Source organism: Triticum aestivum, chromosome 1D, assembly GCF_018294505.1.
Source record: "Triticum aestivum cultivar Chinese Spring chromosome 1D, IWGSC CS RefSeq v2.1, whole genome shotgun sequence".
NCBI lineage: Eukaryota > Viridiplantae > Streptophyta > Magnoliopsida > Poales > Poaceae > Triticum > Triticum aestivum.
In genome coordinates this window covers 483,913,255-483,985,343 of record NC_057796.1, presented here as the reverse complement: position 1 = coordinate 483,985,343, position 72,089 = coordinate 483,913,255, and the positions used below count along the sequence as shown (strand labels likewise).

The following is a 72,089-nucleotide window of genomic DNA, read 5'->3' as shown; positions in this document are numbered from 1 at the left end:
CTTAAAAACATTGAAACCAATTAAACCCAATTCAACCTAATACAAGGGCTGGATCTAAAACAAAAAACAGGCAAACTACATCTTAACCATATACATTCACGCATACACACGCACCACAGGTAACCAACCAATAAACAGCCAACCACCAAAAGAAGTTGAACACAAAATATCAAGTCACTTATACAACAAGCAAAGATATCAACTCTTAGGCTCTTGAACCACGGCGATACTCCCCTGCGGCGTGCGTCTGGCCCGGTAGTTACTACTTCACTTGACCGGATGATAGAACCTATAGACGGAGTACCCGGTGTTGACGAGTGTGGCAACGGAGATCAAAGCGCCAAAGATGACGAAGAAGGTGACAGATTGCCTTGGGAAGCACTGCTGCCCGACCCATTTGACGGCCTTAGCGGCTGTGCTGTGATGATATGCTGCCACGTCCTTGCAGAGATCAAGAAGATCTCTGGAATAAAACGTGTTCCTGTACTCATCTGAGAGCTCACTGAACAAGTCGACGATCTCCTTGTCGGTCTTGTGAGTGTGCGCTAGGATGCCGCTCTTCCTCAGCAGTTTGGCGTCGTCCTCGGTCTGCAGCAGCCGAGCCATGCACATGGAGTAGGCGGTGACGCCGAGGCCGCACCTCTGATGGCTCTGCTCGAACGCGATGAGGTTGCGGAAGACAGACTCGCTGTAGCCGTGGATGTGCTGGGCAGGGACGTGCATCACTCCTCCCACCCGAAACATCTTTCTCTGGAAGACGATGTGCAACGAGCTGCTGCTACCTGGAGCGGCCTGCTTGCTGAAACTGGTGTGGGACTCCTCGAGCCAGGTCGCGCAGGGGAGGTGCGAGTCTGGCTCCCGGCGCAGGAACGAAGTATCGTCGAGCCCGTGGTTACCTTTGGGCACTCGGGAGCAGTGGAAAAGGTGCAGGAGGTGATGAACTACCGTGGTTCCTGCTGCTTCGTCTTGTTTGATGAATCCACTGCGGGTTGGGTGGATGTCGTCGAAACAGGAGAGAGCCAGTTCTTCTATGCTGTACTGGATTCCATGGAAGAAGGTATTTCTCAATAGCCTGTGAAGCTCGGTGAGCACAAAGAAGGGGATCTGGTTTCCCAGCATCAGTAGGTCCAGCCTGGTCTGTTTCATGTGCAGGCACATGTCCGCTGACAAGTACACGAACACCTTCCTGTGCTTGGCATCACGGGTCAGCTGCGCCGGACGCTGGTCCTCGCGCACGCTCGACCTGAGAAGGAAGACGGCGAAGAGAAGCAGGCAACCGTCGAGCAGAAGCATCTCCGCGAGCTCCTCGGACCCCATGGTAAACGAGTCGCGCTCGTAGCAGCTGCGAACTCGGGCTTCCTGCTGCCGAGCCCAACCAAGGAAGCCGGCCGTGTCGAGGTTGAAATCTTCACCGGCAAGGAACTTGACGATGGCACACTTCTTGGCATGGGCGATGAGAGGCGGCTGGGGCTGTACACATGCCAAGTCCGATGGACCGTGGTACGGCCCGACGGCGGCGACCATGATGCTGCGGCCCATCGACTGAGCAGGCTCTCTGCTGGCTGAGGTCCCGGTGTGATTCTGGGGTTGCTGGGTTGGCTTAGGGCGAGGCTTGAAAATGGATGGGTAATCTGTGTTACCGATGGCATCGAACCTTGAGAAGTATGGAGGGATGCTCAGGCTAACGCCCTCAGCTTCCCGGAGGATTTTCAGCTTCACCTTCTCCATCCAGCTGGGCGAGATGCCATTGCCGGCATTTCCTTGCGTATCCAGCTCCATGATTTCCATTGGCATGTATGGTGGTGGATCCACGGCGGTGGCAAGGAAGAATGGTACGATTTGCAAGTTTTGTAATGAGATTCTATAAGGAGCCCTATAGCCTTTAGGGATTATGTTCTACGGGGTATGGCTGAAGATGCTCTTAGATGTTGTACTCCCTCCATTCCACAATGTAGTGCCTATAGATTTTTGTGAAAGTCAAACTTTGCTAACTTTGACCAAGGGTATAGAGAAAATTGTCTACATCTACAATACCAAATATGTACATTCTGAAAATATAACTCACGATGTATCCAATGATGTGCATTTGGTATTCTAGATGTACCTATTTTTCTCTATAAACATGGTCAAAGTTTGTAATGTTTGACTTTTGTAAAAATATATAGGCACTACATTATGAAACGGAGGGAGTATCATCTAAGTACAACAATGCCCCTGGCCGCAAAGAATCTACGTACTTTAAAAAGTGCTCATCAGTTTACCTAAAAAAAGGATAAAAGAAAAATACACTGCACACTAAATTTCTGCAACGCGTATAGTTTGACGATGAGCTATTGAACACCACAATGATCTGTCTATTCGGCAGACCAAATTATCATGGATGGGCATGTGGCCAGTGGAATAAGTCAACTGTCATTTGCCAAAAAAACAAAGGAACATCCTTCGAATGACCATTTCAATGATAGATATGATGAAGTGCTATTGTTAGTATTTTTATAAAGAGTAGCAATATATTAATATCAAATACACCCAGTCTCTCTAATTGATGTACTATCTCTGTCTAGGTCAATAAGTCATTCGCGTAGTTTTAGGTCGACGATTTAACTATTTAAATATGTATTATATGTGACAAAAATATATATTTAGAAACTACATGTTTGTAGAAATCTAGTGATATGCTTTTCATGACATATAACACATATTTAATTCCTTAAATCGATGACCTAGAACTACGCGAATGACTTATTCACCTAGACAGAGGTAATACAAAAAATGACATCAGCAGCTAGTCCAGGCACCAAGGATACAAACAACTCAATAATTACGAACAAGTAATGTGTCATGCCTATCTGTTGTTTGAATGTTTGGTGAGAACATCTCTAGTTAAGTATGAGCATACTAATAAATATGTTTTGCCATCAAGATCATATCAAGTCTCATGATCGCATCAGCAATAAGTTTGATTGAATGGCCCATTCTCATTACTTTCACTTGAACTTTCCAGGTTTGACCTCTTGTTGTTAAGTCTCTCAGCTTCAAATATGCTTCCATAGTGGTTTTATTTCAAAAAAATCAAAACAGTTTCAATTCAAATGCATTAAAACATAGTTATTAATTAATTGGCAATGCACACATATATGGAGATTTTTGCCGGACTATGCAAGTTTAAAATAACAATAATAATTGCCAATCTTGATAATTCATGTTGGGCCTGAGTTCTTCGGGCATCCGAGTTGCGTAGCACTTCTTAGTTTTGTCTTTTTTTTTTTTTTTTTCGAAAAGGGGGGACTCCCCAGCCTCTGCATTAGAACGATGCATACGACCAACTTTATAAATAAGCAAATAGGTTCAACAAGGTCTTAAAGTCTCCAACGAAAGTAAAGAAAAGCTCACAAAGAGCCAAAAGGCCAATAACAAAACTAGCCAAAAGAAGCCACAACCGGCTGGCATAGGAGAGATAGGTAAACTAATTGCCTATCCTATTACATGACCACCATCCAAACCGGTTGAAGATATCCCGTGCTACCATCTCCCACCGGATAGATCCAGTAACCAAACGCTCCCTGGCCTCCGTCGGAGTGAGTAGCGACCACATACGGATCAACGCAGTGGCTCAGAAGATAACCTGCAAAAAATGAATATTTGTTGCTGTGTTAAAAACCAAATCATTTCTGCAGTTCCATACTGCCCATAATAAAGCACATGCTCCTACGCGAATGTGTCGTGCTGTTTCGGACTCTATCCCGTTAAGCCGCGTTCCAAATAACGTGCTGACAAATCTCAGAGGAGTAATATTAAAGGCAATATGGACCGTCCGCCATAAGACTTTTGCCAACGGGCATTCAAGAAAAAGGTGTTTGATGGTTTCATCCCGATCGCAGAAGCTACACCTAGTAGGTCTTGTCCAGTTACGCTTTGCCAAATTATCCTTGGTCAAGATTACTTGTTTATGTACAAACCACATAAACACTTTAATTTTCAAAGGAACTTTGACAGCCCAAACATATTTCGACCGCATCACGTCGTTGAACAATACGATATAGAGACGGATATTGAAGTGCAAGGGGAGTCTCTCTGAGCCAATTATCCTCCCAGAATCGTGTGGTAGCACCATTACCTATAATAAACTTTGTCCTATTAAAAAAGGCCAATTTGACTCTCATAAGCCCTTTCCAAAAGGGTGAGTCAGTCGGCCTCGCTGTCAACTGGGACAAAGTTTTGGATTGAAGATACTTGCTACGAAGGATCTGTGCCCAAGTAGCATCAGTCTCGATAGATAGCTTCGACAGCCACTTGCTGAGAAGACATCTGTTCTTGACCTCGAGGTTCTCAATGCCAAGACCCCCTTGGTCTTTCGGTTGACAGATAATATCCCACTTGGCGAGTCTGTACTTTCTTTTTAGTTCATCGCTCTGCCAGAAGAATCGGGATCGATAGAAGTCCAGTCTTTTCTTAACTCCCACTGGGACCTCAAAGAACGATAAAAGAAACATAGGCATACTCGTGAGAACCGAATTAATCAGAATTAATCGGCCTCCGTAAGACATGAGCTTGCCCTTCCAGCAACTCAGTTTCTTTTCAAAGCGATCCTCGATACACTTCCATTCCCTGTTTGTCAGCTTACGATGGTGAATTGGTATACCTAAATACGTAAAAGGTAAAGTCCCCAGTTCGCATCCAAACAATTGCCTATAAGCCTCTTGTTCCTCATTGGCTCCACCAAAACAGAACAATTCGCTTTTGTGAAAGTTAATCTTTAACCCGGTCAATTGTTCAAATAAGCACAACACCAGCTTCATATTTCTCGCTTTTGCCAAGTCATGCTCCATAAAGATGATCGTATCATCAGCATACTGTAGGATAGACACACCTCCATCGACTAGATGAGGCACCAATCCACCCACCTGACAAGCCTCCTTAGCCCTTCCTATCAGAATTGCCAACATATCAACTACGATGTTGAACAAGATAGGAGACATCGGATCCCCTTGTCTCAGGCCCTTATGTGTCTGGAAGTAGTGACCTATGTCGTCATTCACTTTAATTCCAACACTCCCTTTTTGCGTGAAAGATTCTACCTGGCGTCGCCAGGCTTCTTCAAAACCTTTCATACGCAAGGCCTGTTGAAGGAATGGCCATTTGACTTTATCGTACGGTTTCTCGAAATCCACCTTAAAAACAACTCCATCTAGTTTTTTCGAGTGAATTTCATGGAGCATTTCATGAAGGACCACAACCCCTTCTAGGATATTTCTGTCCGGCATGAAAGCAGTTTGGGAATGCTGCACCACAGAATGCGCAATCTGTGTGAGCCTATTAGTCCCCACCTTGGTGAAAATTTTGAAACTAACATTGAGAAGACAGATCGGCCTGAACTGCTCAATTCTCACAGCCTCTGTTTTCTTAGGAAGCAATGTTATTGTTCCAAAATTCAAGTGAAATAACTGAACCTGTCCAGAGAATAAATCATGGAACATCGGTAACAAATCCCCCTTAATAATATGCCAACACTTTTTATAGAATTCCGCTGGAAATCCATCCGGCCCTGGGGCCTTATTGTTTTTCATCTGTGTAATGGCATCAAACACCTCTTTCTCAGAAAACGGGGCTATCAAAATATCATTGTCATCAGTAGTGAGTTGAGGCACATCCTCAATCCTGGACACATCCAGGGACACACAATTATCCTCCGGAGGCCCAAACAGCTGCTTGTAATATTCGGTAATGTATAATTTTAGGTTATCCTGTCCTACAATCGTGCCTTCATCTTGTTCAAGCTGAAAGATTCTCTTCTTTCTGTGCTTGCCATTAGCAACCAAGTGAAAGAATTGAGTGTTCGCGTCCCCCTGGACAACTTTGCGAACCTTAGCTCGCAGCGCCCACTTTAATTCCTCTTAACGGAGAAGCTCTTTCAACCTCATCTCCGCTTCCAGCTTAGCATGCAGCTCCGTGGCTTGCAAAATTGCGGACTCGGCTTTTAATTCTAGGGACTGAATAAGTGTAAGAAGCCTTTCCTTCTCGACCTTATATATCCCACTAAGATGCTTGGCCCACCCACGCAAGAAACTTCTCAAATGCCTTATCTTATTTTGCCAGCGCTCAACCGAAGTCCTACCTCCTACATCCTTAGCCCATTCCCTGGCTACCAGATCTAAGAAGCCTTCCCGTTCAAACCATGCCAGCTCGAAAGAGAAGGAGTTTTTGTTCCCCATGTGGGTTGGCTCACCCGAGTCCAGAAATAAAGGCGTATGGTCAGAAATTCCACATGTAAGTGCCTGGACCGTAACGAAAGGGAATTTCTGTTCCCACTCGACACTCGCTAAGACTCGATCCAACTTCTCAAACGTCGGATTTGGCAAAGCATTAGCCCAAGTAAATTTTCTACCCGAAAGCTCTATCTCTCTCAGATCCAAGCTTTCTATGATTGTGTTAAACATAAACGACCATCTGCTGTTGAAGTTATCATTGTTCTTTTCCTCTCTCCTCCTAATGATATTAAAATGACCCCCAACCAGAATTGGGAGCTGCTCAGAGCCGCAGATCCTAACAAGATCCGCCAAGAATTCTGGTTTGAGCTCAGGCTGCGCGGCACCATAAACCGCCACCAGAGCCCAATTAAACCCATCAGCTTTCGACCGAACCCGAAACTTAACTGGAAATCGCCCATCACTACACTTCAGACATCCAACGAATCGCATCTCACTCCAAGTAAGATCCCACCCGATCTTCCTCTCGAAGGCAGGCAGTGCCAATCAAAATCGACACCTCCCGATAAAGTGTTGACAAACTAGGGCGCACAATTATCTCTACCAGTTTCTGAGAGAGCAATAAAATCCAATTTATGCTCGATAGACGCATCAGCAAGAAACCTTCTTTTAGCCAAGTCCTTCAGACCTCTGCTATTCTAAAAGATTTCTCTCATAATTCATCATGAAATTTTTTAGAAGTACGGATCCTAGCACTCCTACGCACCGCTGAAGCAGGGTAGATCTTCCGCTTCCATTTGCATTTAGGTTTGTTTTGATCCTCCACCCGGTCCTCACAACCGGGCTCAGTGGATCTAACTACTGCATCCTCAAAAGTGTCATCCTCTTCCCCTGACTCAGGAATGGATGGTGCAAGATCCGCACAAAAATTATCTAGCACCCTGACCCCAACGCATCAATATCTGCATCATTCATGGGTTTTACCGCTGCTAAGTTTCGAATAGTTTCCAAAGCGCGTTCCGCTTCCAAATCTAGGAGATCATTAACAGAGTTGGAAATTTCACTATCATTACTACCTAGTGAAACTCTTAATTGATGTGCATTATTAATAATCTCATTGTTAGAAAAATGCAGAATAGAATTAGAAGTGTTGACCGACATACCAGTAGTGACCTCAATGTCACGAAGCTTGGCCGCCCTCATGGCGCACCGCTGCTGCATGTCATCAACCTTCGGTTGTTCCTGGAGACGGCAGCTCATCCGTCGCCCCGCAGAGACCGGATCCGGAATCCCTCCAAAAGCGATGACCTCCTCCCGAGTGAACCCACTCGGAGAGAAGCCACGAGCGACACCCCCAGCACTCCACGAAGCACGACCCCTCGAAAGGTCGGCAGGACCCTGGGGCGCCGGTGCACCGCGAGAAGGAGTTGCAAGAGCCGCCTGCCCGAGCACTCCTCCCGCCCCAGCCCTCTGGCTAGGGGGGGTCATCGGTGCCAGTGTGGATGCGGCCTCACTGGCCGCCTGAATGGAGGAGGGAGTCGAGGCTTCCTGCCCCGGACCGCCTCCCCTAAGCTCATCCAGCATCAGCATCTCCGGCGCCTCTAGGGAAGGACAAAGGGCCGAAGTGTTGGAAATATGCCCTAGAGGCAATAATAAATGGTTATTATTATATTTCTGTGTTCATGATAATAGTCTATTATTCATGCTATAATTGTATTGTCCGGAAATCGTAATACATGTGTGAATACATAGACCACAACCTGTCCCTAGTAAGCCTCTAGTTGACTAGCTCGTTGATCAACAGATAGTCATGGTTTCCTGACTATGGACATAGGATGTCATTGATAACGGGATCACATCATTAGGAGAATGATGTGATGGACAAGACCCAACTTAAGCATAGCATAAAAGATCGTGTAGTTTCGTTTGCTAGAGCTTTTCCAATGTCAAGTATCTTTTCCTTAGACCATGAGATCGTGCAACTCCCGGATACCGTAGGAGTGCTTTGGGTGTGCCAAACGTCACAACGTAACTGGGTGACTATAAAGGTGCATTACGGGTATCTCCGAAAGTGTCTGTTGGGTTGGCACGGATCGAGACTGGGATTTGTCACTCCGTGTAAACGGAGAGGTATCTCTGGGCCCACTCGGTAATGCATCATCATAATGAGCTCAATGTGACTAAGGCGTTAGTCACGGGATCATGCATTGCGGTACGAGTAAAGAGACTTGCCGGTAACGAGATTGAACAAGGTATTGGGATACCGACGATCGAATCTCGGGCAAGTAACATACCGATTGACAAAGGGAATTGCATACGGATTGATTGAATCCTCGACACCGTGGTTCACCCGATGATATCATCGTGGAACATGTGGGAGCCAACATGGGTATCCAGATCCCGCTGTTGGTTATTGACCGGAGAGGCGTCTCGGTCATGTCTGCATGTCTCCCGAACCCGTAGGGTCTACACACTTAAGGTCCGGTGACGCTAGGGTTGTAGAGATATATGTATGCGGAAACCCGAAAGTTGTTCGGAGTCCCGGATGAGATCCCGGACGTCACGAGAGGTTCCGGAATGGTCCGGAGGTGAAGAATTATATATAGGAAGTCCAGTTTTGGCCACCGGGAAAGTTTCGGGGGTTATCGGTATTGTACCGGGACCACCGGAAGGGTCCCGGGGGTCCACCGGGTGGGGCCACCTGTCCCGGAGGGCCCCGTGGGCTGAAAGTGGAGGGGAACCAGCCCCTAATGGGCTGGGGCGCCACTTTGGGCCTCCCCCCCATGCGCCTAGGGTTGGGAACCCTAGGGGGGGGGGAGTTTCCCCTTGCCTTGGGGGGCAAGGCAACCCCTTCCCCCCTTGGCCGCCGCCCCCCCCTTGGAGATCCCATCTCCAAGGGCTGCGCACCCCCCTTGGGGGCCTATATAAAGGGGGGGGGAGGGAGGGCAGCACACCACAGCCTTTGGCGCCTCCCTCCTCCCCTGCAACACCTCTCTCTCGCGCGCAGAAGCTCGGCGAAGCCCTGCCAGAGAGCCGCTACATCCACCACCACGCCGTCGTGCTGTTGGATCTCCATCAACCTCTCCTCCCCCCTTGCTGGATCAAGAAAGGAGGAGACGTCGCTGCACCGTACGTGTGTTGAACGCGGAGGTGCCGTCCGTTCGGCACTCGGTCATCGGTGATTTGGATCACGGCGAGTACGACTCCGTCATCCACGTTCATTGGAACGCTTCCGCTCGCGATCTACAAGGGTATGTAGATCCACTCCTTTCCCCTCGTTGCTAGTAGACTCCATAGATGCATCTTGGTGAGCGTAGGAAAATTTTAAATTATGCTACGATTCCCAACAGTGGCATCATGAGCCAGGCCTATGCGTAGTTACTATGCACGAGTAGAACACAAAGAAGTTGTGGGCGTTGATGTTGCCAATTCTTCTTGCCGCTACTAGTCGTTTCTTGTTTCGGCGGCATTGTAGGATGAAGCGGCCCGGACCGACCTTACACGTACGCTTACGTGAGACAGGTTCCACCGACTGACATGCACTAGTTGCATAAGGTGGCTAGCGGGTGTCTGTCTCTCCTACTTTAGTCGGAACGGATTCGATGAAAAGGGTCCTTATGAAGGGTAAATAGAAATTGGCAAATCACGTTGTGGTCATACGTAGGTAAGAAATCGTTCTTGCTAGAAACCTACAAACCACGTAAAAAGTTGCAACAACAATTAGAGGACGTCTAACTTGTTTTTGCAGCAAGTGATATATGTGATATGATATGGCCAGAAGATGTGATGAATGATATATGTGATGTATGAGATTGATCATATTCTTGTAATAGGAATCACGACTTGCATGTCGATGAGTATGACAACCGGCAGGAGCCATAGGAGTTGTCTTTATTATTTTGCATGACCTGCGTGTCATTGAATAACGCCATGTAATTTACTTTACTTTGTTGCTAAACGGTTAGCCATAGAAGTAGAAGTAATCGTTGGCGTGACAACTTCATGAAGACACAATGATGGAGATCATGATGATGGAGATCATGGTGTCATGCCGGTGACGAAGATGATCATGGTGCCCCGAAGATGGAGATCAAAGGAGCATGATGATATTGGCCATATCATGTCACTATTTGATTGCATGTGATGTTTATCATGTTTTTGCATCTTATTTGCTTAGTACGACGGTAGCAAGTAGGATGATCCCTTATAATAATTTCAAGAAAGTGTTCACCCTAACTGTGCACCGTTGCGAAGGTTCGTCGTTTCGAAGCACCACGTGATGATCGGGTGTGATAGATTCTTACGTTCGCATACAACGGGTGTTGACGAGCCTAGCATGTACAGACATGGCCTCGGAACACACGCAATACACTTAGGTTGACTTGACGAGCCTAGCATGTACAGACATGGCCTCGGAACACGGAGGACCGAAAGGTCGAGCATGAGTCGTATAGAAGATACGATCAACATGGAGATGTTCACCGATCTTGACTAGTCCGTCTCACGTGATGATCGGACACGGCCTAGTTGAGTTCGGATCATGTTTCACTTAGATGACTAGAGGGATGTCTATCTGAGTGGGAGTTCATTAAATAATTTGATTATATGAACTTAATTATCATGAACTTAGTCTAAATCTTTACACTATGTATTGTAGATCAAATGGCCCACGTTGTCCTCAATTTCAACGCGTTCCTAGAGAAAACCAAGCTGAAAGATGATGGCAGCAACTATACGGACTGGGTCCGGAACCTGAGGATCATCCTCATAGCAGCCAAGAAAGATTATGTCTTAGAAGCACCGCTAGGTGAAGCACCAATCCCTGAGAACCAAGACGTTATGAACGCTTGGCAGCAGCGTGCTGATGATTACTCCCTCGTTCAGTGCGGCATGCTTTACAGCTTAGAACCGGGTCTCCAAAAGCGTTTTGAGAAACATGGAGCATATGAGATGTTCGAGGAGCTGAAACTGGTTTTTCAAGCTCATGCCCGGGTCGAGAGATATGATGTCTCCGACAAGTTCTTCAGCTGTAAAATGGAGGAGAACAGTTCTGTTAGTGAGCACATACTCAGAATGTCTGGGTTGCACAACCGCTTGTCTCAGCTGGGAGTTAATCTCCCGGATGACGCGGTCATTGACAGAATCCTCCAGTCGCTTCCACCAAGCTACAAGAGCTTTGTGATGAACTACAATATGCAGGGGATGGAAAAGACCATTCCCGAGGTGTATTCAATGCTGAAATCAGCTGAGGTAGAGATCAGAAAAGAACATCAAGTGTTGATGGTGAATAAAACCACTAAGTTCAAGAAGGGCAAGGGTAAGAAGAACTTCAAGAAGGACGGCAAGGGAGTTGCCGCGCCCGGTAAGCCAGTTACCGGGAAGAAGTCAAAGAATGGACCCAAGCCCGAGACTGAGTGCTTTTATTGCAAGGGAAGTGGTCACTGGAAGCGGAACTGCCCCAAATATTTAGCGGACAAGAAGAAGGCCGGCAACACCCAAGGTATATGTGATATACAAGTAATTGATGTGTACCTTACCAGTACTCGTAGTAGCTCCTGGGTATTTGATACCGGTGCGGTTGCTCATATTTGTAACTCAAATCAGGAACTACGGAATAAACGGAGACTGGCAAAAGACGAGGTGACGATGCGCGTCGGGAATGGTTCCAAGGTCGATGTGATCGCCGTCGGCACGCTACCTCTGCATCTACCCACGGGATTAGTTATAAACCTCAATAATTGTTATTTAGTGCCAGCTTTGAGCATGAACATTGTATCTGGATCTCGTTTAATTCGAGATGGCTACTCATTTAAATCTGAGAATAATGGTTGTTCTATTTATTTGAGAGATATGTTTTATGGTCATGCCCCGCTGGTCAATGGTTTATTCTTGATGAATCTCGAACGTGATGCTACACATGTTCATAGTGTGAATACCAAAAGATGTAAAGTTGATAACGATAGTCCCACATACTTGTGGCACTGCCGCCTTGGTCACATTGGTGTCAAGCGCATGAAGAAGCTCCATGCAGATGGACTTTTGGAGTCTCTTGATTACGAATCATTTGACACGTGCGAACCATGCCTCATGGGTAAGATGACCAAGACTCCGTTCTCCGGAACAATGGAGCGAGCGACCAACTTATTGGAAATCATACATACCGATGTGTGCGGTCCAATGAGTGTTGAGGCTCGCGGAGGATATCGTTATGTTCTCACTCTCACTGATGATTTAAGTAGATATGGGTATGTCTACCTAATGAAACACAAGTCTGAAACCTTTGAAAAGTTCAAGGAATTTCAGAGTGAAGTCGAGAATCAACGTGACAGGAAAATAAAATTCTTACGATCAGATCGTGGTGGAGAATATTTAAGTCACGAATTTGGTACACACTTAAGGAAATGTGGAATAGTTTCACAACTCACGCCGCCTGGAACACCTCAGAGAAATGGTGTGTCCGAACGTCGTAATCGCACTCTATTGGATATGGTGCGATCTATGATGTCTCTTACCGATTTACCGCTCTCATTTTGGGGTTATGCTTTAGAGACTGCCGCATTCACTTTAAATAGGGCACCGTCTAAATCCGTTGAGACGACACCGTATGAATTATGGTTTGGGAAGAAACCTAAGCTGTCGTTTCTAAAAGTTTGGGGATGCGATGCTTATGTCAAGAAACTTCAACCTGAAAAGCTCGAACCCAAATCGGAAAAATGCGTCTTCATAGGATACCCTAAGGAAACTATTGGGTACACCTTCTACCTCAGATCCGAAGGCAAGATCTTCGTTGCCAAGAACGGGTCCTTTCTAGAGAAGGAGTTTCTCTCGAAAGAATTGAGTGGGAGGAAAGTGGAACTTGATGAGGTGATAGTCACCCCTTCCGAGTCGGAAAATAGCGCAGCGCGGGAAAATGTTCCTGTGGTGCCTACACCGACGGGGGAGGAAGTTAATGATGATGATCATGAAGCTTCGGATCAAGTTGCCACTGAACTTCGTAGGTCCACAAGGACACGTTCCGCACCAGAGTGGTACGGCAACCCTGTCCTGGAAATCATGTTGTTAGACAACGGTGAACCTTCGAACTATGAAGAAGCGATGGCGGGCCCGGATTCCGACAAATGGCTAGAAGCCATGAAATCCGAGATAGAATCCATGTATGAAAACAAAGTATGGACTTTGACTGACTTGCCCGATGAGCGGCGAGCCATAGAAAACAAATGGATCTTTAAGAAGAAGACGGACGCAGATGGTAATGTGACCATCTACAAAGCTCGACTTGTCGCTAAGGGTTATCGACAAGTTCAAGGGGTTGACTACGATGAGACTTTCTCACCCGTAGCGAAGCTGAAGTCCGTCCGAATCATGTTAGCAATTGCCGCATACTATGATTATGAGATATGGCAGATGGACGTCAAAACGGCATTCCTTAACGGCTTCCTTAAGGAAGAGTTGTATATGATGCAGCCGGAAGGTTTTGTCGATCCTAAGAATGCTAACAAAGTATGCAAGCTCCAGCGCTCAATCTATGGGCTGGTGCAAGCATCTCGGAGTTGGAACATTCGCTTTGATGAGATGATCAAAGCGTTTGGGTTTACACAGACTTATGGAGAAGCCTGTGTTTACAAGAAAGTGAGTGGGAGCTCTGTAGCATTTCTCATATTATATGTGGATGACATATTATTGATGGGAAATGATATAGAATTCTTGGAAAGTATAAAGGCCTATTTGAATAAATGTTTTTCAATGAAGGACCTTGGAGAAGCTGCTTATATATTAGGCATCAAGATCTATAGAGATAGATCAAGACGCCTCATTGGTCTTTCACAGAGTACATACCTTGACAAGATATTGAAGAAGTTCAGTATGGATCAGTCCAAGAAGGGGTTCTTGCCTGTATTGCAAGGTGTGCAATTGAGCACGGCTCAATGCCCGACCACGGCAGAAGATATAGAAGAGATGAGTGTCATCCCCTATGCCTCGGCCATAGGGTCTATTATGTATGCCATGCTGTGTACCAGACCTGATGTAAACCTTGCCGTAAGTTTGGTAGGAAGGTACCAAAGTAATCCCGGCAAGGAACACTGGACAGCGGTCAAGAATATCCTGAAGTACCTGAAGAGGACTAAGGATATGTTTCTCGTTTATGGAGGTGACGAAGAGCTCGTCGTAAAGGGTTACGTCGACGCTAGCTTCGACACAGATCCAGATGACTCGAAGTCACAAACCGGATACGTGTATATTTTGAATAGAGGAGCAGTAAGCTGGTGCAGTTGCAAGCAAAGCGTCGTGGCGGGATCTACATGTGAAGCGGAATACATGGCAGCCTCGGAGGCAGCACAGGAAGCAGTCTGGATGAAGGAGTTCATTACCGACCTAGGGGTGATTCCCAATGCGTCGGGCCCAATGACTCTCTTCTGTGACAACACTGGAGCTATTGCCCTTGCGAAGGAGCCCAGGTTTCACAGGAAGACCAGGCATATCAAGCGTCGCTTCAACTCCATTCGTGAAAGTGTTCAAAATGGAGACATAGATATTTGTAAAGTACACACGGACCTGAATGTAGCAGATCCGTTGACTAAACCTCTCCCTAGGGCAAAACATGATCAACACCAGGACGCAATGGGTGTTCGATTCATCACAATGTAACTAGATTATTGACTCTAGTGCAAGTGGGAGACTGTTGGAAATATGCCCTAGAGGCAACAATAAATGGTTATTATTATATTTCTGTGTTCATGATAATAGTCTATTATTCATGCTATAATTGTATTGTCCGGAAATCGTAATACATGTGTGAATACATAGACCACAACCTGTCCCTAGTAAGCCTCTAGTTGACTAGCTCGTTGATCAACAGATAGTCATGGTTTCCTGACTATGGACATAGGATGTCATTGATAACGGGATCACATCATTAGGAGAATGATGTGATGGACAAGACCCAACTTAAGCATAGCATAAAAGATCGTGTAGTTTCGTTTGCTAGAGCTTTTCCAATGTCAAGTATCTTTTCCTTAGACCATGAGATCGTGCAACTCCCGGATACCGTAGGAGTGCTTTGGGTGTGCCAAACGTCACAACGTAACTGGGTGACTATAAAGGTGCATTACGGGTATCTCCGAAAGTGTCTGTTGGGTTGGCACGGATCGAGACTGGGATTTGTCACTCCGTGTAAACGGAGAGGTATCTCTGGGCCCACTCGGTAATGCATCATCATAATGAGCTCAATGTGACTAAGGCGTTAGTCACGGGATCATGCATTGCGGTACGAGTAAAGAGACTTGCCGGTAACGAGATTGAACAAGGTATTGGGATACCGACGATCGAATCTCGGGCAAGTAACATACCGATTGACAAAGGGAATTGCATACGGATTGATTGAATCCTCGACACCGTGGTTCACCCGATGATATCATCGTGGAACATGTGGGAGCCAACATGGGTATCCAGATCCCGCTGTTGGTTATTGACCGGAGAGGCGTCTCGGTCATGTCTGCATGTCTCCCGAACCCGTAGGGTCTACACACTTAAGGTCCGGTGACGCTAGGGTTGTAGAGATATATGTATGCGGAAACCCGAAAGTTGTTCGGAGTCCCGGATGAGATCCCGGACGTCACGAGAGGTTCCGGAATGGTCCGGAGGTGAAGAATTATATATAGGAAGTCCAGTTTTGGCCACCGGGAAAGTTTCGGGGGTTATCGGTATTGTACCGGGACCACCGGAAGGGTCCCGGGGGTCCACCGGGTGGGGCCACCTGTCCCGGAGGGCCCCGTGGGCTGAAAGTGGAGGGGAACCAGCCCCTAATGGGCTGGGGCGCCACTTTGGGCCTCCCCCCCATGCGCCTAGGGTTGGGAACCCTAGGGGGGGGGAGTTTCCCCTTGCCTTGGGGGGCAAGGCAACCCCTTCCCCCTTGGCCGCCGCCCCCCCCTTGGAGATCCCATCTCCAAGGGCTGCGCACCCCCCTTGGGGGCCTATATAAAGGGGGGGGGAGGGAGGGCAGCACACCACAGCCTTTGGCGCCTCCCTCCTCCCCTGCAACACCTCTCTCTCGCGCGCAGAAGCTCGGCGAAGCCCTGCCAGAGAGCCGCTACATCCACCACCACGCCGTCGTGCTGTTGGATCTCCATCAACCTCTCCTCCCCCCTTGCTGGATCAAGAAAGGAGGAGACGTCGCTGCACCGTACGTGTGTTGAACGCGGAGGTGCCGTCCGTTCGGCACTCGGTCATCGGTGATTTGGATCACGGCGAGTACGACTCCGTCATCCACGTTCATTGGAACGCTTCCGCTCGCGATCTACAAGGGTATGTAGATCCACTCCTTTCCCCTCGTTGCTAGTAGACTCCATAGATGCATCTTGGTGAGCGTAGGAAAATTTTAAATTATGCTACGATTCCCAACACGAAGCCACCTGCCCCGGACTCCCTCCCCTAGGGGCTCCCTCCAGAGTCGACACCGACTCCTGAGGTAGAACCGCTGGGAGAGCGGGTGGGAGAGGAGCCACTTGCTCCGGCTCCGCTTCCCCTCCCCCGACTGTAGTTGTCTCCAGAAAACACCCCTGAAAACCTCCGAGCACAGGACTAACAGCAGCCTCAGCCTCCAGGGTAGGTAGCGTGCGCTCATACACGTCATCGGACTCCACCCGGTCACTCCAGAGTCTGGGAGGCGCAGAAGCTGGCTCAAACGACCCGAACCTCAGAGAACTCATAGGCACCAAAGAGGTTGGTGCCGTCTCGTCCCTGGGCCCGTTCCCGGGTGTCTGAGTAACGGGGCCCGATCCATTGGACTCCTCTCGTCTAGCATCATCAACCAGTGCCTCCTTGTCACCCGTGCTGTCATCACCCTCGTGCATATCTACATTAGTCCCAGCGATGGCCTCAGCAAAGAGATCTGTATCCTCAAACTCAATCTCGAGGTTAAAAATATGTCCCCTATAAGTCCACTTGACCACATCAGGGACGAACTCAATGTCCAGGACACTCACCAGCAGTCGGGCCACCCCATGAGCGCGGGTAAAGGCCATATCCACTCTCTCAGTCTTCCCAACCATAATACCCAAGCTAGCCACAACCCGAGCATCCTGCATCGGCTCGGAGGGAGCCCCGGAAAAACGAAGCCAAACCTGAGTGAGGGGCTTGCCCTGTGGCTCAACCTTCTTCCACTCGTGGAACTCCAGAATACATTTTGTGCCAGGTACTCTGCATAGCCCAAAACTCAGCAATCTCTGCAAATATTCCATAGAGGGGAAGTCCACCTTGAACATGTTGGCCTCCATACTGACCAGCTCCCACTGGAAGTCACCTGGAGCTAACTCCTGTAGCCTCTGCACAATCTGTGCCTCAGATACATCTCCTTGGGCCACTTTCACGAACCCAGTGGTCAAACTCTGGGTCTCCTCAGGAATCTCTCTCGCAGCCGGAGACTCAAAGAACATCAACTCAGCACAATATACTCCATACATTGTAAGAGTCGGAGCCTGATCACGCAAAAGCAGGCAAACCCCCATAACATGTGCTGGCTTACCGCACGAATCACAAAGCTCCGCCACACACTCAGGGATAAAGTGGCCTCTCTCACCACAGCGATAGCACAACATTTTCTCCTTCTTACGCGCCCACTTGGACGCCCTCTCCGAGTCTGCCCTGTCTGCCGCCTCAACTGTAGCCACAGTCTCAGGTACCTTAGCGTTGGCCAGCGCCGTCACGACGTCCATAGCCTAAGTAGACAAATCCGGCGTCTGACCGGGATCGGCTGCCACGACAGAGGTCGTCTGCTCGACAACAACAGGTGGAGGGGGCTGCCTGTTACGGTACCGACCACGACCACCACGAGGACCCCGGTATCCACCTCGCTGCCGATAGTCAGGGCCAGATGCCCCCTCAACAAAACCACCCGGAGGACCGAGAAAAGGTCTCTCAGCAGACCCATCACTCTGCCAAGCATATCCGCGGCCACCTCCCGTCGATGACGAACCATGGTGTTGCCCGTTCCCATATGCATTGTGACCATCGTCCCCCCACTGTCCCCGTGGAGGTTCATTAGTTCAACCAACAGCCGCGTTCTGATGCGGCGAAGCATGCGTCTGCGTCGGGCCATGCCGCTTTTGCACCGGCCTCGCAACGTAGTGAGGCGGCGGCGCAGCCCGAGGATGAACACCGGCCGTGCCGACCTGGTTGGCTGGTGTAGCCGGCCTCGGACCATACGCTCTGCCCCGCCCCGCAAAAGCAGTTCCAGCCGGGCTCGGTGCCGCCGGCCGGGGTCCCAGAGGATGCCCGCCCCGACCCGCTGTTGGCGTCGGCGGCCTAGTCGCGGACGGCTGGGCACCGTGAGGCGGTCCGCCCCGCAACCCGCACCGCCGGCCGAGGGCCGGGCTGTCCACCTCCACGTCCCACCGCGGCCTGCACCGCCCCGGTGACGACCGAAGGGGCCGCGGCGCCATGCCCAGCTGGCGGCGGCGCAACTCCGCCACGACCAGCAGCGGTCACGGTCGGAGGAGGCTTCTTCCCCGGCGGCCCCCCCGTCCCGCGTCCAGCCATCAGAAGGAGGGGAGGGATCCGTTTTGCCCGACCAGAACCACAGGGACGAAACCCAGACCTCCCGCGCCGATGAACCCTAGCAAGCGACGGTGAAGCACACGTAGATCGATTCACCCGAACGCTGCATGTGTCGGCGCCTGTAATCTCTGTGGGTACCGGAATAGCCTGGCCCTCATACCCAGCTATCTCCGACCCAGCAGGATACGGCAGAAATCTTTTTGATTTTGATATGTGCTAAGCGCATTGATGCTTCTAAGTTTTTCTTTTAAGGAGAATAACCACCGGTGTCTACATCAATGTTTAAAGCCGACGATAGGGAAATTTATGTCCCTCCACAATCCACCTAGTCGCTATAGTTGAAGACTTACGCGACGTACTGAACTACGTCTCTGATGAGGCGACCAACATGGATGAAGACGTCGGCAACAGCACGTACTGGCAGCTGGGCCGCGACCTCCACTTACAACGCATACGTGATGTCCCCGTTTCGGTTGCCAACCACATAGATTCTTAATCTTTCAAGGATGTTGTTTATTATATATATGGTCCATACCAACCCAGATGACAGCCTAAAATATTACTACTTGTTACAATAAGTGGCCAAAAAATCAAGAAAAAAGAACTAAACCGACGGGAATCAAGACTTGGTATCTTGCACAAAGTCTTGATTCAGACGCCACCAACTACCTACCTTACTTCTTTTTATTACAAATTTCCTTGCGTGAGACCTTAGCTTAGAGCAAGTACAATAGAGCTGAGTCAGCAGGCTATAAAAAATAAACTAATATATTTCTGCTTAGTTGGAGGAAAGAGAAGAGAAGAGAGAAGGTAAGCGGGCTCTTTGTGAAGAGTCAGCTCTAGCACGTGCTCCTAGACACTTTGTGAAAATGAAAGGTGGGCCACATAATAAAAAAAGTAGCATACTCTTTTGATCTACTATTGTACATGTTGGCTATAAAATGGACTGTAGATGACATGGCACTGACTTATAGCCAGCAGCTGGCTATACTATTAACCATGCTCTTATCCCTATCGATCCCTCGCCCGCCCCCGGCCGGGAGGGGGGCAAACGGACAAGCAGTGAGGGGAAGGGGAACAATTAATGGAGTTTCACCAGAACCTGAGAAGGCCCGTTGCCCTATCAAGGAGTGTGGTCATCACGGAGCAGAGCAGCATACCCAGCCTGCTGCTCTTAGGTAAGCTCGTCTCTGATGGCGGCCCGGACTCGGCCTCGCTCCAGGCCAAGCTTCGCCAAACTTGGTGTCCCTCGGGTATGGTCAACTTCTGGCGAGTCACAGACGGTGCCTTGCTGATCCAGTTCTACGAGGCGGAGGACCTGACCAGGGTGCTGGACGGAGCACCGTGGTCCTGCGACGGAGACAACCTCTTCCTCGTGCAGCACCTCAAGCCGGGAATGAACATGGTCGATCAGATCGCCGGGTTCACCAAGGCCGAGCTCTGGGTGCAGTTTCACCTCGTCCCCGAGGATCACTGCAACCCCACCTCTATCTATGCGCTCGCCGCGCGCATCGGCGAGCCGGTCAACTGCGAGCTGGGAGCGAACTCCATCGAGTTCCTCCGGGCGCGGATCCGGGTGGACATCACGCGGCCTCTTCAGCCATTGGTCGACGTCGAGCTGGAAAACGGCAAGGAAGCATGGGTGTCCGTGGTGTATGAGGGCATCCCCAGCTTGTGCGGGTCCTGCAGGATTCTGGGCCACCCGGCGGACCGCTGCCGCAGGGCAAACCAGGCTGCCGCTGCGGCGGCGTATCGTTCGGAGAAGCCGCCCGTTTACATTCCAAGCCGCCTAGGGTCAAGACAGTCCACGTCAAGAGCACCATCATCACCTCTCACGGAGAAGAATTCTCCTCGTCAAGAAGCGAATGCACCTGTGTTGGAGACTGCCCTGGCACCTCCAGCACCAAGATCAGGGCAAGGGCGACACTTCTCAGTAAAAGGCAGCTGTTCCAACTTCTTCGAGATCATCTGTCTCAAAACGTCGACAAAGAAAGTCGGAAAGATAAAACATAGCAGCAGTGGGGATAATTTGCAAGACCAAGATCAGGCACTACAGATAAATTCTGTACACGAAAGTGTTCAGGTATGACATCTTCTCGATTTACTGAAGCGTAGTCTATAAGGTATATATCTTACATGGTTTAATTTGTCCGGATTTGTTACTTTTTTTTACTAGTCAGTAGATGTACTAGTGGTCGTGGACTCACCGACCTGGTCGCCCTTGCCTAGCTGATCATCAAGAAGGGCGACTTGTACTACCTAACATTGCCATTTTACCAGTCCGTCTCTCACCAGCTAGGAAAAATGATTCCTTAACAATGTGAAAGAGGCAAAAGAAACGAGCATCCCATGTCTTGGCTTGAATGATGCACCCCACATCTTGTTCCTCTGTTTCCAGGTCATCAGTTCATCCGCCATTCGACTTTTCATCCTTTACAATTGATCAGGTCTGCTGATCTATTGACGATGCCTTCACAAGAATTTGTTTTCTTTGCGGTTTTCACAAGAAACTTTTAGCTCTGTACAACAGAAGGCAAAGAAAGGCACGGATTTCAGAATTGAGCTCGAGCTCATATGCTCACCGATGAATAGTAAAAGGATAAAAATTTGATATTTTTGGCAACAAACATCTTCATCTTCTACCGTATGTGTGCATTTTTGTTTTGTTTTGAAGAAATTACATTTATAGTGCTACGGGAAAAGAACACATATCAGTGCTCTAAAAGTCAACCAATTTTGATTATTTTTTCATAGCACCACGAATGCCATCTCTTCATGAAATTTTGCACATACATAGAACATGCAAATATATTTGTCGCTAATTTGTTTAGATTTTGTACTTTTATTCTTTTATAAATTTTACTGTTCATCAGCATACACATGAGCTCGGGAGCCAAATGTGCCCACACCACCACCAAGAAGAAACAGGAATAAAACAACTGTATCTTCCTCTTCGAAGGAAATACCAAAATAGAAAAAAATTCAAAAGTATGTCATCAAAAAAATTATGTTAAACAACACGTATATTATAATTACTCTATCAATTTTAAAATAGATGAACTTATAGCTATTGGGGCATGCTTCAATCCGTACACATTCCCATAAATTTTTATAGGTACACATGACTAGGAAATTATAAATTTCTTTGATGAAAAAATGCACTTGATAATCCAATGGTAACATTACATCTTCGTTGTCCAAATAATTTATCACTCCCACCATTCCAAAATACTTAGAATTAGGACATGACATTGTGTACTCGGTGATACTTTGACTGCCAATATCTTGAAGATATGCCATTTTGAATAGAAAACTATACATTATGAACGTACAGTTCACTATAAATTTAGTAGTATGAGTTTCAGTAACCAATACATACTGGTAATTTTATATATTGGTATTCAAACATTTATAGAAATAAGAACTCAAATAGGATGAATGTATATATATTAGTTGTCAAAGTAAGAAAAAATTACTTCACTGAAATTCCAATAGGAAAAGCATATAAGAACGTGCAATAATGCTTAATTACTCAAAACTAGATTCTCTGGCTTCCTTATTTGAGGTATTATGAAATTTTCTATTTTCATCAGTACTTGCAAGCCGTCCCGGTTTGCTTCTCTGTTGATCACATCAAAAGTTTGGTATATCCTGACAAAAGAGTTGCAAACTTTTTGTGTTTGAACCATGCTCACTTTCTCATCGGTACTTTCAAGTACTATATTTCTCCCGGTTCTTAAAAACTGCACGCATCATTTGAATTTATATAACTGGTTCAGTTGTTCTCCTAGTCTTCAACTAGTGATTCCAAGCCATAGTTACTTATTCAGTAACAGTCATATTTTTAATATCTCTCTCTATGTATATTGTTTAGCCATGGTTGCAAGTAATATCACCACAACCATCACAAATCATTCTCCTCACTCATTCCACTCCTTGCAAGCCACTCCACATCATTTCTTTATTTATTAACTGAATCTAGATCTTTAGTTTTTAAAATATAAAATAGGAGTACTTTAGTATTTGAGTTGCAAGTGTACATTTTCCTGAAAAGAGTAAATGATAGTACTTACCCTCAAAAATATGTTTTTTACGATACTTTACCATTTAAAGAATTGTCACTTTTACCCCTTATGTTTACATTTGTGGCATTAGTTACTCCATTTAGTTGTTTCCTCATATTTTACGCGCTAACTTAAATGTTTTGACACTCTATGTATAAAAAGGGCAGATAGCTAGGTAGTGCCGCAACAAGTATTTTACAGGTACAAACTATAATTTACACATACGGAAACATATAAAATACGATTAATCATGAATTAATGATGCCTATGCAGGAGCCTTCCATCATAGAAACAAAAGTGCCTCATCTAGACACCACCCTGATCACATACTCCCATTTCACCGTGAAAGCACAAGGGTCAAGGTCAAGGAAGCATGCGAGGATCGAAGTGATGTTGGAAACACAATGCTCACCGCAGTTAATAATGGGATCCATGCAATGGCTATCTCAAAAGGGAAAAGGTACATATTAGCATGTGAAGGCTTAATGTTATTACATTTAATAAGGATGATAAAATTACAAACGAGCTAGCCTGGACAATCCTGGGTTCCATTATATTGTTCCAAAGTTGCGAAGTCCATATTTCACTTTGCTTTTTCTTTAGCACATAAAACATGCCCCTATTAGTGTTGATGATTTTACAGAGTTGGTTAGAAACTTCTACATTTGATTTTATCAGAATTTATAAATTTTTCAACATAGAGACATCTAAGTGAGCAAGGAAAACATAACTACATTATGTTTGACAACTAAAATATTTTTACTTTTAGAGATATAGTACTATTTTTAATTCTGCTATGGTACCTCTATTAATATAGTCCTTGTCATACTCTCATAACGTAACATAAAAGGTGAGCTTTAGGAAAAAACATTAGCATGATCCATGGTACAAAAAAAATAACAAGTTGAATACATAGAAAGAATATGTTGTGATGGGAAAAGAGTGCTAGATCTATTTTTTTTAGGAAACAGAAGAAACACAGTATTTATTGTTAAATAAGATTTAGTATAGACACAAGATTAGACATAAGAACATTGAAAATAATAATACTAGAGCTTAGAGGTCAATATTGCAAAAATGAAACAAAGTTTACATTTAAACATAAAAAATTTAGAAAGACTATAGTAAAAAACTTTGGTCGCATTATCTAGTCCTGAAACAAGAGTGCCAAGGTGTAAAGAACCAGCTGATGAACATAGGTATTCCAAGCATAAAGGTGAACACCCAGCGAGATCCAACCCCTTGTGTTATCTATTAGTCTTATCCATCCACCTCCAAGTAATTTTTGTGTCAACCTTACCACGGAGGCACCATTTGCGCTCACACTAAGAATTTGCATGACTAAAGCAAGATATCGTCATATTCGGATTATGGTATAACATGTGCACCTACGATACACAACAAGAAATTTGTTGCGCTCAAGCAAAATAAGAGTTGCTATTGACCTCTCCCCACTTCTTACTCTCTCCTTCTTTAAAAAAGACACACGTGAACATATTTTTGCATAAACATTACTATGAGTATGCAACTCTATTATATTCTAAATTTATTTAAGCTTGCAATTATTATTATTTTTCATTTGTGTTTGAAGTACTTGGTGCATGCATAGGGATCCCACTCTCTAACTTAGGATTGACACGGCATCTTTCATTATTGACACACAACTATTTTGTTCCTCTTTCAATCTTTTGTATAGTATTGCTCATGCACCAAGGAGGTCGCCACCACTTTGCTAATCTTGTTGCACAATAGTATATACTAATGTAATTAAAAATTCTAATTGGTGGCCTTTTATTAGATATTGGCTATTAACTTTTGTACACTACTTATAAGTTAATTTATGATTGCAGCTAAAATATAACATTTGGTATTATTTTTACAGATTCATTTTATTTTCATTCTAAAGTAGTATTGCTTAGCCTTGAGGCAAAATTATTAGACAATTAGATTGATAGAAATATTCTCATTAAATATAGTGTACGAAGTGACCGATCAGGACATTCATATGTAATAACATAATATTGACAACATTTTGGCACGTGGCTTTCCATGTAATTCTCCATTCTTGGCAGTATTGTGGTTTCTCTATTATGCAACCACAACTACAAATTTCTTCCATCGTCCAATACACTCACTTGAACACATACAACCTTGGCCTCAAAACATCATATCGTCTAGCCAATTTCATGCATGAATTTTATGATGACCTTATATGCTTTGATTTCACCCAATCAAACAGTACCAAATCATTTACGGTCAACATATTTTCTGTTAGTGACCAAATATTCACAAATTTTCTCCACTTGTGTTTTCACTACTATTTTGACCTTTTTACTACTATCGAATTCATGCATTTTTACATATCTAGAAAACCCATAAACGAGCATACATCTCAGGAACGCTACATTTACACTATTCATTTGTCAATTCAAATTCAAATCGGCAACCACACTTCCTACATCAGTTACGGATTTTAGTTCACGTACAAATCTACTAGACAACTAAAACAATTAGGAATTCTTCTAAAAGTAAAATATATAGAGAAATTTGATTATTCTTAATTAAACTTGGACTTTTTTGTTTTTTGTTATAAAAAGCTAATAATTCTATGCCTAGTATAACTAAAAATAATTAAAGCTTATTGGAATTTATTTCTTATTTTAAATTAGAATAGTATTTGATGGAAAATATAATTAGTAACATATAGCTTCTACACACAAAAATATCATAATCACCTTTTCCTTCTTCGAATCCTTTAGTATTAGTCCATTTTTGAAAAATTTATAATATTAATTTGTGTTTATCCATACTTACGTACGAGGATCAATATATTTGATTCTTATGCTATTTGGGGGATTTGATGTTCTCTTGGTGGTTCTAAGAACAATTTTACTTACCTCGGATTGTTGTTAGACATGTGTTGCCCCAAATTGCGACTATATTCACATATTTGATTCTTTTCGTAACTGATGATGCAATCACAATGGTTATAATTACTACCCTCCATACAATAAATGAAGGACATATTTTTTCCTATGTGGACAAACATGATGTAGTTTATGTGGATGAACAGGATAGCTTCTATGCCTCTTATTTCAATAATATAATAGTTTAAGAAAAGTTATTGAACTTGACTCTCATGTTGTTACTGTATTTGCGGATGACAGGTTTGTGTGCAGAATATGATGGCAAGTGTGGCATCATCAGTATATTCGCATTGCAAATTGATCACAACACGGATCCAGTTGATCTAATAATATATCTGTTTCCCAAGTTCAGAACAAATGCAGACACCGATGAAAAACATGAAAGCCCAGCAAGATTTGCAGACACGAAGATGTGTTTCCATGACGAGAATTGTTGTGAGGTGACCTTGAAGGATTCTCAAAAAGAAAAAAAGGTTACCTTCAACGAAACAAGAAATGATTGGGTATAATTTTAACAATGTGCAGTGCTGGCTAATTATACAAAATTATATTAATTAGCTTCATCTACAAAGATAATATGAATTTTGTTCAATAATTCACTAAATTTTAGAAAGAGTAAATGATAGTTTTTACCAAGAAATTCTTGGTGCGTTGTTACTTGCCCCATTTTTAAAATGCCAAATTTTAGCCCCTAACATTACATTTGTGATACTACTTATTCGATTTAATTGTTTCTAATATTTTGCCCCTAATTTCATCTTTGTGACACTAATAAGACGATATCAACAAAATGGCAAGTCCCATAAATAAAATGCTACATGATAAAATGTCCTATGCTTTTTTAACATGGTAAGTAATGTCACAACACGTAATATGTATTGTAAAACTACCATTTACTCCTTGTAAAAGAACAAAAATATATTGATCATGAATTTGTGATGCCTACGCAGGACCCTTCAATCATGGAAGCAGAAGATACTCAACTAGATAACACCCTGATCACACACTCACATTTCATTGTAAAAGCAAAAGGGTCAAGATCGATGAAACATGCAAGAATAGATGTGATGATGAAAACACAATGTTCACCACAGTTGATAATGGGAGCAATGGACTGGCTATCCCAAAAAGCGGAAGGTACATATGAGCATATGAATTGTTAATTATGGCTGCGGCATTGATAAAACTGAAAACACACCAGCGTAGCCAATCCTAAATATTAGCTATATGGTTTTGAAGTTACAAATTCCATGTTTCACTTTCCTTATTCTTAAATCCACACATACGGCATAATAAATGCCCCTACACATTCCCGAATGATTTTTAGTGGGCTGGTTGGAAACTTCTACACTTGATTTTTCACGGAATGGCAATGTTTATAACACAGACACACCTAAGTAAGCAACGAAAACATAGGTAGATTTTTTACGGACAATAAAATAATATTTGTTTTCTTTGAGATAAAATACAATTATTAATTACTCAATGGTACGTCTGTTAATATAATGTGTCATGTAACACTCCTATAGATAACTGGGTTAAAACTTAGTAAGCATGTCAAACAAAGAAAAACAGCACCAGGTCTCGATCAGATTGGGTAGGATAGTAGATCGGCGGACAATATTAGACCCAATAACACTTAATATAATAATACTGGACCTTAGAGAAAAAGATTACAAAAAAACAGACATCCATTAAAATACAAAGGAAATAGAAAGACGGAGGAAACAAAGGACACATTATTATCTAATCATGAAATAGGACTACTAAGGCATCACAACTAACATACGTCCATATATGTTTCGAAGCAGAAATATGAACACCCAACAAGATCCAACCCCTTATGAAACATGTTATTTTGGTGCCTCTCCCTCCATGTGTTCGGGCGCGTGAGCCTGACTATGTTGATTGTGGTATAAAGTGCACCAATAATCTACTGTGAAATGAATTTTGTGTGCGTTAAACAAATAATAGTCTTTGTGTCTCCTATTTTTCTGTGGCACTTAAGCATACTTTTTCACCAAGAGTACTATCACTACACATATCCGTTGTATTCTAGATTTATTTGAAACTGCAAATGTATTATTGGTATTTGTTAGATCTCCTACATGGATGTATTGGAAGTCCACTCTTTGGCTTTGGACTAAAATCTCAACTTTTGCTTTCTAGAGACAACTCGTTTATTATTTTCCCAGTCTTCCATATGATGTTATTCATGCATTAGTGACGCGGTTACCACTTAATTAGCAGGGGTTCTCATGGGTTTGCGCCGCTAGATTTTTTAAATACCACTATTTTTTATTTACTAAATCGGCTTCAAAATTTTGGTGCACTATTTGGTATATATTTCCATTTGAAGCTTGTAGTTAAAATACACCAAGTGAAAGCTTAGCAATACCGTTTTCTCGGGTCTGTTTATTTCTCTGCTACATACTATTGATAATTAAATGTTTTAGCTTTGTGGCAATATTATTGGACCATGAACAAGTTGATTCGAATTCATTAAATTAAGTGTAGTGTACGAAGTTATATAAGTATATCGATTGATAATTAAGAAAAACGACAATATTTATATTTTTCTTGCCATGCAATTCTATTCCAAATTTGACCCAAAAAATTGTCAATATTTGATTGTAAACATTGATGTCATGTACCTAATTTTTTCCCTCTTCCTCATCATTGGTAGCAAGCATTTCTCTACTGCAACTAGAAAATGATTTTCTTCATCATGCATTACACTCACTTGAACTGTTGCACATATACCACATTTGGATTTGACCGCCTACTCACGCAGGCATATTTTTCATGCAATGACAACTGGTATACTTAGGATCAACCATAAAATCCATTGAGCAGATAGCTTATGCTATGTGAACGAACATGATATAGCCTTATGTGGACGAATATGATTTCTTTTCTTGCTCTTGTTTTAGTGTTATAACAAATTTTAGGAAAGTTGCCGAACTAGACTCTCAGTCAAATACTATGTTTGCCTATGACAGGTTTGTGTGCAGAGTATGATGGACAGAAAGGTATCATTAGTATCTTCGGATTGCAAATTGATCAAAACACAGATCCAGTTGATATAGTCGCATGCTTGTTTCCCAAGATCGGCCCAAAAACTGAACTTGCAGAGACCAACAAAAAACCTGATAGCCCGGCAAGATTTGCAGACACGATGATGCGTTTCCATGATGCAAACTGTTGCAAAGTAACTTTAAAGGATTCTCAGAAAGTAAAAAAGGTTACCTTCAAGGGAACATCGAAGGATGGTGTATAACTGCACATATAATGCTAGTTAATTACTGGAAACTAGTCTATTTAGCATCGCCAATGGAGATATTAAGATATTTTGTTTAATAGTTGATTCTTTGAAACATGTGTACTTATTTAAAAGATGATCAATCATGTTTACTTTGGTCTTCAAGTTGCAAGTGTTGATTTTTACCAGGGCCAAGGTTGAGTATTTATGTTAGCATGTAATTATTCTGTATGGTGACTGTTTCAAAAACCCTTATTGTAGATTTCTCATTAGTGGAGTGCATATAGTGGCACCCATCAGTGGTAATCAAGATTTTGGTTACTGAAGTGGGTCAATTTTCTTTAGGGGGGGCCGGTAAACACGGTTACCCCGAAATATCAAAAAACAAGGTTAGCCGAACTCGAACCCGTGACGAGTTGTTGCTCATGGAAGGCACCTACAACTACAGCAGAACAAGCCATGTGATTAAATGCGAGATACTATAAAAAATACAGTAGAGAAAGTTGTCAATAGTTTTTTTTTTGGAACTTGGAACCAACACATAATCTATATATCTTCACATATAGACATCGACACAAACACATTACATCACATAGTCCATCATGGACAAAATACAAGCACCATACACTCAAATGCAAGTCCCATGGAAAACCTGTTGTATGCCAAAACAACAGGGGGGTTTAGGGATCATGAACTTGGAGATGTTTAACAAAGCCCTACTGGCCAGATGGCTTTGGAAATCGGAAAGTGAAGATGGGCTATGGCAGAAGATTCTTATTGATAAATATGCTAAAAACAAATGTATTTCTGGGATTGTACATAGGATAGTGATTCTCAATTTTGGTCTAGTCTTATCAAGATTGAAGCCATATTTTTCCAACATGTGAAGAAACGTTTAGAGGATGGCAAAAACACCAGGTTTTGGGACGACTTGTGGCTGGGCAGTAAATCTCTAAAGGATGTCTATTCTTCTCGCTATTTTATCAGCAATGATCATGGGATTTTTGTTTTTGATGCTATTAACAAAGGTTGGAAGGGGTTTTCTTTTAGAAGATCCTTGTGTGGTGAAGCTGTAGAATTATGGGCCAGTCTTAAAGCTAGATGTGAGGAGGTCTTGATGCATGGGGGAAAGATAAACCTATGTGGATGCTTACTACTGACAGGAAATTTTCTGTAAAATCATTATACTTACACCTGATTAAAAATAATTGTGGATTTCCTCAAAAACTCCTCTGGAAAGTTAAAGTTCCAGCTAAAATCAAATTCTTCTTATAGCTAGTGAATAAAAAGAGTAAATTAACCAGAGATAATCTTTTAAAACGAGGATGGTAAGGGGAGAAAAATTGTTTTTTCTGTGGAAGGGGTGAAACTATTGATCGTCTTTTCTTTTCATGTTCCACTGCAAAACTGATTTGGAGCTTGGTTAAATGTGCTTTCAGTTTGAGATCGGTCCTGGCGGATCTCGGTGATTGTTTTGGGAGATGGTTGAAAAACTTTCCTAAAATTGATTAAAAAAACTAACCCTGGTGGGCACCTCAGCCTTGCTATGATCAGAGATGTCAAAATGATATTACCTTTGGTAGAAAAAATTAATGGTCCTCTGGGACTGATTAAACTAATGTGCAACTGGGTTGTGGAATGGGCAATTTTGCAGATAAAGGGCCCAGGTGAAAAACTGCTAATGCTAGGGGCAAGAGTAATAGAGCAAGTAGCAAGTGAAATTTATAAGGCATCTCAAGGATGGAGGATTGGAATCCCAAGACTGGAGGCTTGATGCTAAGCGAGTGTGGTAGCTCTATCTGTCGCTTGAAAAATGGATCTTTTGTTGGCGCCTGATCTTGAGTAGTAGTTGGTCTGGTAGTTTCCAGCCCCTGCGTGGGCTTCAATTATGAGCTCTATGCTTTGTAATGCTGGATTTCATTGACCTTCCCAAATATGGAAGACCTAAAACCTCGTTCTGACGATGTTCCCTTAGCTTGGTTTCTTTAAATGAAATCGAAGGGAAAACCCTCTTTTGCTAAAAAAAAAACATGAGGCGGACGTAGACGACAGAGCGGGTGCTCAGTGCTCTTGCGGAAGTGGCGACGGCAAGCGCAGAGGAGGCGGGAGATGGCGGAGGACGAGACAGCAGCATGGATGCTAAGCAAGCCCGGTGCCTTGCAGTATTCCTCGAGGCATGGATGCTAAGCTAGAAGCTCGTATTATTTAGTTCTTTGCGTACCCTATATCCATGCGGGGGACAACCCCTTTCCATAAAAAGAAAACCTATATCCATGTCAATTTGTTCCATTAGTGTTCGTTCATAGTGCTAGTTAAGCTTTACCCGATTTGGCATTTCTTCTTCTTACAAGAGGAAAAAGATGAATATGACACGTACACTATTAGGAAAAGGGCTGCTAGTGGCGCACCTGTTTTGCCTACTAATGGCGCACTACAGGTGCGCCGCTAGCACCACGCCATTAGTATACCAGATACTAATGGCGCACCATGTAGTGCGCCATTAGTACACCCTATGGTGCGCCATTAGAATACCTCCCAGGGGGCCATATTTAACCATGTCTCTGGCTTACTAATGGCGCACTGCTTGCTGATGCGCCACTAGTATGCATTTTGCAGTGCGCCACTAAAGTTCTGGGTGGTGCGCCACTAGTATGAATATTAGGGATTTTTTTTCTTTTCTGATATTTGCACAGGTTACAAAACATATTACTGCACAGAATATAGACAACACAACATATAAACAGGAGAGTTATCGAATACAATAGAAGATTAGTCTCCGAATATAATCATCATATTAGTCTCCGAATTCAAAAGACCGAACAAAGTCAGAACATTACAAGTCTCGAAACCCCGAGTAGCGAGTTTGTCTTCACATTACAAGTCGATATCGATCATCTAAACTACCATCACATAGAAGAGAGCTGCGGTCATCACGATTAGCATCATCGCGATGAAACTGGTCTTCATCCGGTTCCTCCTCCGCTCCCTCCTCTCTCCCGCTAGATAGCGGGCGTATCTAGCTTCCGCCTCCGCCCTAGTGGTGTACCCTTTGTAACTGTTACCGCTGAAACGATGAACCTGTCTCCGACACTCCTCCCACCAGTCGTAGACTCCGGGAACCTTACCCGTGTACACGACATACGATGGCATCTCTATGCACTAGCCAAACAAAACGTTAGTAGCAATTCACAGATAATACATAAGCAATATATGAGTATGCAATAAAAGGATCGGAAGAGAAAAGCAACACATTAATAGCATGATTGATAGCATCGATTACATATAAGTTGAACGACTGTCCAAACCAAAGAGACATACAAGTTCATTAAAGTTTAATATTACAACATGAGCCAATCGACATTTCATAACTACATAGCATCACTACTTTCGACTCGACTCAGGGACCGGAGCGTGGATGAAGCCGCCGCCTTTCGTGATGGTCATGAAATCGCGGGCGTTGTCAGCCTGCATTTGTAGTGTTGTTTCTATCTCACAGTTGGACGGTTGATGTCTGAGATAGAACTGCCCCGAGGTACGAAGGATATCTTGATGGATGATTTCCGCAAACTCCCATTAGATGCGAAATAATTCTTGTCTGATGTCCGCGTCCTGGATAGCCGACAAGCGTGCGGCCCAATCTTTGAGATTATTTGGTAGCAGAAGGTGATTATGGTCCCGTACGATCGCCCGCATGTGATGGAGGGCGTAGTAGGCATCCTTCTGACCGCCAGGCGGCTGCTTGACGCGGGAGAACGTCGTATTGTGGCTGAAGATGTGCTTGCCGTACTTACGAACTGGCCTGCTGAAGGTGCCTCCAGATCTGGCGTAGCCGGGGAGAACATCATCAAGAACTTTCTTGATATTTGTGTAGTCTATCTTCGACTGACGGTCTGGGTCGAAATACGTGGCCATGGAATATTTCGGGCTTAAGAGGATGAGTGTGCAATGTGTGTCACTGCACAAAACACGGAATGTTAGAAAAAAAAAGAACGATCAAAATCTAAGAAACCATATGTTACGGGGCGGTGAGGGGATGACTTATTCAGAAAGTAAGGCACGAGGAAGTTATCCTTATCTAGGTTTGCCAGAATGATGCCTTCGAGGTATGAACTCGCGACTTGCCGGTCCCTAGCGCTGCCCAAGATCTTGGCACACATGTAGAAGGGGTCGAGTATCACGATGTCCGGGGTCTTGTCTCTAATGATCCTTATCTCCATACTCAGCGAAAATAGCCGAACGAAGGTGTAGTGCAGCGGATGAAGGTTAAACATAGCGAAGATGTCATCAAACCGCAGGACGATCATACCCCCGATGGCGCTATCCACAAAGCCCTTGCCCTCTAGCACCTTGGCCACGAAAACTGGGTATGCCACATCATTCTCGGAGGGACGCCGCTTCTCCAAAGAAAGAACACTGTCATGCAGACTCCGCATAGCACCGGTTGCAGCATTGAGCAGATTAGTCGGTAGCATCGGCCTACCCGCCACATGCACCCTCCTCGAGATATCCTTAGGTGAAGGTAGCCTGTCCTGAGCACGGATCGTACTCGGTGCCGGCTGGCTCGCACCGCCCTTGTTATTCTTTCGTTTCCGTCCCTTCTTCCTCATCTCCTGTAATGGGATCGAGTTCTGCTCAGAGACCGCCTTCTTGAGTGTGTTGGGGCTGATAATATTCCGCACCTCGGCTATCTGAGGCTCGGTGAAGGCGGCAGCTGGAGGCGTCTCCTGAGAACTGAACGCCAGACGACGCCTGTTGCAATTGGGTTTCTCCGCGGTACCAGCTAGATCGCGGTCGTCTTTTTCAGGGTTGGGTTCTTGAGAAGGAGGCCCGAAGAATTCGTCACAGTACCCATGTTCGGCAAAGTACTTATCGACATTGGCAAATGTACCGTCGTAGTTGTCGTCGTCGTCCGGATCCTGTGCCATATGCATGTCTGGATCCTGTGCCATAGGGATGTCCGGCATGTCCGGTAGCGTTGCGGCGGTCTTGCCATGGCTTGGCGCCGGCACGACTGCCGGTGTTGTCTGTGGGATGGTGTCCCCCGCCCCCAAACGAATCTGGCTCTTCGGCCAAAGCAGGGGCCAGCTTACGCAGGCGCTGAGGGTCATCACATCATCTTCGTCGGCCCCAGCGGGTCGAATCGGAGGTAACAACTCGTCGCAGCTTGGCAGCACCCGAACTAGTTCAACCCTATACACGGTGGGTGGCATCGGATTACCGTGGAACACGGGGTTGCCCGGTTGAACGATTCTTCCCTTGGCGACATCGATCAACTTGCCGCCCATGAAGTGCAGGAGAGTGCATGGAACGTCGGCGGCGCCCTGCGAAAACATGTAGGGCGTCAGGGATGCCCAGTCAAAGGCAAGGAGATGAAGTCATCGGCCGAGAGGCTTAGTTACCGTGATGGCGTCGAGCTCGGCTAATGTCGAGGCACCGCCAACGGCGGGCGTGCAACTGACGGAGGGGCCGCTTGCTGCCGAGGTGCCGGCCGGCGTACACCCGGGTGCATTAAGCTCCAATGCCCGAGCCGGCGCCGGAGACACCAATACCGCCTCTGCCGGAGACACCAATGGCGCCGCCTGCGCGTTGTGCGAGTTGCTGGCCGTGAAGCTGGGAACCGGGGGCGGCCCCTGTTGGCCGCCCGCAATCCACGCCTGCAGCCCCTCAATCAAGCTAGGCACAATGGCGGTGAGCGTCGTTCCCAGTTGTTGTTGCACTTGCTCTTGGACAATCTCCGGAATCCGCGCCACTTGTGCCTTGAGTTCTTGAACCTCGCGCGACTGGCTTTCCCAGCTGGTCTTTTTCTCCTTTCGCCCACCAGCGTTATAGTATGACAACCATTTTGTGGACAAGCCTTTGCCGGCCACACGACCAGCTGACGACGGCTTACTGAGCTTATCCTTGTTTTTAATTATGTTCATCGCCCTATTTAGAGTGCTGTCCCAAGCTGGGGAGCTCTGAGACGACCCCGCGCTACTGCTTTCAGTCTCCTGTCGAAGGAATGTGAACCATTTAGAAATTTGGCTTCATTAATTAGAATGCAACCATATGGAGCTAATTACGCGGGGGTGTATTCCTTACCAGAACTTTCTCAAGCGCCTTGGTCTTCGGATCCGTGGTAAGCTCCTTTGTTACCGGGTCCTCCTTGTACGGGCCCTGACATAGTTCCTGGTCTGCTTCTCACGGTATTTCTCGAAGCGGGGCGGTAGGCCTTGCTCGGCACGCTCCGCGTCCTCCTTGTCCCATATAGGTTCCGCCACTCTGTAACCGACGGGACCGAGTTTGTGGACCCCTAAGTTCAAGTCCCGCATCTCTTTCCCCCACTGACTTGATTCCTGGATGCGCCGCTCTCGCACTTGACACTACTAGGAAAAGGGCTATAGATGGAATGGCCACTAATGGCGCACCAGACATGTGGTGCGCCATTGCTATATAGCAGTGGCGCACCATGTGCTGGTGCGCCATTAGTGTGAAATACACTAATGGCGCACCAGACACACGGTGCGCCATTAGTAACATTTTTTTTCCAGACATACTAATGGCGCACCAGTGCACAATGCGCCACTACTAGTTCTAACTAGTAATGGCGCACCAGCCACATTGTGCGTCACTACAATATTTTTTTTATTTTTTACTTTTTTGCAAAACTACTAATGGCGCACCTGCGGACAGTGCGCCATTACTAGTTTAAGCTAGTAATGGCGCACTGTTCCCTGGTGCACCATTAGTATCTTTTTTTTTGCAAAACTACTAATGGCGCACCACCAGCAGGTGCGCCATTAGTAACCAGGGTTACTAATGGCGCATTAGGTGGTGGTGCGCCATTAGTAACCTGGAACGAGCTAGATATTTTGGACAGCCACACCTACCCACTCACTTTCCCCACTTCATTCTCTCCTCCTCCTCCTCCAAGCTTGTCTCGGCTGCCTCCTCCTCCTCACCTCATTTGCACCATAAATTCATCCAAATTAAGTGGTTAAACCCCCTTTTTTTGATAGGTAAGTAGGGGGGAAGCTATCTTTATGTTGTTCTCCCTCCAACAACGTGCACATGCACTTTTTATGTCCTAGCTAGATCTATGTATGTTTGTGGTGTTGCATATGTTTGTGGTGTTGCATATATGTTTGTGTTTGCAGGTACCGGTATTTGAAATGCGATAGTTGCCAATATTTTGCCGGAATGTTGATTCATTTCCGTTTCGGCGAGAATTTTGGCACTATGCATTCTTTTTTGTCCTATTTTTAGGGAAAGTCATGCCAAATTTTTTCTTGGTTCTAAAATATCGTTTTGCTCTACCCCGCAGGCGACCATGGTCCGCACGATGACCGAAGGCATCGTGAATAGGTTTTTGAGCTCCGTGAAGGCCGAGATGCTTGAAAAGAACGAGACGGAGATAAGATGTCCGTGTCGAAGATGCAAGCTGAAGAGCCTTATTGCAGACCCGGATTCCGGGCAGGTGCGGGACCACCTGCTCTTGCGTGGTTTCATGGATGGCTATCGATGGCAAGGTGATGAAGATGACTATGAAGTCGTCCGTGGGGGTCGGGCAAGAAATGAGGATGGGCAGCAAGACAACCACCGCGGCTCGGGCGGGCGAGAAGACGAAGAATCTCCAGGACATGATCACGACGGTGATGCTGTACACAGTCATCATGTAGAAGATGCCGGACATGATGATGAGGAAGATGCGGGAGCAGACGAAGGGCATGATCATCAAGATGAAGATGCCGGCGGAGCAGACGACGATGGACCATCGATGGGCTGGGTGCAGGACCCTTATATTCAAGAGCTGCTTCTCAAGCAGACGGATAACGCAAGAGCTGCCGCCCGAGAGAAAGCCAAGCTGGATCAACTGGAGATAGACGCGGTTACTCCATTGTATGAAGGATGCAGGCCTGAGGATACCCGCCTGAAAGTAACGCTCATGGCTCTGGAGATGAAGGTAAAACACAAAATGACCGACGCCTGCTTCGACGAGAGCATGTCATTCTGGCACGAACGTCTTCCCAAGGGGAACAAGTGCCTGACCAGTTTCGAGGAGGCGAAGAAAATCGTGTGTCCTCTGGATTTACTGCACGTGAAATACCATGTGTGCATGAACAATTGCATCATTTATCGGGGCGAGCACGCGGAGTCTACCATATGTCCGGTGTGCGGCGTCACTCGATACAAGAAGAGGAAGAAAGCTCCTCGAAAAGTGGTGTGGTACTTTCCGATCACTCCTCGTCTGCAGCGGTATTTCGCGGACCCTAAGGTAGCAAAGCTCCTGCGTTGGCACGCGGATAGGGAGGAGAAGAAGCGAGAAGATGACGCAAATGATCCGGAGATAAATAAAAAAGACAAGATGCTGAGTCACCCTAAGGATGGGAGCCAGTGCCAAGCGTTGAACTTCGAACACCCAGAATTTGGGAACGATCCAAGGAACATCGTGCTGGGCGCGAGCACCGATGGAGTCAATCCGTTTGGCAGCCAGAGAAGCATACATAGCACCTGGCCTGTGTTTGTGTGGATGTACGACCTTCCCCCCTGGTTGTGCATGAAGAGGAAGTACATTCACATGAGTATGCTAATTGAAGGGCCGAAACAACCAGGGAACGACATCAATCTGTATCTGGGGCTGCTGAAAGAGGAGCTAGACACACTGTGGAAAACGCCAGCCAATACGCGGGATGCCGCAGAGAAAGAATATTTCCCTATGAGAGCCGCACTGCTCACGACGGTGCACGACTATCTCGGTTACGGATATCTCGCGGGGCAGGTGGTCCACGGATTTTCTGGATGCGTCAGGTGCATGGATGACACAACGTATCGCCAGCTAGACAGAGATCCCGGGTTTTCGAAAACTGTGTTCATGGGACATCGAAGGTGGCTTCGCGACGATGACCCGTGGAGGAAACGCAAGGATCTGTTCGATGGTGAAACCGAACCCCGAAGACGCCCGCGTACGAGGAGCGGCGAGGAAATAGACGAGTTGTTGAAAAATTGGAAAGATTGCCCACTGCCGGGAAAGAAGCAAAAGGCGCCAGAGCCGGGAAAGAAGCGAAAGCTTAAGGCGCCAGAGCCACTGCTGAAGGTATGGAAAACGAGGTCTGTTTTCTGGGACTTGCCGTACTGGAAGATCCACCGTGTGCCTCACAGCATTGATGTCATGCATATCACGAAGAACGTGTGCGAGAGTCTTCTTGGTACCCTGCTCAACATGCCAGAGAGGACCAAAGATGGGCCGAAAGCAAGGGCATACTTGAAATCAATGGGCTTCAGGGAGGAGCTTCACGCTAATGATGATGATGATGATGAGGTGAAGCAGGACACGGAAAGTCGTTGCAAAGGCAAAAAGGCGAAGAAGACCGGAAATGACTTCCCTCCCGCGTGCTTCACTCTAAGTCAGGAGGAGATCGATCAGTTTTTCACCTGCCTCATAGGAGTAAAACTTCCTTACGGTTACGCGGGGAAGATAAGAAGATACCTAGACTCAGCGAAGCAGAAGTTCAGCGGGATGAAGTCTCACGACTGTCACGTGCTGATGACGCAGATACTTCCAGGTGCAATCCGTGGGATCATGGACGCGCACGTCCGTGAAACGCTATTTGGCCTATGCAACTTTTTCGACGTCATCTCTTGGAAGTCGGTTGGCATGAGGCAACTCAGAAGGCTATAGGAAGAGATTGTGGTGATACTATGCGAGCTTGAGATGTACTTCCCGCCCGCATTCTTCGACGTTATGGTGCATCTGCTGGTCCATATCGTGGAGGATATCATCCAACTCGGGCCGACGTTCCTGCACAGCATGATGCCGTTCGAAAGGATGAATGGTGTCATCAAAGGATACGTTCGCAACATGTCACGTCCAGAGGGAAGCATAGCCAGGGGCTTTCTGACCGAAGAGTGCATCTCCTACTGCACGAATTATCTAGGCATCGAGAACCCCGTTGGTCTGCCCGTCAACAGGCACCTCGGCAGGCTCGCTGGATGGGGTCACCGTGAGGGTCGCCGCGAAATGCATGTCGACTTCGATGGTCGACTCGCTGACTTTGAAAGAGCAAACCTAGTCGCGCTACAACACATAGACGTGGTCGATCCTTGGGGGGTAGAGCACAAAACGTTTATTGAGAAGACGTACAATGACCGAGGCTAACAGAGGACGGACGGAGATATAATCAAAGAGCACAACTCATGTTTCACGCGTTGGTTCAAGTAGAAGCTTCTGTCGTACCCTTTACATGAGGATTCTTCCGCGGAAGAACAACTCATATTCGCCTTGTCACAGGGTGCCGAGCACAACCTGATGACGTATGAGGCGTACGATATCAACGGCTACACATTCTACACCGAGGACAAGGACATGAAGAGCGATGGTTATCAGAACTCCGGGGTAACGATGGAATCCTACACCGGTAACGACAAGGACAGATACGGAAGGATCGAGGAGATCTGGGAGCTGAGCTACGCTGGAGAGAAGGTCCCGATGTTCCGTGTCAGATGGGCCAAGAGCGTCATAAAAGAAGACCGGTATTTCACCATCATGGTTATACCCGAAGCCAAATCCAAGACCGCAGGCGCGAACGTCACCGCGAAAAATGAGCCATGGGTACTGGCTTCCCAAGTGGACCAATGCTTCTTCATTACCGACCCGCCAAAGCCCAGTCGTGTTGTCGTGAGGAGAGGCAAAAGGAAGATCATCGGAATGGATGGAGTCGCCAATGAGCAAGACTTCGACAAGTACGGCGACCCGAAGATGGAACATGACGACGACGATGAAGTATCAGCATACACCACAAGAAGAAGCAGGACCACCCTACCTAAAGGACGTCCGTTCAAGAGAAGAACTCCATTTACGAAAAATAAGGGTAAGAAGATTGTGAACAGATAGCTAGCTAAGATCGATTATATTTAAATTGTAGTCTTCATTTCTCGATTGTATTTCATGGGCACTTTTTGAACTCATGAATGTTTTTAAATTTCATGGACACTCGATCTCGATCCCCCTCCATCTCGATCGCTATCCCACCTCGCCAGATCCGGTCCCCCTCGCCGCCGAGCACCCCCCGCACCATCTCCCCCGCTCCACCGGCCACCGCCGTTGACCCCCCGCATCCTCCCCCACTCCACCGCCGCCGACGACCCACCGCACCCTCACCCGCTCCACCGCCGCCGAGCACCCCCCGCACCCTCTCCCCCGCACCCTCCCCGGCCCGCTCCACCGTCACAAATGAATGCAACTAAAATTGCAAAAAAAACAAACTTGATTATATTTTCAAATAACAAATTTGATGATATTTTCAAATAATAAATTTGATGATATTTTCAAATAATAAATTTGATGATATTTTAAAAAAATTATTACTGTTATGATTCAAACAAGTTTGAACATATTTAAACACAAATAAATATCAAACAGCATTTTAAATGCATAAAAACAAAAATTGGGGAGCCTGGGAATCGAACCTAGGACCTCCTAGTGTGTGTGCTGCGTGCTGACCAGTCAGGCTAGTGGGCATGTTCTGATGGAGATAGGGTTAGGTGGAATATAACCTGACCAGTCGGGCTAGTAATTTCTAATGGCGCACCAGGGTGAGGTGCGCCATTGCTATCGTCGTACTTATGGCGCACTTGGGGGAGGTGCGCCATTAGATAGACATCCCGCACTCCACCTATTTCCTCGCACTGTGGCCTCCCTCCCTCCCTCGCTAGATCCCCCACTCGACCCCAACCGTACGCCGCCGCCCCCTTGCTCCGCCCCCTCCGTCCGCCGCGCCTGCACGCCGTCGGCGACGCCGCCGCCGCTGTGGTCTTGCGCTGCCCCGACGCCGCCGCCCCGACCCCCGCGGGACTCCACCCCCGCCGCCCCGCGCCCCCCGAACGAGATCGGCCGAGCGCTCCTCTCCTCTCCTCCTCCCTCCGACGAGCGAGGGCCTCCTCCGGCCCCTGCAGCAGCCGGCGAGCGCAGCCCCGACGTGCCCACACCCCGCCTGCCCCTGCTGTCCTCCGCCACCCGGCGACCAGCCGCGCCCGCCGAGGTACCCCTCCTCCTTCCTCCCTCTCCACCCTTCCTCCCCATTCCCTCCCTCCCTCCCCTCGACCGTGGTACACAATCTGTGCATGCAAGTGCAATCTCTGGAGCCCTTTTTTTTAATTCAGTTTCGTCAGAGTATGGCCTTGATCGATTGCAGCTAGCTACCTAGGGTTAATTAACTAAATAAAGGGGTTAGTCTGGAAAGGTAGGAGAAGAGAAAAGCATTTCTTTGCAGCTAGGATTGTACTAAATAAAGGGGTTGTTCTGCTCCTCTTGTCCTACTCCTAGAAACATATTCAAAAACACTAGGAGTACAAAATATTTAGAAACACTGGGAGTAATTTGTTTACAAACATACTCAAAAACACTTATAGTAATCTGTTTACAAACATACTCAGAAACACTAGGAGTATTTTAGGAGTACTGTACAAATTATTCTAGGAGTACAAAATCCTGTACAGAGTAAACATCCTAGAAGTACAAAATATTCTACTCCTACGAGTACTGTAATTTTATTATTCCTGTTTGATTGTAATTTTAAATAATTGACACATGAAGCATTTTGTTACTTGCATGTTTGTGTCCTGGAACACAAGGTGACAATATTGATGTCAATTTATATAGTTACTCCAGAAGTAAATTTCAGTTGCACATCAAATTTCCTGGAGTACTATACTGTTCCAAACAATTTCAGCTAAAAATTTCAGTTGAACAAATTGACATAAATTTCAACTGAAAATTTCAGTTGAATAAATTAAGGCTGCTGTAATCAATTGTTAGTCCAATTCTTGCTGAATTATTAAACGTTTGGAGTTTATTTCAGTTGATCTGTACCTTGTCCTTGTAATCAATTCCGCCGCAATCACCATGTTTGCAACATACTAACTCTCTCACTCACCTCTCACCAGGTTTTGACTACAGAATCTGTGGTGACCCACACTCTGTTGGTTCACACTCATTGAGTTCGCTCGTGAAGGTATTATATGTTCACATGGTACATTTATGGCATCAGAATGTTTGGAGTTCCTGATGAAGCACCTGAGATGAATGATAGCATCCATGTCATCATGCTCTAGCCGCCTTCTGTTCATGTGGTCTGTTCACCTTGCTCGGCACGCTCCGCGTCCTCCTTGTCCCATATAGGTTCCACCACTCTGTAACCGACGGGACCAAGTTTGTGGACCCCTAAGTTCAAGTCTCGCATCTCTTTCCCCCACGGACTTGATTCCTCGGATGCGCTGCTCTCGCACTTGATCTTGAACTCCTTGTAGTCATCTTCGTTGATCGAAGGATTTTTCGCCTTGATCTTCTCATAACTATCACCTTTGTTAATCATTCTCTTCACCGCGCTTCTCCAAGTAGACAGGGCCGTGCTCATCTTCGTGAGGGCGGCACTGTTCACTTTATTCCCTGAGAGGCGTGTGTTTGCAAAGTCAGTGGGGAACTTGTATCATTTGTGCAGCTTCGTGAAGAGGAGGTTGCGCAAATTCCCTCGGTCCTTATGCCTTAGGTTCTCGGTGTTGATTGAGACGGTGCTCCAGAGAATGCACCCGAGCTGAATCGAGTACCCCTTGACTAATTCTTTGGGCGCCGTTGTATCCCCGTCGCAGTTCACTTCAGTAAATTCCTCCTTGACGGTGCCGAGCACGTTCGGGCGCCGGTCCTTCCGTTGCCTCTTCGGTTTGCTGCCATCTATGCGTGCGCTGCCATCATAAGTGGTGGCATCCTCGGCGGCACCATCAGTGGTGTCATCCCCGACGCCACTAGGGGTTGCGTAGTCAGGATCGGTGTCTTCCGCGGCGTCCTCATAGCGGTAAGGTTCTACCTCCATCTCCTAGGACAGCTCCCAGAATGCCTTGCCGCCCGAACCGCCGGCCTCATCGTTGTGGGCCATGTTTTGCTCTAAATAGGAAAAAAGTTTGGTCAAAAAGTTGGTTATTGTCAAGGAACAAGATCATGGTCTCATCATTTAGGGTTTGTCGACACCGAGGCATCCTAAAAGCTAAGCTTTTATCATTTAGGGTTTGTCGACGCCGAGGCACCCTAAAAGCCTAAGCTTTCATCATTTAGGTTTTTATCGACACCGAGGCACCCTGAAAGCCAAGGTTTATAATTTAGGGATTGTTGACGCCGAGGCGCCCTAAATGCTAAGTTAAGTTTTCATCATTTAGGGTTTATCGATGCCGAGGCACCATAGGTTGACTGATATATATGGGTATCTTCTAATAATATACCCTATCAAGAAAAGGGAAGGAGAATTCTATGTTGGGCCTAATCACTTGGCTCTATTGCCACCTATGGTTTAATGCAGCAAGAATAAAGGGCCAGTTGATCCTACTTAATTAAGTACTAAGATACCCCGGCCCATGCATTAGTCGCAAGTACCGCATATGTCCTATTTTTAGCAAAGTCATGCTAAAATTCACGGAAAATTTCAGCATGACCTTTGCTGAAAATAGGACATATGGAGTACCCGAATTTGCCGGAACGGAAGTTAATCGACATTCTGGCAAACTCAAGGGCCTCTGCAACCCCACAACACCCCACAATATCATCACGACACGATGGTCGGAGACAAAACCAATGCTATGTAGCCTTAATGCTACAGAACATATGAAATACATGCCAGCAATATATATGATATAAACTCCAATAATTAGAGAGCTGTCTGAGTTTAAGATAAAGAAAAATTAAACTACATGGGGTGCTGCATCAGTAGTAGTAGTTCCAGTTCCAGTACAAGTAGTGTCTGAACAATATTGGAAACTTTGAATAAGTTCACAATCATTTGGAGTAAACAATGAACTAAGCATTTGGTTGCAAACATAAACTGAGTTCACAATCATTTGGTAAATTCAGATGTTGTCGAATGCCAACATAAACACTCTGCAATTTATATCCACTTTGATTACAGTACAGTAGAAATTGAACCATATTGATCTTGGAGTACAAATTTTTATACTCCTGGACCATAGCAGCAGTAATTTGAAACACTATGAATTCATACACTGAGATCAATATGCACCAGGAGACTATGAATTTTTAGTTTAAACTTTCTGTACTACAGCATTGAGTTTTCAGTTTAAACTGAATTACTGCAGATAAAGATCAGTGTATTTGTCAACATTAATTATGCATTGAACTGGATTTTTAGTTGACTGGGTTTGTCAACAGTGAAGATCTAAACAAAGTACCGTGGATTTTCTAATTTTCTGACTTTCTGTTCCAACAAAGTACTGATGCACTACTGTTTTATTAACCTCATTGGCAATATGATACATGTCCGATTGCTGGGTGACCAAAGGGCCGGTGACAAACCACCAATCTTCCAAAAACATGGCCGTGTGAGGAGTTACAGCACAACCTAATCTGACAGTTTTGGAGGCCCAGATGACCCCTTTCCAGATGAAAGAAGCACAAGTGTCTTTACAACAGACTACACTGAGTTTAGTATTGTTAATGTAGTCAGCATCTACAATAAGTTATGGTGCCCTTCGAAATCATTCCACATGCAGTTGGCCAATTGAGTGTTGATCATTTCTATCTAAAACCAATTTGACGAGTTTTAAAAAGGAGACTATGTAAGCAGGATGTCTCAGATGGCCGCTCGCCCAACAAAGTACTGAACACTAATCCCAAATGTTTGCTGCACAGCAACTACTGTTTCAACAAAGTATAGCTAAAAAATAAGAACAGAGAGTTGGGACAGAGAGGATGGCTCACCGTGGACAGAGAGTGGTGGGCACTCGGGCTGCGGCTTCGAGACGGAGGCGCCGTGGGCAGCCGGTGCAGAGGGGCGCGGCGGCGGCTTCCTGTTGTCCCCGCTGCGGCAGAGGGCAGAGGGGCGCGGCGGCGGCGGCGCTGGAACACTAGCGCGTGGCCCTGCTCGAGGTAAGCCCAAGAAGTCAGAACAAGGGCGCGCGGCAGGCATGAGCCACGGAGAAGTGAGGGGCGCGGGGGAGGGGAGGCAGGGGGTTTACTTGGGAGGGCTAGGAATGGCGTGGGGTCGCCGGCGATCTCCGCGGCTGAAAGAGGAAGAAGGGGTCGGGGACGACGCTTCGGGGCTCTTCCGGTCGCGTGAGCCGTTGGGGAGGACGAGGGAGACGCGGCGGTGCTTCTGGGATCAGCGGCAGAGCGAGGGGAGCACGGTGGCGCGGCTATGGCGTTGGGGGATGACGACCGGGCGACGGAAGGGGGCGTGAGGGCGTGGCGAGGAGGGAACTGGATCTGGCGAGGGAGGGACGAAGGGATCGGGCGAATTAGCTAGGGGGAAGGTTAGTAATGGCGCACCCGCTAGCGGTGCGCCATTAGAATGTTTTTTTGATAACAATGGCACACCCCCTCGCGGTGCGCCATTAGTAATCTTTTTTTAGATAGCAATGGCGCACCACCCAGCGGTGCGCCATTAGTAATCTTTTTTTAGATAGCAATGGCGCACCACCCAGCGGTGCGCCATACGTAACTTTTATTATTATTATTTTTTGTTGCATCTAATAATTTTTTATAAAAACAGTAATATTTTTTTATAAAATATCATCAAATTTGTTATGCGGCGGCGGTGGAGCGGGGGAGGGTGCGGTGGGTCGTTGGCGGCGGTGGAGCGGAATGGGGAGGGTGCGGGGGGTCGTCGGCAGCGGTGGAGCGGGGGAGGGTGCCGGGGGTCGTCGGCGGGGGTGGAGCGGGGGAGGGTGCGGGGGGTCGTCGTCGGTGGTGGAGCGGGGGAGGGTGCGGTGGGTCGGCGGCGGCGGTGGAGCGGGGGAGGGTGCGGGGGGTCGGCGGCGGCGGTGAAATTTGAAAAAATATTCATGAATTCAAAAAGTGCCCATGAAATTTAAAAATATTCATGAGTTCAAAAAGTGCCCATGAAATACAATCGAGAAATGAAGGCTACAATTTAAATACAATCGATCTTAGCTACCTATCTGTTCACAATCTTATTGCCCTTATTTTTCGTAAATGGAGTTCTTCTCTTGAACAGACGTCCTTTAGGTACGGTGGTCCTGCTTCTTCTATTGGTGTATGCTGGTACTTCATCGTCGTCGTCATGTTCCATCTTCGGGTCGCCGTACTTGTCGAAGTCTTGCTCATTGGCGACTCCATCCATTCCGATGATCTTCCTTTTGCCTCTCCTCACGACAACACGACTGGGCTTTGACGGGTCGGTAATGAAGAAGCATTGGTCCCCTTGGGAAGCCAGTACCCATGGCTCATTTTTCGCGGTGACGTTTGCGCCCGTGGTCTTGGATTTGGCTTCGCGTATAACCATGGTGGTGAAATACCGGTCTTCTTTTAGGACGCTCTTGGCCCATGTGACACGGAACATCGGGACCTTCTCTCCAGCGTAGCTCAGCTCCCAGATCTCCTCGATCCTTCCGTAATATCTGTCCTTGGTGTTACCGGTGTAGGATTCCATCGTTACCCCGGAGTTCTGATAACCATCGCTCTTCATGTCCTTTCCCTCGGTGTAGAATGTGTAGCGGTTGATATCGTATGCCTCATACGTCATCAGGTTGTGCTCGGCGCCCTGTGACAAGGCGAATATGAGTTGTTCTTCCGCGGAAGAATCCTCATGTAAAGGGTACGACAAAAGCTTCTGCTTGAACCAACGCGTGAAACATGAGTTGTGCTCTTTGATTATATCTCCGTCCGTCCTCTGTTGGCCTCGGTCATTATACGTCTTCTCAATAAAGGTTTTGTGCTCTACCACCCAAGGATCGACCACGTCTATGTGTTGTAGCGCGACTAGGTTTGCTCTTTCAAAGTCGGCGAGTCGACCCTCGAAGTCGACATGCATTTCGCGGCGACCCTCACGGTGACCCATCTAGCGAGCCTGCCGAGGTGCCTGTTGGCGGGCAGACCAACAGGGTTCTCGATGCCTAGATAATTCGTGCAGTAGGAGATGCACTCTTCGGTCAGAAAGCCCCTGGCTATGCTTCCCTCTGGACGTGACATGTTGCGAACGTATCCTTTGATGACACCATTCATCCTTTCGAACGGCATCATGCTGTGCAGGAACGTCGGCCCGAGTTGGATGATATCCTCCACGATATGGACCAGCAGATGCACCATAACGTCGATGATTGCGGGCGGGAAGTACATCTCAAGCTCGCATAGTATCACCACGATCTCTTCCTGTAGCCTTCTGAGTTGCCTCACACCAACCGACTTCCGAGAGATGATGTCGAAAAAGTTGCATAGGCCAAATAGCATTTCACGGACGTGCGCGTCCATGATCCCACAGATTGCAACTGGAAGTATCTGCGTCATCAGCACGTGACAGTCGTGAGACTTCATTCCGCTGAACTTCTGCTTCGCTGAGTCTAGGTATCTGCTTATCTTCCCCGCGTAACCGTAAGGAAGTTTTACTCCTAGGAGGCAGGTGAAAAACTGATCGATCTCCTCCTGACTTAGAGTGAAGCATGCGGGAGGGAAGTCATTTCCGGTCTTCTTGGCCTTTTTGCCTTTGCGACGACTTTCCGTGTCCTGCTTCGCCTCATCATCATCATCATTAGCGTGAAGCTCCTCCCTGATGCACATTGATTTCAAGTCTGCCCTTGCTTTCGGCCCATCTTTGGTCCTCTCCGGCATGTTGAGCAGGGTACCAAGCAGACTCTCGCACACGTTCTTCGTGATATGCATGACATCAAGGCTGTGAGGCACATGGTGGATCTTCCAGTACGGCAAGTCCCAGAAAAAGACCTCGTTTTCCATACCTTCGGTAGCAGCTCTTGCGCCTTTCGCTTCTTTCCCGGCTCTGGCGCCTTTTGCTTCTTTCCTGACAGTGGGCAATCTTTACAATTTTTCAACAGCTCGTCTATTTCCTCGCCGCTCCTCGTACGCGGGCGTCTTCGGGTTTCGGTTTCACCATCGAACAGATCCTTGCGTTTCCTCCATGAGTCATCGTCGCGAAGCCACCTTCGATGTCCCATGAACACGGTTTTCGAAGACCCGGGATCTCTATCTAGCTGGCGATACGTTGTGCCATCCATGCACCTGACGCATCCAGAAAATCCGTGGACCACCTGCCCCGCGACATATCTGTAACCGAGATAGTCGTGCACCGTCGTGAGCAGTGCGGCTCTCATAGGGAAATATTCTTTCTCTGCGGCGTCCCACGTATTGGCTGGCGTTTTCCACAGCGTGTCTAGCTCCTCTTTCAGCAGCCCCAGATACAGATTGATGTCGTTCCCTGGTTGTTTCGGCCCTTCAATTAGCATACTCATGTGAATGTACTTCCTCTTCATGCACAACCAGGGGGGAAGGTTGTACATCCACACAAAAACAGGCCAGGTGCTATGTGTGCTTCTCTGGCTGCCAAACGGATTGACTCCATCGGTGCTCGCGCCCAGCACGATGTTCCTTGGATCGTTCCCAAATTCTGGGTGTTCGAAGTTCAACGCTTGCCACTGGCTCCCATCCTTAGGGTGACTCAGCATCTTGTCTTTTTTATTTATCTCCGGATCATTTGCGTCATCTTCTCGCTTCTTCTCCTCCCTATCCGCGTGCCAACGCAAGAGCTTTGCTACTTTAGGGTGCGCGAAATACCGCTGTAGACGAGGAGTGATCGGAAAGTACCACACCACTTTTCGAGGAGCTTTCTTCCTCTTCTTGTATCGAGTGACGCCGCACACCGGACATATGGTAGACTCCGCGTGCTCGTCCCGATAAATGATGCAATTGTTCATGCACACATGGTATTTCACGTGCGGTAAATCCAGAGGACACACGATTTTCTTCGCCTCCTCGAAACTGGTCGGGCACTTTTTCCCCTTGGGAAGACGTTCGTGCCAGAATGACATGTTCTCGTCGAAGCATGCGTCGGTCATTTTTTGTTTTACCTTCATCTCCAGAGCCATGAGCGTTACTTTCAGGCGGGTATCCTCGGGCCTGCATCCTTCATACAATGGAGAAACCGCGTCTATCTCCAGTTGATCCAGCTTGGCTTTCTCTCGGGCGGCAGATCTTGTGTTATCCGTCTGCTTGAGACGCAGCTCTTGAATATGAGGGTCCTGCACCCAGCCCATCGATGGTCCATCGTCGTCTGCTCCGGCATCTTCATCTTCATGATCATGCCCTTCGTCTGCTCCGGCATCTTCCTCATCATCATGTCCGGCATTTTCTACATGATGACTGTGTACTGCATCTACTTCGTGATCATGTCCTGGAGATTCTTCGTCTTCTCGCCCGCCCTCGCCACGGTTGTCTTGCTGCCCTTCCTCATTTCTTGCCGGCCGGCCCCCATGGACGACTTCATAATCATCTTCATCACCTTGCCACCGATAGCCATCCATGAAAACACGCAAGAGCAGGTGGTCCCGCACCTGTACGGAATCCGGGTCCATAAGGCTCCTTAGCTTGCATCTTCGACACGGACATCTTATCTCCGTCTCGTTCTTTTGAAGCATCTCGGCCTTCGCGGAGCTCAAAAACCTATTCACGATGCCTTCGGTCATCGTGCAGACCATGGTCGCTTGCGGGGTAGAGCAAAACGATATTTTAGAACCAAGAAAAAATTTGGCATGACTTTGCCTAAAAATAGGACCAAAAAGAATGCCTAGTGCCAAAATTCTCGCCGAAACGGAATTAACATTCCGGCAAAATATTGGCAACTATCGCATTTCAAATACCGGTACCTGCAAACACAAACATATATGCAACACCACAAACATATGCAACACCACAAACATACATAGATCTAGCTAGGCCATAAAAAGTGCATGTGCACGTTGTTGGAGGGAGAAAAAAGTAGATCTACAACATAAAGAAAGCTTTCCCCTTACTTACCTATCAAAAAAAGGTAATTTAACCACATAATTTGGATGAATCTATGGTGCGAATGAGGTGAGGAGGAGGAGGCAGCCGAGACAAGCTTGGAGGAGGAGGTGGAGAGAATGAAGTGGGCGAAGTGAGTGTGTAGGTGGCTGTCCAAAATATCTAGCTGGTCCCATGTTACTAATGGCGCACCACCAACAAATGCGCCATTAGTAACCCTGGTTACTAATGGCGCACCAGCTGGCGGTGCGCCATTAGTAGTTTTGCAAAAAAAAATGATAGTAGTGGCGCACGGGGTGACTGGTGCGCCATTACTAGTTAAAAACTAGTAATGGCGCACTGTGCCAAGATGCGCCATTAGTATTTTTGGAAAAAAGGAAAAAAATAGTAGTGGCGCACCATGGTTGCGGTGCGCCATTAGTGTGATAGACACTAACACTGGTAGAAAAAAGCCCTTTAGTCCCGGTTCGCAACAGCCTTTAGTCCCGGCTGTGCAACCGGGACTAAATATGCGCGACTAAAGACCCCCCCTTTTAGTCGCGCCTCTTACGGACCGCGACTAAAGGCTTTAGTCCCGGTTCTTGTGGCTGACCGGGACTAAAGGCCCGTCCACGTGGGCGCCCGTGGTCCGTCGGGGCGGAGGACCTTTAGTCCCGGTTCTCGTGGCCAACCGGGACTAAAGGCCTCCTCCGCAGGTTTAGGGTTTTAGCCCCCCTAAACCTGGTTTCTTTTTAGTTTGGAGTGTTTTATTTCTTTTATATTATATTTTGTGTTTTATTTTAATTTTGATAAAGTTTCAGTACACATATTCTACGCTACTATATACATGCATATGAAATTTCAAACAAGAAGAATTCAAGAGGAATATATAATATATATTCAATCTCGGGTGACCATATACAACTTCGAACAAGTTTCCATACACAATTAGGATGGATGACCATATACAACTTCGTACAAGTTTCAATCTCGGGTATGCATATAAATTTCTTCGTCCTCGGTATAGTGTTCTCCTTTAGGATTGATGACTTCCCTCATGAAAAATCCTGCTAATTCTTCTTGAATTGGTCGGAAGCGAGCTTCTGGACTAAGCCTCCTCCGCAAGTTATCCGTCGCGTTCCGCACGCTATCCGATGCCTTCAGCTCAGAGGTGTGTCTCCGGATGTTCTCACAAACATAGTATCCACATAGGTTGGTCCCCGGTGGCTGCTTATCCACATTAACTAACCTTCTGAAATCTAGCTCATGTTTGAATTCACCGACAATTTCTTCTGAGAACCGTCTCCGAACCCTACAGGGCAAAGAAAATTAAATGAACAAGGGAGTTATTAGTTACTTGATATTAGGAAATGAACGAAAGAGACCGATCGATATAGAGCTCAAATGATTGAAAATAATTACTTTTGCAGCATTTTTCTCATGTCGGCCCAACGCTTTGGATCCGAATCCATAGAGTCCATGATTAGAACTCTGGAGGTGTGAAGTTCAATATTTAGCAGAATCCAGTGGAACCTCCGGACACGTTACATGCACAGTCATGCATAACTCATCGATTAGACATACCATGCATGGAGTAAACAAAAGAGAATGGGCACAAGAGAGAAACACTCACCCAAAATGGTAAGGAAATAGAATATGACTTTTGAGTTGATGCTTTCTAAGAAACTTGTACAAGTCTTTCTCCACGTCTTCGGGGTGATGTTGTAACACATGTCCATTAACGATATGTGGGTCAATGAACCCAACATCATGGATGTTTCTTATTTTGCATTCCCAAATCTTTAATCTGCATATTAGCGTACGCAACAATATAGTTAGGACAATATATATATATAGTGCAGGCAATGAAGAACGAGATGAGGTAGAAATAAATCACTTACAGAACGTAGCAACTCAGCATAGATTTGTCGAGGTCGCGCAGATTGAACAGCTGGAACAATTCACTCATATGAACTTCTACAGAGTACCGTTTGGTGTGATGCTCATCTGTAACATCCGCATAAATATATTCTTTGTCGGCCCATGTTATGAATTGCTTGTACCAACGTAGCAGATTTCGCATTTGTGGTGGTAGACTCTTTTCCCTCGCAGGCTCGACGAGAGGCCCATTCCGCACATATTGTAATGCTATCTCACATACTGGCGCATCCTCAAGGCCTAAGAAGGCACGAAGAGTCAAACCCATCTCGGACGCTTGTTTCATGGCACTCGCTACAGTCAATCCAAGTGCTGCCGCAGCTGCTATGATCTCGGGGTCCTCTTCCGGACCGGCTTTCACTATGAGCGGGGGGATCGATTGTTTCTTCTGCATCCCGAGCTGGTCAAATTGTTTCCCGCTTTTTTACTTTCTTCTTTCTCCTCCTTCAATATTTTTGCTTGCCTACGAAGTTCATGTCCATAGTCGTCAGGCATATTCAGCTCGGCTTGGGATGGTGTCGTCAAAAAATCCTTAGCCCACTTCTTTTGCTTCTCAGTGAATACTTGCTTGGGCTCAGGCACTTTTTTCGCCTTCATATCCGCCTTCCATTTCTCATAATCAGCAGACGCAACCAATTTGGTTTCAGCTTCACTAAGTTCCCCAGGCCTTGGGAGGAGAGGCTTCAGTGATGGCTCCGGTACCCTTGTGGTCTTAGGTACATAAGGGTCCGGGTTAATAGTCCAGGAGCGGGTTTCCTTGCTGTCCGCCTGCTTCTGCTTCTTCGTCGGAGGTGGATTGGGGGGCGTCGTACCCGCCGGAGGAGGATTGGGGGCGTCGTACCCGCCGGAGGTTGTGGATCGGGGGACGGCGTCGAATGGCGTGAAGGAGGTGTAGGTGAACCACCACGACCACCACCACCGCCACCACCGCCACCACCACCACCACCACCATCGGAGGGGGGTGGACTTGCTAGCCTTGGCACCTCGCCTGGAAACACTATGTACTTCTTTTTCCATAGAATGAACTGGCGCTTGACATCTCCAAGTGTTCTCTCCCCTTCGGGTGTAGGTTTGTCAATCTCCAGGTCCTCAAACCCTTGGACTATGTCTTCCACCGTGACACGAGCATAGCCATATGCAATGGGGTTGTTGTGGTGGAGTGCTCTAGGTGTACAGGGTAAAGCACTGCCGCTAGCTACCTTCGTGGAAACGTTCCCCACGGGATAATGCAGATCACATTCTTTCATCTCCTTTACATCATCCACGGGGTAGTGAGGCTCCGGTGCACGAATCTCGATCATCGGTGCACTAGCACCAGGCGGGGCATCCGTGGAAGCCACGCTGCTTCTCCGCTGCTGGCTTCCGTGATCCGCTTCATGATCTTCATGCGGCCCCGCAGCCGATTTTTCTTTCACTAGTTCATGCACGGTCTGCTTCAACTCATGGAGTTCCGATGCAAACTTCGTCATAAGATCTGCATCCCGGTCCGTCTTTCTCTTACGACTTCTGTAACAGTACGGGTCATTGTCCTGGGAAAACCCTACTTTCCACGGAACTTTGCCTTTGCCTCGTACACGTCCTCCGTGTTCATCATTCCCGAGGGCTGTTGTCAGTGCGTCTGTCTCTCTGTTGAACTTGATCAAGCCCTCTTGAGCTTGGGTCATTGCGTCAATAAGGGCTTGGGTGGGAGCAAACTGTCTCTGCCGGTGAACACACACCCCTGTCTCCGGGTCTAGCGATCCCCCATGCCCGTACCACCAGCTTTTGGCCCTTGGGTCCCATCCCTCTGTACCTAGAGGGATTCCTCGCACCCTCAGGTCCTCCTCCATCTTCTGCCACCTAGGCTCCGAAAGGCGGTATCCTCCTGGCCCCATAATATGATGGAACTTTTTCTTACTCGCATTATCCTTTTTTTTTTGATATTTCCTTGAAATGCTCCGATTGCTTTTGCCTCACAAATTCTGGCCAATCATCTTTCAGTTTCTCATGTTGTCCATTGAAATCCGAAGTCTTGCCCTTGTTGACATAGTCACGGGTTAAATTTTTCTTGAAGTTCCGGAATGCTTCGCCCATCTTCTGAAGAGCGAACTCTTTAACTAGCCTCCTCCTCTGACGTCCACCCGGAACCTCGTTACCGAATTCATCGACTTTGTTGTCTTCCGGAGGTAGAATGAAATGTTCCATAAGCTTTCTCCAGCAATCCTTTTTCGTTCTCTTGTCGACAAAACTGAAACCAAGACGTGCCTTCTTTGGCTCCTTCCATTCCTGGACGGTGATCGGGATGTTGTCTCTAACAACGACTCCGCATTGGTTGATAAACTTTGAGGTGTGCTGTAGGGGCTTGCCGGTTTCACTGACAAACTCAATGGCATATGTTTCTCCTGTTTTCATCGCCTTGGATTTGCCACGCTTTGTCGTACTCGATCCGGAGGGCTAAAAAAAGAAAGAGAGTCGCGCGCGTTAATACATATGTATTCACATTTCAGTAAGTTTGTATCACGAGAGGCTCAATGTATATATATACCTCGCCGGAGGTGGTTGCTACTTGCAATTCGAGATCGTCGGTTGTTGACGGTTGACCTCCGTCGACAATGTTCGTTCCTTCACCTTCTTGATCATTGACAATCTCTGTTCCACCGTCAAGGTTCAGAAAAGAAGAGACTACATCCTCTTGTTGCTCATATTCTGAGCCCGGCACATAAGGAATCTCGTTGTTGATGATGCCCATTAAATAACGTTCAGCCTCCGGATCCCTAAGCGGCTCGGTTCTATCGTCCGCCATATGTCACTCCTGCATGTAGTAAAAATTCATTAAGTATAAAGGAATTAAAAAAATAAGATTAAGGGGATATAGAGGAGGAGGAATTAAAAAATAAGATTCTTTAAGTAAAAATTCTTTTTTTCTTCTTCTTCCTTTCTTCTTCCTCTTTCTTCTTTCTTTCTTCTTCTTCCTTTTTCTTTTTTCTTTCTTTCTTCTTCTTCCTTTCTTCTTCCTTTCTTCTTCTTTTTTTCTTCTTCCTTTTTCTTTCTTCTTTCTTTTGGTTTTCATTTGGTTTTCATTTTTTTCTTCTTCCTTTTTCTTTCTTGTTTATTCTTCTTCCTTTTTCTTTCTTCTTTCTTTCTTCTTTCTTTTTTTCTTCTTCCTTTTTTCTTCTTTCTTTTCTCCTTTCTTTTTTCTTCTTCCTTTTTTTTTTTTCTTCTTCCTTTTTTTTTTTTTCCTCCTTTGTTTTTCTTCTTTCTTTTTTTCTTCTTCTTTCTTTTTTTCTTCTTCCTTTGTTTTTCTTCTTCCTTTTTCTTTCTTGTTTTTTCTTCTTCCTTTTATTTCTTCTTTCTTTCTTCTTTCTTTTTTTCTTCTTCCTTTTTTTCTTTTTTTTTCTTCTTCCTTTTTTTTCTTCTTTCTTTTTTCTTCTTCCTTTGTTTTTCTTCTTCCTTTTTTTTCTTCCTCCTTTGTTTTTCTTCTTTCTTTTTTTCTTCTTCCTTTTTTTTCTTCTTTCTTTTTTTCTTCTTCCTTTGTTTTTCTTCTTCCTTTGTTTTCTTCTTCCTTTGTTTTTCTTCCTCCTTTTTTTTCTTCTTCCTTTGTATTTCTTCTGTTTTTCTTCCTTTTTTCCTTTTTCCTTTTTTCTTCTGTTTTTTTCTTCTGTTTGTTTTTCTTGTGTTTTCTTTTGTTTTCTTTTTTCTTTCTTTTTCCTTTTTCTTTTTTCTTGTGTTTTCCTCCTTTTTTTCTTCTGTTTGTTTTTTTGTTTTCTTTTGTTTTTTTCTTCTTCTTGTTTTTCTTCTGTTTTTTGTTTCTTTGTTTTTCTTCTGTTTGTTTTCTTGTTTTCCTTTTTTTTCTTTCTTTTTCTTCTTCCTTTGTTTTTCTTCTGTTGTTTTCTTCCTTTTTCTTTTGTTTTCTTTTTTTTCTTCCTTTTTCCTTTTTTCTTCCTTTTTCTTGTTTTTCTTCTGTTTTTCTTTTGTTTTCTTCTTCCTTCTTTCTTCTTCTTCCTTTTTCCTTTTTCTTTCTTCTTCTTCTTCCTTTTTCTTCTTCCTTCTTCTTCTTCTGCCAGCGCGCGGAGGACGGCAGGCAGGGCCAGCGGGCGGCGGGCGGCAGGGCGTCGGGCGGCGGGCGGCAGGGCGTCGGGCGGCGGGCGGCGGGCAAGGGCAGGGCACGGGCGGCGGGCAAGGGCAGGGCACGGGCGGAGGCGGCGCTCACTGGGGACGGGGGCGGCGGCGCGCAGGGCTTCGGCGTCGGCGTCGGCGTCGGGGTAGGGCTTCGGCGTCGATCGGCGTCGGGGCAGGGCTTCGGCGTCGAGAGAGGAAGAATGGGAAGTGGCAGAAACTGCTAAGTGCAGTATTTATAGACGCACCTTTAGTCCCGGTTGGGGAGGCGGACCGCGACTAAAGGTACCCTTTAGTCGCGGCTGGCCACACCAACCGCGACTAAAGGGTACCCTTTAGTCGCGGTCCGCCTCCCCAACCGGGACTAAAGGGTTTTGGCGCCGCTTTCGTTCCCGCGCAGAAAGACCCTTTAGTCGCGGTTGGGGACAACAACCGCGACTAAAGGGTACCCTTTAGTCGCGGTCCGCCTCCCCAACCGGGACTAAAGGGTCTGTGCTGGAACTGGCGCGGTGCGGTGGGATGTTTAGTCCCACCTCGCTAGCCGAGAGGCTTCGACAGTGGTTTATAAGCGCGGCTGCGCTCACCACTTCGAGCTCCTCTCAAATGCAGGCTTACGGGCCTATTCTGTCACTATGTGCTTGTGGGCCTACTGGGCCTTCTGCGGGCCTGAATCCTGGCCCATTGATGGGTTTCTAGTCGTATTCAGGCCGTGGTGGCCCAGTAGGAGGCATATTTTTTATTTTTTGCCTGTTTTTTGTTTTCTTTTTTGCTTTATTTATTTTGTTTTGTTTCTACTTACAACAAAAACTTATTTATTTTATTTTATTTTGTTTGTAATTACTTATTTATTTTACTTTATGATAATTATTTTTGCTATTAAAGTTTCTAACAAAAAAAGTTCTTTATGAAAATTCTTTTAGCTTTCAATGATTTTGAACAGAAAATACTTCGATAATTTTAGTTGAATCAATTTTATTTATGTTATTAAAATTTATTAAAGTTTATATTATTTTGCTTCTAATTCATTTTAAAATCTTAAAAATACAATTATATATCAAAAAAATTCAAAAAATAAAACTAATTCATTTTAAATTCTTAAAAATACAAATAATATATCAAAAAATCAGAAAAATAAAACTAATTCATTTTAAAATCTTAAAAATACAATTATATATCAAAAAATCAGAAAAATAAAACTAATTCATTTTAAAATCCCTTGAAGGTTTGACAAAAGGTTTGATACATCATTCAGTTCATCGACCAAATACAAAGTTTGTTACAATAAATGACCTTCATACTGCTCAGGCATTCAAAAAAATGACCTTCTCTTCTTTGGTAAGAGCGTAGCTGGCACGACCTTGAAACCATTCCAGATGCCGGTCATCTGGGTCTTTCAAAAGTTGCTGGTCCTGCCGTGCTTCCTTTGTATCATTTGTCTTCCCATACACGCCCAAGAAGCTTAGCAGGTTCACGCAAATATTCTTCGTAACATGCATCACGTCGATTGCAGAGCGGACATCTAGGACTTTCCAATATTCTAGCTCCCAAAATATAGATTTCTTCTTCCACATGGGTGCGTGCCCGTCAACTCCCCGCGGAACTAATTGTCCGCCAGGACCCTTTCCAAAGATGACTTTCAAATCCTTGACCATATCAAATATCTCAGCACCAGTACGTTCCGCAGGCTTCGGCCGGTGATCTGCCTTGCCGTTGAAATGCTTGCCTTTCTTTCTTACGTTATGATTTCGGGGAAGAAATCGACGATGACCCAGGTACACGTTCTTCTTACAATTAACCAAACGTACACTTTCAGTCTCATGTAAGCAGTGCGTGCATGCATTGTATCCCTTATTTGTCTGTCCCGAAAGGTTACTGAGAGCAGGCCAATCGTTGATGGTTACAAAAAGCAACGCTCGTAGGTCAAATTCCTCTCATTTGTGCTCATCCCAGACACGTACACCAGGTCTGGCCCACAACTGTAAAAGTTCTTCAACTAATGGCCTTAGGTACACATCGATGTCGTTGCCGGGTTGCTTAGGGCCTTGGATGAGAATTGGCATCATAATGAACTTCCGCTTCATGCACAACCAAGGAGGAAGGTTGTAGATGCATAGAGTCACGGGCCAGGTGCTATGGCTGGAGCTCTGCTCGCCAAAAGGATTCATGCCATCAGTACTTAGACCAAATCTTATGTTCCTTGCGTCAGCTGCAAAATCTTTGAACACTCTGTCGATCTTTCTCCATTGCGTTCCATCAGCGGGGTGTCTCAACTCCCCGTCGGACTTACGGTCCTCTTTGTGCCATCGCAACGACTTGGCATGCTTTTTGTTCATGAACAGACGTTTCAACCGTGGTATTATAGGAGCATACCACATCACCTTGGCGGGACCCTCTTCCTGGGTTTCTCGCCCTCAACATCGTCACCAGGGTCATCGCCTCTGATCTTATAACGCAATGCAGTGCATACAGGGCATTCATTCAAATTCTCGTATTCACCGCGGTAGAGGATGCAGTCGTTAATGCATGCATGTATCTTCAGAACCTCTAAACCTAGAGGGCAGACAACCTTCTTTGCTTCGTACGTACTGGCGGGCAACTCGTTATTCTTCGGAAACATATTCTTCAACATTTTCAGTAAATTTTCAAATGATGAGTCACCTACACCTTCCTGTGCCTTCCATTTTAGCAAATCCAGTGTGCAGCCCAGCTTTTTCAGACTATTATCGCATCCTGGATACAACGACTTTTTGTGATCCTCTAACATGCGATCCAAATTCTCCCTCTCCTTGTCAGTTTCGCAGCGTCTCCGTGCATCAGCAATGGTCCGACCAAGATCATCAGCGGGCTCATCATGTGCCTCTTCTTCACCTTCACCTAACCCTTCCCCACCTTCAGCATCATCCTCCATGAAAGTATCACCGAAATGATCATGATAGTTGTCATCGATATCATCCCCTTCTTCATCTTCTTCCATTCTAACCCCTCTTTCTCCATGCTTGGTCCAACAATTATAGCTTGGCATGAAACCGTGCCGAAGCAGGTGCATGTGAACGTCTCTTGAGGAGGAGTAACCCTTCTGATTCTTACAGACAGCACATGGACAGATAATAAAACCTTGCTGCTTGTTCGCATTTGCCACTACGAGGAAATCTTTCAAACCCGTAGTGAACTCGCCGGGGAGTCGGGGACCGTACATCCATTGCCGATTCATCTGCATTATTATCATATAAAGTATATAATTAACCATCATGCATTTGTTAAACTAACTAGCTAGAAATAATACAAATTAAACAATGAACTACACACATGCATATTTTATCAATGACACATGAAAGGTTCAAGTTGCTAACCGCGATCGCGGAGGAAAAATAAATGAGAAAGCTCAAGTGTGGCTCGGACACTTCATATCATGTTTGTTTCAGGCTCTCGGGCATTTCATCGAACACCTTGTGTGCATAGGAGGAACCAAAAGCAAACCCACCATCCCTTCTGAAAATTGTGAAGTGAGCTGAGTGAAGTGAAGTGAGCTGAGTCCTATATATAGGGATGGGCCTTTAGTCCCGGTTGGCCTGGCCAACCGCAACTAAAGGCCTTCGGGGACCTTTAGTCCCGGTTGGCCAGGCCAACCGGGACTAAAGCCCCTCCTGTCCGCCAGCTGTCGACCGAGCGCGCTGGGCCCAGATAGTTGGTCGCGGGTCTCCTCCCGAACCGCGACTAAAGACCCCTTTTGTCGCGGTTCGATTGTTTTGGGGACTAATGGGGGCGTATGGAAGCCTCTTTTTCTACCAGTGTAATGGCGCACCAGCACACGGTGCGCCATTAGTATTTTTGAAAAAAATGTTAGTAGTGGCGCACCATGGTTGTGGTGCGCCATTAGTGTCTATCACACTAATGGCGCACCAGCACACGGTGCGCCACTGCTATATAGTAGTGGCGCACCGCATGCCTGGTGTGCCATTAGTGTGCATATTGTCTATAGCCTTTTTTTCCTAGTAGTGGTAGGCCCCCATATTAAGTGAGAGTAGTGAGCCATCCTGGCCGAGATCTTTTCTTTTCCTAGTGTGGCAAACAGATCTAGGGTTGAAATTGAGCGGGATGAGTAAACACAGGGTACCAATTCAAGGGATTTAGAATTCACGGTTTGATTTCCACCAATTGAGCGGGACCAACTCTAAATCCCTTTAGGGTTGGAATTTTCCCAAAATTGTCCCCTTCTATATTTTTTCGGGCCTTGGGCCGGCCTATTGGCTATATAAACTGCTGCATGATCCCAGCCGCATCGATCCAGAGGCCGGCTGGCCGGCAGCAGAGTCTGTCTATTGTACTCCCTTCGTCCTATAATATAAGAGTGTTTTTTTATTTTCTTTTTTATAGAATGAGATCATCGAGGAATGAGGAAGCTTTTTTTTTTGCAAGCAAAATTTTCAATCTATTTATCGATCATGGCAATACAGAGAACACTAGAGGTAATAAAAATTACAACCAGGTCCATGGATCATCTAGCGGCGATTATAAGCAATGGAGCGAGCCGAAGATGTGCCGCCGTCATCGCATGCCCCCTCACCGGAGCTGGACAAACCTTGTTGTAGTAGACAGTCAAAAAGTAGTCCTGCTAAGGCCACAAAGGACCAACAGACCTGAGCAGCAACCATCACCGATAAAGAGAGTTGTAGATCGGCAAAGTCAATGTAACCATACGAATGAAGATGAACTGGACCCAAATAGATCTACCAGCACCGACCGAATCCCATGAGATCCGACGGAGACACACCTCCACACATTCTTTGACGACGCTATTCGCACCATCGAAACGAGGATAGGACGTGAGAGACATTATTTCTATTAAGGGACATCGCCACCGCCACATAACCCCAACCAAGACGATTAACCTAACAAAAACAGAAACAAGGTCCCACCCGTCGGCAGGGGCCCGAGGTCCTCGGCACCTCCACAGCCGAAAGGCCATCAAAGATGAGGCGGATCAGCGGCGACGCCGACAGGAGGAGGAAGGAGACTTTTTTTAGAGAGAGGAGAAACGACACATGCGGCCGAGGAGCGAGAAAGCTAATCCATAGGCATCGTGTACACATCCCGTCCAGTCCCCGTCACGTGTTCCCCGGCGTCAACGTGCGTGCGTGTTCGCACATGTGTACACCACACTACGCTACAAAAACGAAAAAACTCATCGTGGCAGCAGCGTCCATCGTCGCCGTCCCACTCCACTCAAGCGGCGGACCCCACAACCACCTCAAAAAACACACTAGGCCGGCCCCACACTGAAGACAACATTAAACACTTCACCCACCAAAGAGTTAATTGCATGTTGGTACCATACTTCAGCACCAACTCACGGATGGGTACCACTACTCAAAAGTTTTGCAGATCAGTACCAACTCAGGGCCTAAGTGTTATAAAGCGATCTAAGCTGCGTATAAAGACGTATTGACGATGTATCTGACCGCTGGGACCCGTGTGTCACGAGCCAACTTGGCATATATTTTTTTTCTTCAGAAAACACCTTTGTTTTAAATTTAATCACTCCCAGCCGCCTCCCCTGTGCCCCGCCACCTCGACCTTGCCGGGCTTGCTCGCCGAAGCCCCATCGCCGGGTCGCCGGAGCCCAGTCGCTGGCTCGCCAGAGCACGGTGCCCCTCTCCCATCTCCTTCACTTCCTCTCCTGTTCGCTGGCTCGCCGGGGCGGTGGTACTCGGCGACGCTGGTGGGGCGCACGGTTGGGTGATGGTGGCGGTTGGGCGACGAGGGCTGAGGGCGGCGTGGTCGCCGGTGGCCGAACGGGAACAGCTGCTGGAGTCAAACCCCGCCGCCCGTGTGGCTCGTCCACGAATCCCAGATCCGATCGAACTAGAAGATGCAGCTTCGCATGGGCTCCAGGACGGCCCAACGGCGGCCCATGACCACATGCATATATTCCTAAAAAGGATAATTCTTATCAGCTTTTTTTGCAATTTATGTTAGTACTATTTAGTGACAAGCACCACACTAGAACCCACCCACGGCAAGATTTTATGTGGGTTAGTATTATTTAGTGCCAAGCATGAACTTTTTTCTAAAATTTATGTGGACTGAAAAAACAAATGTAAGAATATGTGTCTTCACTCAGTACCACATGCATGCACAGTTATTATCTATCCTCATTGTAATTTTCAAATACACAGTTAAAAAAATTATATGCCCAACTCAGAGTTACTGCATATATTTGTTGTAATTTTCAATGCACAGTTACTAGAAAAATTGATAACATGTACTAAAAATTATCGTGTTATCGTAATAAATTTTATAATGCATGATGAACATTTTTAGAAATACATTTACAAATTTTAAATACGCGTTCAACTTTTCCCAAAAATGTTCTGAACATTTTTTTCAAATGCACAAGTATTTTTCAACTTTTCCCCAAAACGGTAAACTTTCTATAATATGAAATCATATATTTAAATAAGATCATTGTATATTAATAAATGTTTAATATTTATATTAAAAGATGTGGTGAACATATTTTAATATACGATACGCTTTTATACGATGAACTTTTAATATATGATGCAATGAACATATTTTTAATTATACGACGCCCTGAATATTTTTTTAATATCATATAAGGTTTTTTATATCGTATAAAAACCGGAACTGCTCGGAGTTTAAAGACTATACGAACGAGTTGACGCATAGGATGCCGTGGGGCAGATGCAGCAAGCGCGCGCTGCGAACGACTCGGCGCGGATCGATTTCCGGCGGACGGGCGCGCATTTTTATTCTTCGTAGAAAAGTCGAACGTTGCAAGGTATAAAAAGATATCGGCGTCCTCATTATGGCAGTAGAAGCAGTGGCGCAGCGGCAGCGAGCTAACGCTTCCAAAAGCGCGGCGCGGGTTCGAAACTCGGCAGCAAGCGCGTGCTTGTGGTTATTTTTGAAAAAAAAATATTTTTTGTGGAAGACTTTTTTTTGACAAACAGAGGATATATGCGTGATTAAATAAAAAGTAAGGGTTCTTTTTGTAAAAGAGCATGCCACATCAGCCCCTGGCAGCGGGTCCCAGCGGTCAGATAAACCGTCGGTACGCGTTTATACGCAGTTTAAACCGTCAGTACGCGTTTATACGGCATATCCTATCCAGTATCCACATCGATCGATGGCTCCGCCGCTCCTCCTCGCGGCGGCCGCCGTCGCCCTCACATCCTCGGCGGCCACCGTGGTGTTCCCCAAGGAGGCGCTGCCGACCAGCTCGGGTTACGTCTCTGTCGACCAGTCTGCCAACGCCTCCCTCTTCTACGCCTTCTACGAGACAGAGGATATATGCGTGATTAAATAAAAAGTAAGGGTTCTTTTTGTAAAAGAGCATGCCACATCAGCCCCTGGCAGCGGGTCCCAGCGGTCAGATAAACCGTCAGTACGCGTTTATACGCAGTTTAGACCGTTTTGCAACACTTAAGCCCTGAGTTGGTACTGAACTGCAAAACTTTTGAGTAATGGTATCAATTCATGAGTAGGTGCTGAAGTGTTGTACCAACATGCAATTAACTCCCAACCAAACTTCTCATCATCGGTTCACTCGGCGGTACTCTACTCACCTGCACGCACGCACGACATATCCTATCCAGTATCCACATCGATCGATGGCTCCGCCGCTCCTCCTCGCGGCGGCCGCCGTCGCCCTCACATCCTCGGCGGCCACCGTGGTGTTCCCCAAGGAGGCGCTGCCGACCAGCTCGGGTTACCTCTCTGTCGACCAGTCTGCCAACGCCTCCCTCTTCTACGCCTTCTACGAGGCCAGCACCCCGCTCGCCGCCGCGCCGGCCGACACGCCGCTGCTCCTTTGGCTGCAGGGCGGGCCAGGCTACTCGGGCCTCGTCGGTGACCTCTTCGAGCTCGGCCCATACTGTTGCCGGAGATGCTCGCCGGAACACCTCCTTCCTCTCTCTCTCGTTCTCTCACTCTCTCTGAAAGTTCAGACGAAGAAGAACAGAGACAGGTAGTTTTTGTGCAGCTCCTTTTCTGCTGCGTTTTCTGTTAGCTTTATTCATGGATCGACAAGAAAAACGGATCGAGGACGACCCCCTCTACTGGATCGTGCCATCCCACGATCAGGGGCGTGCGCTCACCGCGAGCTACGGCCTCGGGATCGCACACACCGCGTCCTCAGGCTTGACTGAAACTGAACACCGAAAAAACTGCAGACTGACGAAACTGAAACCTAACACTAAGCCTAACCTGAACCTGAAACTTGTCACGCTAGTTTATTTGCTAACAATCTCCCCCTAAGCTAGTCGTGACCAAGGAAATCAAACTTCGACCATGCCAATACGCGTGCGCAGCTCCTGGAACCGCGTGCGCCTGAGTGATTTGGTGAACATGTCTGCGAGCTGGTCACCTGTAGGAATGTGCTAGACCTTGATCTTCCCTTCCTCAATGCAACTGCGGATGAAGTGGAATCGTAAGTCGATGTGCTTGCTCCGATCATGGAAAACCGGATTTTTGCACAGCTGTATGGCTGACTTGTTGTCGACGAAGATGGTGACTGCGCTGTGCTCCTCCATGAACAGATCGCCCATGAGCCTGCTCAGCCAGATAGCCTGACAAGCTGCTGTTGCCGCTACGTACTCCGCCTCACACGAAGACAGGGCAACAATCTTCTGTTTCTGTGACTGCCAGGTGATCGGCGCACCTCCAACGAAGAAGATGTTCCCCGAGGTGCTCTTGCGATCGTCGACATCGCCGGCCATGTCAGAGTCACTATATCCGACGAGCATGCTCTCGCCGCCCTTGGTGTACCGGCAACCGTACCTGCGCGTGCCCGCAATGTAGCGCAGCAAGTGTTTGACGGCGGCGAGGTGCGCCGTGCTCGGTGCCTCCATGAAACGACTGACATAACCCACCGCGAACAAGATGTCCGGCCGGGTGTGAGTAAGATACCGCAGCCCTCCGATGATGCTGCGGTAATCCGTGGCGTCCACCAGTGGTTCTGATCCATTCTTGCTTAGACGAAGCCGCGGCTCCATGGGAACATGCGTTGGATTGCAGTCCGCCATGCCCGCGCGCTCCAGCAGCTTGCCGACGTATGCAGACTGGGATAGGATGATCTCTCCCCCTCCTTGCTTCACCTCGATGCCGAGATAGAAACTGAGCAGCCCTAGGTCGCTCATGCGGAACTTGGCCATCATCTCTGCCTTGAACTTGCTGACGCACTCGCCGTCGGCACCGGTGACGACGAGATCATCCACGTACACGCCGACCAGGAGCCGAGCTTGTCCTCTGCCTCGAGCGTACAGGGCGTGATCAGCCGGGCAACAAGAAAACCCTAGCTCCTTCAGGGTGGCGTCGAGCTTCTCATTCCATGCCCACGGCGCCTGCCGCAGACCGTAGAGCGCCTTGTGCAAGCGGTAGACCTTGTGCTCTTCTCCTCTTCGAGCAAATCCGGGCGGCTGGGTGACGTACACCTCCTCCTTGAGCTCACTGTTTGGAAACGCTGACTTGACGTCGAGGTGGTGTAGTTCCCAGCCGTGCTGCGCCGCCGTGCCGATCATGACACGAACAGAGTCCAGTCTTGCCACGGGCGCGAACGCATCGTCGAAGTCCACGCCTTCCTTCTGCACGAAACCTCTTGCTACTAGCCGTGCCTTGTGTTTGACAATGGCGCCAGCAGCGTCCTTCTTTAGCTTGAAAATCCACTTGAGGCTGATGGTTGTATGGCCTGTGGGCAAATCGGTGAGTGGCCAGGTGCCGTTCTCCTCGATAGATGCCAGCTCCTCGAGCATCGCGCTCCGCCAGCTCTCATGGGGCGCTGCTTCAGCAAATGTAGCCGGCTCCTCTTCGACCAACAGTAGGCGTTCCTCGGGCGCAGACGACTTGGCCGCGTCGGGGTACATGTCCGCGAGGAGGCGGAAGCGGTGCTCCGCGAACTGATCGTCGTCGGCGTCGTACGAGTCGTACCGTGTCGCGGGTGGTGAGACAAACTTGATCGCCCCTGGAGCCTCGTCAGGAGGCGTCCTGTCGCCAGGCCCGTCCGAGGAAGCCGTAGACGCGCTGGTCCATGGTGTTGCTGGAGAGCTAGACACGGCCGCGCTCTGGGGCGTGGCGGGAGCAGCACCCACAGTCCTGTTGTTGGGCGTGGCTGGTGAGTCCACCACGGTGTCGTGGCCTCCTTCTTGATCCCCGCTCGGGTCGCTTGCCGCGGTGGGCACGCTCCGCCCTTCAGTGGTGAGCGGGAGCTCGTGGTGGACGACGAACGGCTCCGCCATGTGCCCGCCCGTGGCGCCCCAGTCCCAGCTTGCGCCCTCATCGAATACCACGTCGCGCGACGCGTACACGTGCTTGCTCAGTGGATCGTACACTCTGTACGCCTTCGAGCCCGCCTCATAGCCGATGAAGACCATCTTGGTGCTACGGTCGTCGAGCTTCTTCAGGCCGGGTCGCGTGTTCTTGATGTAGGCGATGCAGCCGAAGACGCAAGAAGTGCACGGGGGGTTTCTTGCCGTACCACGCCTCGTACGGGGTTTTGCCGTCGACACTGCGGGTGTAAGATCTGTTGAGAATGAACACCGCAGTCGCCACGGCCTTCCCCCAAAAACAGCTCGGCATGCTCTTCGCCTTGAGCATACTCCTCGCCATGCCGACGACGGTCTGGTTTCGCCGTTCGACCACGCCGTTCTGCTGCGGCGAGTAGGGCGCCGTCAGATGCCTCTGCACGCCTTGGTCTGCGAAGTACTCGCCGAGCGCGCTGGAAGTGAACTCGCTGCCCCGGTCCGTCCGGAACGCGTGCAGTCGCGCGCCTTGCTCTGCCTCAGCCGCGGCGACAAAGTGCTTGATGCTGGCCGCGGCAGCGTCCTTCGCCGGCAGTAGCATAGCCCACATATAGCGGCTGTGATCATCGACGACGAGCATGAAGTAGCGCTTGCCGCCAGGAGTTGCCGGAGCGATAGGCCTGCACAGATCGGCGTGCACCAGCTCGAGCGGCCCTGCCGTCCGGTAGCGCGCCTGGGAGGGGAATGGAGCACGCCTTTGCTTCCCCACCAAGCACGTGTCGCAGATCTGCTCGACGTGATGCACCAACGGCATCCCGCGCACCATGTCAGCGCGCCCCATGCGCCGGAGCACGTCAAAGTGCAGGTGACCGAATCTGGCATGCCACTTCCATGCCTCGTCGCTGCCTGTGCTGCCAGACAAATAGGATGTGCAATGTCCAGGCGCACAACATACAGGCGCCTGCCATTTCGGCGTACCTGGGCCAGTTCGTTCTGGCGACGGTCGTACAACGTCAGAACGCCGCCGTGGATCTTGGTGGTGCAGCCATGCTCGTCCAGTTGTCCGAGACTGATGATGCTCGTCTTGAGGCGCGGGATGAAGTAGACGTCAGTGAGGGCGCGGTGGTTGCCACTGCGCACGGTGAACGTGACCGTGCCGCGACCACGAATGGCCACACTGGAGCCGTCCCCGAACTTGACGCTGCCAGTGGCGCCCTCGTCCAGCTCCGCCAACGCCGAACGATCGCCCGTCATGTGGTTGGACGCGCCGGTGTCCAGAAACCACCGGCCGTCGCACGGCGCCTCCTCGGCGCCCAAGTTCGCCTCTGCACGCTCCTCATGGAGCATGATGTGCTCCCCCGCGCTCTAGCGCCGGGGTCGCGGCGATCACCGCCATCAGGAGCGTCGGGTCGTCGTCGTGCCCGTCGCGGCGTGCCCGCCTTGTTCGGCGAGGTTCGCCTCCGCTCGCTCCTCGCGGATGCGAGTCCTGCACTCACGCGCCCAGTGCCCGTACTTCTTGCAGTGACGGCACTGGTCCGTGGATTTTGCGCGGCTGCCGGAGCCGCGTCCGCCGCCATGCCCGCGGCCTTGCCCGCGACGTCTGCCGCCGCGTCCTGAGCTGGATCCGCTGCCTCCGGATCCGTCGTTCTCGCTGCGCTGCATACGCGCGAGCCACTCCTCCGCCGTGAACATGAGACGCCCGGTGCCTGGCTCCCCCTGATTGAGGTCGTACCGCTCCTCGGCAGCCCTCAGCCGTCCGGTGAGCTCCTCCACGGAGAGCGTATCCAGATCAACAAGAGTTTCAATTGACAAGGCGATCTGCGAATACCTCTTCGGGACGACGGAGAGGAATTTGCGGACGATGTGCTTCTCCGGGACGGTCTCCCCGACCTGCGCCATCTGGGCCACCATGTTCGTAATCCGCATGGCGAAATCGTCGATGGTCTCGCCGTCGGCGAAGTGAATGTCGTTGTACTGCTTGGACAGAGTTGCGAGCTTCGCCTCGCGGACGCGAGCCACTCCGAGACGCATCGTCTTGACGGATTCCCACGCCTCCTTCGCCGTGGCCTTGCCGGCGAGGGTGGGTCCCATCTCTGGTGGTACTCCACGCAGGATGGCCTCGAGCGCGAGCCGATCGTTGCTGCGCTCCGCCGTGCCCGTCACCACGGCCTCCCAGAGGTGCCGCCCCTCCATCATGAGCTGCATGAGAACAACCCAGTCGGTGTAGTTAGTCCTCGTCAGCTGCGGCCACGCAGCGCCGCCGGTGTCGCGCACCACCTGTGCCATGGATCTCTCTGCCACGACTACCTCTGAGCCGTCGGAGACCTTTGCGCGCGGCGTTGGTGGCGACTTGCTGCCCGTGTCGTCCCCAGCCATGCCCTGGACCGAAGAACGGCTCTGATGCCAATTGTTGCCGGAGATGCTCGCCGGAACACCTCCTTCCTCTCTCTCTCTCTCTCGTTCTCTCACTCTCTCTGAAAGTTCAGATGAAGAAGAACAGAGACAGGTAGTTTTTGTGCAGTTCCTGTTCTGCTGCGTTTTCTGTTAGCTTTATTCATGGATCGACAGGAAAAACGGATCGAGGACGACCCCCTCTACTGGATCGTGCCATCCCACGATCAGGGGCGTGCGCTCGCCGCGAGCTACGGCCTCGGGATCGCACACACCGCGTCCTCAGGCTTGACTGAAACTGAACACCGAAAAAACTGCAGACTGACGAAACTGAAACCTGACACTAAGCCTAACCTGAACCTGAAACTTGTCACGCTAGTTTATTTGCTAACAATTTCCCCTAAGCTAGTCATGACCAAGGAAATCAAACTTCGACCATGCCAATACGCGTGCGCAGCTCCTGGAACCGCGTGCGCCTGAGTGATTTGGTGAACATGTCTGCGAGCTGGTCACCTGTAGGAATGTGCTCGACCTTGATCTTCCCTTCCTCAATGCAACTGCGGATGAAGTGGAATCGTACGTCGATGTGCTTGCTCGGATCATGGAAAACCGGATTTTTGCACAGCTGTATGGCTGACTTGTTGTCGACGACGAAGGAGGCAAGGACCGGGGACATCGCCCGCGAAGGAAGGAGGCAACGGTTTCACCTATCCAGTCGTCTCTCGGGAGTTGTACACTAAATTGGGTACAGACACGACTCGAGCTGGTTTGAACTCTTTAATGTAATATAAGCAAGCTTTGTTTCACTAAATTTAATTTATTTGATATGTTATGGTTTGAATTTGATTTCGATACATGTGCACTTTGCACTTTAGGCCTTATGGTTTACTATACTTCTATTTCCTCGTGTTAAGACTCATAACCAATAGTATTAATTTAATGACTGGTGTCTTAAGTAATAGCATAACTTTGTTTAGTTAGATAAGTATTTCGAATTATTCCTAGTTTTGTACAAAGCACAATGTAACACACGGTCATATTCAAGACATGGTTTGTAAATATTTTAAATTTAAATTCCCCTAATTTTTAGCATGCGAGAATGCAAAATGATGCACAATTGATGTTTCTAAAACTATTTCTCTCTCTCTCTCTCTCTCTCTCTCTCTCTCTCTTTTGCGATGGAGGGCCACAAGAAACGCTTCCGCATAATGTGTGCATCCATGAGTCCTGCCATGTAGGAAGGATGTGGCCAGAGGAGGCTAATGGGCGGTGGATCGGGGTGGGGCCAGGGGAGCAGGATGAGAGAGAGAGAGAGAGAGAGAGTGTGTGTGTGTTGTGCTTGAGAGAGAATGTGTGAAGGTGAGTGTGCCAGAGAGGTTGGTGGTGGCCGAGGGGGAGGGGGATGGTGCCGCTGAGGGGGCTGGAGATTTGGTTACTAGGATGACAATGGGTCAAGTGTACGACGGATATTACAATCTCATACCATACCCAACTTGCTCATGTGTGCCATGTTCGTGTGCATAAAACCTTGCGAGGCCCACACCCGGTGGTACCCAACAGGAAAGTCAACACACATATTGAAATATATCACCTAATATTGAAACACAAAATTAAAATAAGGTTCATGATATTATGAAACATAAATAACTTCAATAGTTCAAACAAATGACTTCAAGAGGCCAAATGAAGGACTCCATGCACATGCCCACATCACACAAATAAATGTTTAGAACTTAAATGGTTAGGGTCACATACTGTAATAAGGCACCACATGCCAGCTTGTCGGGTCGGGTTCCGACATGCCCATTAACACAGAGTTATATCCACGCGCTACCATGACTAGTCGCGTAGGGTTTGGGCCCTGCCCATGTGCGTTTAATGCCATGGGTAAAAGTGCATGGAACACAATTGACATTTAGTGGGATATTTTAGCCTCAAAGGTGCCGAGCCGTGCAACGTCCAGCACTGACGGGCCACGAATTATAAGGCCTCTCCGCATAACTCGTCGACAATAGATGTATGACACCACCGGCGATCTAGGATTTACGCCTATGCGTGATAATATTTCTTTTCCTGCTGAAAGCTGGTGGATCCTTTTTGCCCCATGTGAGCGGCAAATAGATGGGGCGATGCTCGCAGGCGGGGCCGGGCACCCGTTTCTAGATTTTGTTTGTGTTTGCTAAGCTACTGTGCATTCTTTTGTTCCTTTTTTTGTTGGTTGTTGTTCTTATTTTTGTCTTGTTTCTGTTTTGCTTCTTTTGCTATTTTTATTTTTTCCATTTTTTTAAATATATGTGAACATTTTCTTAATATGTACAAAACTTCTCTTTTCATACACAATGAACTTTTATAATATATGGTGAACCTTTTCTCCATATGCGATGAACTTTTTCGTAATACATGATTATTCTTGTATATATATAGTGAACATTTTTAATGCAAACTTGAATTTTTCTAATGTATGGTGATTTTTTTCCAGCATATGATGAACTTTTTCTAATAAACAGTGAACTTTTTCTTGATATACTTGAATAATTTTTTAGTACAAACTGAACCATTTCAATGTACTGTGAACCTTTTTTAATCTACATGTAACTTTATTAAACACGCACCGAACATTTTTCTGCAAAAACCAAATAGGAAAACCGAAGATAAATTCATCCAGCAGCCAGTTTTTTGGGAAAAATGAAAGAGAAAAAAAATAAAAAAACCCTCTCAAGGGACCTTTCCCAGTATGGGCTGGCCCATTCGGGCTCGCTCACGGGCGGCGACCAGGAGGTCTTCTGAAAACTGAATCTTTTGTAACGAAGCAGCCCATTAGTGGTAACACTTGTACTGACCGTCGAGTTTTGGCCTGTCAATGGAGGAGGTTCAGGAAATTAGAAAAAGGTAAATGGTATATTTTCCCTAGACAAATATGTGCATGACAGCTGTATGACATGTGGGTCCGACGGGCTGTTAAACTGCTATAGAAATTTCGGATATCACCGGCCGGCCAGGATAAAACGTCTGTATTAGCTAAATTAACCCTAACCGTGACTCGCCCCTAGTGTGTCGCCGCCGTGCTTATTATCCAGGTACGACGATCTTGTTCGTCGCCTTATCTTACTCAATTTCTCATTGCTTGTTGCTCTGGTTGGTCTTCTTAATTTCCATGAGACCTTGATCATAAACTGCCCACAAAGTTCTTTCATAGGCCGAGCTCCCCGGTGCCTTCTATCTGGAGCATTGATTCGTTTCGAGATTTGTGCAGTTTGTAGCGTTACGAGCAACGCATCAGTTCGATGCAGTGTAATTAGCAGGAGCTGTCACTAGTAGAAAACTGGGCTTTGGTCACAGGGCAATATTCACATTAGTCCCGGTTCAGTCACGAACCGGGACTAATGTGAGCATTGGTCCCGGTTCGTGCAGCCAGGGGCCTGCTGGGCCCCGTGGGGGCATTGGTCCCGGTTCGTCCGGACCCTTTGGTCCCGGTTGGTGGGACAAACCGGGACCAATGGGCCACGCTCCTGGCCCACCACCCTTTAGTCCCAGTTCATACCACAAACCGGGACTAAAGGGCTGGTCCTAGTTGCGGCCAGTGTTTAGTCCCACCTCGCCAACCGAAGGGCGCTCACACCAGTTTATAAGC

At 47.2% G+C, this 72,089-nt stretch overlaps 1 protein-coding gene across 2 annotated transcripts; it reads left to right on the top strand.

The window, feature by feature from the left end:
* The first annotated feature begins 19,796 nt into the window (after positions 1-19,796).
* On the top strand, positions 19,797-29,140 carry LOC123177812 (uncharacterized). Of its 2 annotated transcripts, none has more exons than XM_044591325.1 (5): positions 19,797-20,841; positions 23,096-23,282; positions 25,990-26,222; positions 26,700-26,886; positions 28,752-29,140. In XM_044591325.1, the coding sequence occupies exons 1-5, from the start codon at positions 19,843-19,845 to the stop codon at positions 29,027-29,029; spliced, it is 1,884 nt and encodes a 627-aa protein (XP_044447260.1). In that variant the 5' UTR covers positions 19,797-19,842; the 3' UTR covers positions 29,030-29,140. The 2 variants fall into 2 exon arrangements, with proteins under 2 accessions (XP_044447260.1, XP_044447257.1); XM_044591322.1 differs by having other exon boundaries at positions 25,990-26,252.
* Positions 29,141-72,089: the final 42,949 nt, after the last annotated feature.

Coding starts and splice junctions, on each gene's coding strand:
- LOC123177812 (XM_044591322.1), top strand. CDS start 19,843: ATGGAGTTTCACCAGAACCTGAGAAGGCCCGTTGCCCTATCAAGGAGT. Junction 20,842..23,095: donor CTGTACACGAAAGTGTTCAG/GTATGACATCTT, acceptor ATGCCTATGCAG/GAGCCTTCCATCATAGAAAC. Junction 26,253..26,699: donor ACGAAACAAGAAATGATTGG/GTATAATTTTAA, acceptor ATGCCTACGCAG/GACCCTTCAATCATGGAAGC.